Source organism: Phymastichus coffea, unplaced genomic scaffold (genome assembly GCF_024137745.1).
Source record: "Phymastichus coffea isolate CEN01 unplaced genomic scaffold, Cenicafe_Pcof_1.1 PCOF00201, whole genome shotgun sequence".
Classification (NCBI taxonomy): domain Eukaryota; kingdom Metazoa; phylum Arthropoda; class Insecta; order Hymenoptera; family Eulophidae; genus Phymastichus; species Phymastichus coffea.
Genome location: NW_026707012.1, coordinates 169373 through 233562, shown reverse-complemented (window position 1 = coordinate 233562; position 64190 = coordinate 169373). Strand labels below are relative to the sequence as shown.

General features: G+C 44.3%; 1 protein-coding gene across 1 annotated transcript; it reads left to right on the top strand.

Annotated features, from left to right (window-relative positions):
• The first annotated feature begins 7002 nt into the window (after nt 1-7002).
• Nucleotides 7003-49984, top strand: LOC131673854 (protein groucho-like). The gene is made up of 11 exons (XM_058952193.1): nt 7003-7424; nt 24651-24748; nt 27550-27613; nt 31843-31887; nt 37247-37384; nt 42061-42343; nt 43632-43657; nt 46139-46282; nt 47035-47606; nt 47700-48579; nt 49053-49984. The coding sequence occupies exons 1-11, from the start codon at nt 7374-7376 to the stop codon at nt 49158-49160; spliced, it is 2409 nt and encodes an 802-aa protein (XP_058808176.1). The 5' UTR covers nt 7003-7373; the 3' UTR covers nt 49161-49984.
• Nucleotides 49985-64190: the final 14206 nt, after the last annotated feature.

The following is a 64190-nucleotide window of genomic DNA, read 5'->3' as shown; positions in this document are numbered from 1 at the left end:
CACACTCACGCACATTCGACGTGTACGTTGGCACGTTGCTGCCGACTAATTTGTTACTCGAACGCTATCTAGATGGCTTTATTTATAGCTTCCGCGGGGAGGCTCATTTCGAGATTTTCTATCGCGCGAAATTCGAAAAGCGACCGCAAATTGATTGAGAGATGAGTTTTCTAGAAATAGCAGGAATCGTCTGGCTATAAACATCATTAGCGCTGGGGACTGTACGTTCAGTCGATTAAGCTGGATTCCCGCTGATGTTATACGAATCTACGACACTAATCCGCCTTGATACAAATAAACACGATGGCTTTTCAATCGTTTTCGACTACCAGCGACTCTCGGCAACATTTCAACAAGTACGTTTCGATGAGAGTGCGCGGACGTTTGCGTCCGAGCGAGGCGAGGCCTGAAGTCACTTTCTCGGACGATCGTATCTGTGACTTTGTTCAAGTCGAGCAGCCGCGCGCGGAGTGTCGAAAAATAGAAACGACACAGTTCGTACATCCGACACTTTTCTGGCGACGAAATGACAAGCAAGCCTCTCGCTTATTCAATTCCCGCGCGCAATCATCTGGCAGTCGCGCGCGCATAAAAGATCCAGCCCAGTACCTCCATTTCCGCACATGCTGCCGCCGAGAGAACGAAAAGAAGAGAAAGAAACGAACGAAAGCGAGATCGCAAATGGCGCGGGACACGACGTATAAATGTAAGAGACCTTGGGGCATGGCGGCTTGATATATATTTATCAGGCTCGAGCGACTTCTCTCCCTATTATTTCATCGTGCGCACAAGTTTTTCCGAGGTGCTTACATTCTTCACGAGATTCTATATATAAATATCTGCCCGAAAAACTATATATATCCAAGTATTCATGAAGTATTTACAAGAATGTCTAGACAACGAAGTTTGTCGTGGTATTAAAGCTATAGGCGCCACTACTTGAGCGAGCTTGCATTCCAAGTATTGTCAATCAATATTTGAACGCGCAATCGCACGTAGGCATAGCTTCCTTTCCTATCTACGTTTCATTTCTCAATTAGACGCGTATCCCTGTACGTCCACCTATAGAAATAATAGAGTCGAACGTCAGCGTACATAGGCATATCCATAAGTTAAACGACGTACGTATCGTGAACTTCGAACTTGGAGCGGGTCAGTGCTTTCATGCGCGAAGGGCCAATGATTTTTAAGCGCGCGTCACGTTGCAGAATGTAAACATCATAATCCACGCCACATCGCAACCGCAGAGCACGTCAACGGCCAACTGGCTCTTCCCGAACATAGATTCGCACCGAAATAAATCCAACGTTCGTCGGTCTCTGACGAATCAGGCGAAGCATCTCCCCAAAGAAGACGAAAAAAAGGACGTCCCTCGGCGGGGCACATAGAGATATATACACATGGAAGAAAAAGGAGAAGAGCGAGCAGTGCGATCGCCTCCAGCGATAAGTCATACACGCGTCACAGCCTCTCCGTCCGCGCCCCAGGGAGAATCTCTCTGTCGCTCTCCGGCCGTGCTGCTGCGGCGCTGGCATTCACAGCTGCTGCTGCTGCTGCTGCTGCTGCGCCAAGGGGGACGGAGAGAGACTTACAAATATCCGCTGATCGACGCGAGATAAGCCGCGTCGGTCTCGGCGAGATGCGCAACGCGTAGATGACGCGCGGTCAAAAAGAACGAGCGGCGCCAGTCGTGCGATGCACCTCGCGCGACGCATCCGGAAGCTCTCTTGGCCGCCCACGCCGCGCGCTCTATACGTTCCACGCGTATCTCTGCGATATCGCGAGAGCTGGCGTATTATCGATGCCTCGCTGCCGACGCGGCGCTCGGCTATTGTTTGGCATCAGCCGTCCACTTTAACGCCGACAAAACAGAACCATCGCACCTCTTTGGTGGTGGTGCTTATTAACGTCGTCGTCGCCGTCGTAAAATCCACGTGTACGTGAAAGGACGCTCATTTCTCGATGCTCGCAGACGAATACACCGGACGTAAAGCGCTAATAAAATCCGCAGCTCTGGTGCGGCAAGGAAATACAGCGTCACGCTCGTAGCAATAACCGAACGGATGCCTGGAGACTCGTGTAAAATAGAGAGAGCTCAGTCGGTCTCTGGCGTCCCCGTGTATAAGGGAGGTTGCAGCACACTCAGCGCGAATATCTAGGCGACTCGAGTCCCCCCCCCCCCATCCCACCCCAAGCGGTTATTATCACTTTGCCCTTTCCTCGGCGCGACACTTAATCTCGCGAGCTCGAGCCGAGCGCGCGCACCACCAGCAAAAATGCTTGCTTGCCAACTATACAGGGGTAGCGAAAGTGCCTTGGATAACGAGCGCCAGCGAGCAAAGTCACTGGGGGGAGACGACCAGATATGTGTGTCTGCGTCAGTGCGTGTGTTTGTTACGCGGCTTGAAGGATTGAATAGCCGAGGGGAGAGAGGAGCGCGTATTAATTTCTAATAATATAGGGGGAGAAACGCGCGCAGCGACAGAGAGAGAGAGAGAGAGAGAAGATGAAATTTTAAGGATGACTAAGGCGAAAATACTTAGATACGGATTGAGGAGAGATTTTTATCTCGTCGCGACGAGAGCGTGAAATTCCCCTTAGCGATGCGTATACGAGAGATGGCTTTTGTCGATTACACCGGCTTTTTCTCCTTCAGATATCACTGGCGCGCAGGCGATCGATCGTTCAACGCTGATACGACGCTGTATATCTGTGCGGAAGGCAGATTTCCACCCAGACGACGATGTTGTTTCCTCGTGAATGTCTCGACTGAGCACGGGCTCGCGGTGAAATTCACGATGGAGGGTATGGTGACGACGTGCAAATTCGATCCAAATATGAGCATCGCCGGCGCAGGCGGTCGATTCGATCGATGCGATCAAATCGAGCGCAATAAATCAAGCAAATCCTCTCACCGGAGTGCAATAAAAAACGAAGCTATCGAACGTAACACTCCACGTAGCCGTCATCGCCACATCGCTAATAAAAGTGTATATATCTGTGGAGAGAGAGAGAGAGAGAGAGAGGGAGAGCGAGAGAGAGAGAGAGAGAGAGAGAGAAAAGCTCGCACACAACGCATACACGGCAGCGGCAATCCACTCGAGGCGCGCCGCGACGAATGGAGAGAAAAAAAAGAAAGCAGCCGAGTAGTAGTCACGATAGGGATGAGCGCCCGTCAAGAGAGTGCAGAGCGGAAAGACGGCTTGGCTTCCCCCTACAGCAGCTCGACTGAAGGACGTAAATTCGTAAGTGCGAGGGGAAAGAGAGCGAGAGGCCTGAAAGGAGAGAGAGAGAGAGAGATAAGCACGCGAGGCAGCCGCGAAGAAGATTCTACTCGTCATTCAGCGAAAGAGGTGATGCATGAGTGGAGAGCTTTCGGTGTGGTTAAGTGGCAAGTCTGTGCTCTCTCGCTCGCTGTTCTCGTTTCATGCGATATTATTAGGTTTCATCAATTTCTTATTTCTTTTTCAGACCATCGACAATGTTTGATTCTGTCAAATTGAAAAGTACTCATCGCGCCAGCGTTCATTGATTCTCTTACTATAGTTACCAACATCAATACTCTGTATTGATTTTCCCAATTGACAAATAAATTAATCGTGGGTATTATCGCGAGCTATAGGTGCCAAATATTTGTCTCTGAGCAGTATTTTACACAGCAACCTCGCGAAATCGCAATCAAACGGTATTTTTGATGATTCATTTGATAGGTAACGAGTTTAATGGTTGAATGATGCATTGTCTTCTTGGCGATGAACTCAAACGCCGGCCACATAAATATTCGAATCGCAAAACTTACCATTAAGATCCAGCGAATTAAAAGCAATTGTCAACCAATTTAATATTGTATTGATAACGTAGGTAAACATATGTAGACAGTGTTCGATAATCTGTTTATAAATAAAAGGCGCAAGCCAGTGAAAGGGTCGAAGAAGGAAAAAGCGCAACTGAAGAGAAAAATCACAGCGGGAGAGAAAACGTCGGAGGCGTGGCAGCGCTTTGCCGCTGCAAGGGAAAAGTGACAAATACGCATACACGCAAAGGAAGAGAAAGAGTGAGTTGGGAAAAGATGAGCTTTAGTACAAAAAAGTGAGAAGCTATACGTATGTATGTGCGAGCGCAGAGAGGCGAAGAAAAACGTCGTCGTCGCGGAAGCTCTGACTGCGTCTATGTGTGTGTCTGTGTCGACGCACGCTGACTTTTATTGCAAGACGACGACGAGTCTTGTGTATGTATATAAAACGTACTGATACGAATAAAGAGCCGAGTGAAAAGAAAGCTTCTTTTGCTTCTGAGGTATACACAAATATATAGACGTATATATACTTGTGAGTTTCGCTCGCTCTCTGTTTTTTTTCTTATTTTGACGTACCGCGCATGTGAGAACTTATGGTGGCATTTATCCTACAAGAAAAGTTAAGAAATGTGAGGGCGGATATGTGACCAAGTGATTGAGAGTGAGAAATTGCTTCTTCTAAAAGTAAACTACTAAGAAAAACAAATCTTGAAATTCTGTTAACAGATAATTAACGGTTTTTTCCGGAGATTCGTTTAGCCATAAACGTCATCGGTCGCTGACAAGAATGTCTAAAAATAAATCAATCAGTCTAAGTCATTAGATCTGGTAAAGACAGATTAATCGATAATAATTACTTAACAGTATTCTTTTTTCTTGTTACAACCTTTCAAAAATGTTCTAAAAAATTACGAGTATTATTAATACGAGCATTCATTATGGAATTAATTACACAAAAAGTATGTAATAAATTACATGCATTAAAAATACTTTTCTGGAATAATTGGTAGTTCTTTACCTGGAAAATGCAATTGTTTGTAAAACAAATGTAACTCGATCGAACGATAAAACAATTGCATAATTTTACGACATTTAATTTTGCATTAAATAATGAAGAAAAAACATCCGCTAGAAAGTATAAAGAAGCGCGAAAGAAATCTGATATTTGTCTACAAGCACATCGCTGCGCATATACAAGCTGCTCATTAAAGTTAATGAAAAAAGAAGGGTACTAAAGCACGACAGAATAAAGAAAAATACCCACGCTGGAAAACACAGTAGTGAGAAAGCGAGAGAGAGAGAGAGAGAGAGAGAGAGGGAGAGAGAGAGAGAGAGAGAGAGAGAGAGAGAGAGAGAGAGAGAGAGAGAGAGAGAGAAGGTCTCTGGCGACAGGGAAGCGATAAACGAAAAGCAGTATATAGCAGCGCTCCTCTTTCTTTCCCTTTTCAAGCGTAACGTCTGCGCCCGCGTCGAGTATAAAAAAAAAAACCAAAAAAAAAAGAAAGAAAAGAAAACAACAAGAAGCCCACAAGAGCGAAAAAGGTGCTGGTTTGAGATAAAACCAAAATAAAAGGTAGGAGAGAAAGAGAGTCTACGAGGCCTTTAATTTTCTGAAGGTAGCTTCCGGACGACGCATAATACGCAAAACAATGGGGTTTATGCGCGCCCAATAAAGAAGAAAAAAATGCAGCCTTTGCGAGAGAGAGAGTTAAATTATTCCAGACTGCTCTCTTTGTACGCTGTGCTACAGAGTCGTTTGCATGAATGATCGTGGTTTTTCTTGGACATAAAAAAAAAATGCGAGAGAGGAAAACACGCGCGCGCACAATAACATACTGCTGTGCTAGAGAGATTTTTTTGTTGCACTTGGGTTTCGCACGCGAGGGAGAGAGGTGCGTCAGTTTGCTTATGCAAATTGCTGGTATATAGCGGGCACGTAATTAAATTCTGAAGTTTATCAAGAAATTTTCGGGCCGCACAGCTTTTGGCCCAACAACGAAAATGTTATTAAAACTTGGGCTCAACCGCGTGTGCGCGAGCGCTTGTGTAATTCAGCTGTCGTCGAATATACGCACCACAGCTCTCTGTGTACGTTGGTATCTTTTTATGAAACGTATTGGACGGAGAAATTGGCAAAAAATTGCAAGAGAGACAAATAGTGAACGTTAACGTTTGTTCAAAGTTAATAATTTGTCAGCTCAAATTGTGATGTCGACTATTGTTTCAGATAAAACTTGGATTGTACACTCGATTAATTTTAACATTTAAATATCTCATTTATCCTTATGTACCGGCAGTTTATATACATATTTTTATTCCTAACTGAACGTTTTACGAGTTTATTAAAATTATTTTAAAACGCTGCCTGCAGTTTATTACCTCGAGAAATCTGCACATAATGATTTCGGAGCAACCATAAAGTATCAGAAGTAAATTAGCTTTTACGAAAGTGCAAACGTAAAACTAGCTTTACGGTCTCAACCAATAATTTCGAAGCAATTCAAACACTGTCTACCATTTCAAAAGATAAAACAAAAAGAGGAATTATAATTTTCACATTTCGACGCCAAGCTAGTCATAAAAATGAATGCGATGGACGTGCAAAGCATTGTCAAATATCCCCTTAAAATCATAAAAATTGCAACTGTCGCGCAAGATTTCAGTATGTGCGGCAATGCCGAAGCTGAACGAAGGCGCGCTAAGCAATAAATTGAACAGCTTCATAAGCGCGTGTATCCATAAAACTAATGTCGCTGTAGCTTGGCAGGCCAGCGGTGCAGTAGTCGAGTCAAGTCGCCGTCGCACACAATTGTGCGGAAAAGTTTTACGACGTTTGTCGGCACAGCAGCGGCACCAGCAGCAGCAGGCCCCAGCGTAGGTATGCCGACAGCCGTAGCAAATGCCCCCGTGAGTATTCACAGCCGCTCCGGAAAATCTGGTGGCAATTAATACCTTATAGCTGAAAAGCTCAGCGGTGCAGAGGCAGCAGCGCGTAGCCCACCTAAGTGTTACTATATATATATATATATATATATATATACACACACACACGCGCGCACGCAAGATGATGAAGAAGAAGCCAGGTGTGGATGGAGAGAGACCACGTGGCTAGTGGTGGGGAGCGTTGGCGCGTCGTCCCCGCCATGAGCAGCCAAGCGACGCGCGCTGGCGGCGGTGGCGGCGGCAGTTGACGTTGAAGCGTTGAGATAGTCACATTGTGTGTTTTTCTCTCCATTTCTCTGTTGTTGTTTAATATATATACACACGCATGCTAAGTTTACAGTGCTGAGATTTAGTGCAGTTGTAGTAAGTGTGTAAAAGGTGCGACATATCTGTGTGCCAGAGTGTTGTTGTTTTGTTCAGTGTAACAAAAATCATTAAGGATATACTACTCGCACGTGGGATGACGTGCGAGTAGATATTCCGCCAAGTGGGTTCAAAGCTGTGGAAAAAAAAGCTGCTCGGCTCAGCAGCAGCCAATATTCCGGCGCTCACGAGGAGCGACCTGCCCGAGGCTAGCGGGGGTGACAGCTCATCGTCCTCTCCGAAGCCCAAGAGCAACAATACCAGCAGCAGCATGTATCCAAACGCAGCAGCTGTGGCCGCCGTTGCTGCCGCACGGCATCCGGTAACGTATATTCCATTTTTCTCTCTCTCCTTCTTTCAAACTACTTATTATCGACGGCATCGTGTAATTTTTGTTTTCCTTTCATTATTTTTTTCTTCGTTTCTTGTTACGCCTAATGCGGTTTTGTTGATCTTGTAAAAACACGCGAATCGTTTGTTACGAGTACGAAAGAATATTGCAAATTGGCCTTATTAGTGTATGTAATAGGAACGCGAGCTCACGTGTATCTAATAGAATTATTCCTAAATAACATTTGTTACGGAAAACAAGCGTCACTCTGATTTCACACGCTTTCGTCGACGTCGTTTAATCGCATAATTACTAGTGTACACACGAATGTGCACGTTGATTAATGATCTCTCGCTCTCCCTCTTTCCTGGTTGGCATTTCGAAACGGAACGAGTACATATGTGCAGTTGAAGTACTCGGAATGAAAGAAAAAAAAAACGTCGGAGACGCGACGCTGGAGAAGAGAATCGCATGCATGGAGCGCTTGTCACGAGGAGCCACTTGTGCACGTGCATATCGTTAGATTAAAATCTTACGTGCAATGTGCCACCGTTAGGAAAAAAGTTTACACTTGCCCTGTTAGGTTTTGAGAGAGATGATAACGTAATATTCCATCTAAACTATTTTTCTTGATGCGCTAAAGAGCCTCTACGTCAAATCAGACATACATATATTATATTTTTTGTGTGCGCCAATCGTCGTTGCAACTCTTCAAAGATAACGCATATATAACAATTGTGAAGTAATTTCGTGTTCTCAATAAATCGACATGTAGACGAGCGCTTTATGCGTTCATCGATTAATCAGTCGTCGATAAAAGAAAAAAAAGAAAGGAATCGCGAGTATTATCGCGCATTATCGGTTCGCATGATTTGTTTGGAGTGTGTACGACAACGCTAGGAAATTCAATTTGAATAAAGTACTCGCAACAGCAGCAGGACAAGAGAGCAGAGGATGCAATCTGCCGGGTGCCATGTGGTTTTACGACTCTCCCGGGTATCGCAGTTGTTGTTTTCGTTCAACTCTTTCTGCCTACTTCTGTCTCGCGTGGCAATTTCCCTTGGAAAAAGTAAAACGCTTTCTATATACACAGGTACACGTTGAAACATGCGCGTGCAAATACAGCCATATACTGACTTTTTTCAAAGAGAAGCCGTAAATCGACAAAAGTTCAACCAAATGTTGTTTTATCAAAGACGAAAAAGCAAATTTTGGTGGAGAAAGGCGCGCGGATATTCCGCAAATACGGGGGAATTTTTCGTAAATACAGATATTTTGGCGACAACGCGAGCTTATTGCATGGCCACATCGTGTGCGCCGCGGATAATAAAGTGAATAAATGTATTTTGCCGCTGCGTGGAGATACGGTTTGTCAATTTCGGGATATTGTGGATATCCCGTGGGATATCCGGAGATGATCGGTAAATTTGAAACTTTATACGGTCCGTGCGAGCAACTGAATTTCGATATAAAAATGTATCCTAGTGGAACGAATCTTTTATTTCTCGCTTCCAAGAATTATGTATTTTTATACTCTACGACCCCTTGCCTTGCGAAAAAAAGGTGTGAAATTTGAATAAGTTTCCGTCGTTGGAATTTCTCCATTTTTTGCCCGCACTTCTCATTATAAAATCGAAACCAACACCTAATCCAGCCGAACACAAATCAAATCACAGGATGCATCACATAAAAACGTCCTACATTATTGAACCTCCTCGATTTTCAGTTAAGAAAAAGAAGATAGAAGCGAAACGGTCACACGACCTTCTCCAATTTCCGTCGTGTAGCCCGCTCGTTAATATTTCGCAAACATCAGATCGTGTTGTCTGCCGTCAGTTCGTTTGACCCTCAAAAAATGGGCCTCAGAGGTCTTTTCGACCTGCGTCACTTATACCTGCGTGCTTTTTGTTATACCTCTTAACTTTTCACGGTCCGACATGGATAATCCTATTAGCTCCCTTGGTCATCCATGAAATTCCAGGTTTTTCGCTTGCCATAATGTAAATACAGGTGCCGACGTCTCACGCCCTGTGGAGAGGAATATTTGAAATGGAACCCGCACTACTGAAGATACTACAGTGACGACACCGAGAGAAAGAAAAATCGAGCAAAATCTCCTACACGCGATCGAGTGTTCTCTCCATATTGATTTTCAATGCGCGCGCGCGAAATTTTTACGCGTACTCCAATTTCCGACAGCAGCGCAAAAAACAGTTGCGCGCGCAGCATCGATTTCCAGTGCAAGCCGCAATAAAAGCCGAGAAGCGTAAAAAGCCCCCCCCCCCCCCCCCCCAACCTCGCGCACATAAAACGATCTCCTCTTGTGGCACAAAACAGCTCTCGATTTCTCGTGCGCGCCCGTAAAGCGAAACTCGTTAATAACTCCACCACTATGATGACGTTGAAGGCGACACACCTGCGAGGAAGTGGGTTAGACGTTTGATACGTTGCGCACATGCCGTGCGTTTTGATCGCCTCGTTCCACCGCCGTTACGCGTAGCGCAGAAGTCCACCGCCCCCTCCCTTTTGTTGTTGATGCTGTTTGTTCCTGATGTGACGTACAGTTTATTTTGTTAAAATATCATATAACGCTTTTTTTACTCTCTTATATTGAGCTGCTGCTGCTGCTGCTACTGCTCATTTTGGTCTTAAAATATTCAGTGAGTTTGATCATTAAAGGAGTGGCCGATGTGAAACAACATACGTACACCGAAAAGCACCAAAATACGATGTAGTTCGGATGCTAATAGCATTTTCGGATCATAGTGGCATTTTTAATTTACATGGCGCCACCTAGATTTTTTTAATGCATATTCCCTCGCTGAATATGAATTTCAAGGGTGACATTCGATCCGTCGATTAAGTAAATTGTTTCAAACAATTTGAATATTTAAAACTTTATACCTTTTGAACTAAAAGATAGTTTCATTCCGAAGAGTGAAATTTTTTCTTTATTGATAATTACTAATAAAAATATTTTTTCATTGAAAAGATATTGTTAATTAATCCGCTTGTAGTCTTATTTTGAAGAATATAGTGCGTCCTATATTTTCTTACTATCACAAATGATTTACAATTATTGATACTCACCTATAAACTTATATAAGCGGTAAAACGTGGAAATTATTCCTGAGTTTTCGCTAGCTTATTTGTTCATAAGCTTATAAAACATTATATACAGAAAAAACCTTTGAAAATTATAAATATCATTTTACTAACAGATTAATAATTGATTGGTTTTTTATAAGAATAACAAATGTATGCGTTATCGATGTTTTGATAAACGTTGCGCCGAGTCAATAATCGAGCATTCTTAGCTATAGATGTGTTCATTTTTTAATTTTTTTTATGAAGTTTCAAATAAAATGCAAGTATATAATTTCAAGACCCAAAATTATGAACATTATGGGCTACTTTTTCAAAACTGAAATCTCTTAATACTTTTAATGAAAAAAAGGCGAAAGATATTAATAAATATTCAGAGCTACAATGCTTTCTTAGAAGATTAATTAAATAACACAAACGAACAAAAATAAAGTTTTTACAGATGAAGAGACTTAAGAATTTGTTATATAGATGTTCCAGATGAGCTTTAACTATAACATAAAGGTAATTAAATCGTAAAACAACATAGTTCAGTATATCCAAATACTAAATATATAAAATACAACCATTTGTTGTCGTAAAGAGTTTTATCTAATTTTACACACACACATACACACAATATTTAACATCGAATATTGGACGACAGCTGAAATATGACATTTATTTAAATGATAGAAGACGATAGAGTTTGTTTATTATTTAAATTATTATACTATCACGAAAATCAACCTTTCTAACGTTTATTTAATTTAACTTATTTAAAACCTAATAATCAACTGCAATTGAATCTCGTTAACTCGAAATTCAAGGGACAGACAATTTTGTTCGAGTTAGACGAGTTCCGAGTTAAAGAGACTTCGCATTAAAAAGTGAAATAAAATTAAATTCCAATTATGGAGGTTGTGAGGTAGATATTTGTTTTTATTTAAACTTAACATTTATTTATATCATTATTTTAAAACATCGGTTTTTTAGTTTGAAATTTAATTTTGAATTATTGAATTTCTAGTATATTTTTAATAGTACCATAGATAAAAAAATTTTAACATCAACATCTTCTGATCTTTTTATATATGATCTATTAAGGGCACGTTTCACAGATTCGATAGCTCACTTCTGGAATATTTAAGAACTTGAGTTTTCAGCGAGGACTTTCCAGGATGACAGTAAAAATATAAATACTAATGGCAACTCATATTCAATAATTTTTATATGTACATCTGTAACAACTTTCATTTTCACAATTCGAGTTACACAGGTTTGTGACTTTCTACGGTATTCTAAATTGCACTTGAAACACATGGAATGAAATGGAAGAGATCAGTAATGTAGCTGTAGGATATATCAAGGAATATGTGCAAAATAAAAAGAAAATAAGCTGATTGATATTTTCTACTATAAATTTCAATCAAAAAGAAAATCCAAGTGTGTCGAACAAAAACAAAGTGCAATCTGTCACTCCAGGCATCGTATTTTCTTTCAAATGAAAAAGTATCAAGAAGCAGTGTATCTTATACAGATTTTTCATGTGTAAGTCTTCAAATAGCAAATTTAAGTTAGCATCAATATCAACCAACAAATCTCCACACATAAAGTTTTATTCGATAAAACCTTTAATATGATTCTCCGTGCAAGCTATTGCATTAAACTTTTATCTACAAAGTCGATGCAAGTAACTACAATAAACACGGACAAGTATGAAAATATTATTCAAACTTAGTTTGGGTTAACAGAATTTCAATAAGTCTCACTTTCAACTGACCAACCTAACAAATCTGGTATTGACAATATCACTCAGAAAAAATTGAAAGTCTTATGAATCTAGTTTATGGCAAGCTTAACGTTAACTAATAATATTCTAAGGAAAAATTGATAAAATTCTTTGATCAATTGGAAAATATATAGCAAAAGAAGCTGAAAGAGGAGCGTCTACTAATTCTCTTAGTGAAATATAAGATGAAAATATATGATATTTTCATTCAGTCGAAAGAGATACCCGAGAGATATCGCGGCACGATAGAGATAATCCGTGCATTCACGAAAAAAAAAATAAAAGAGAGGAGCGAGTTGGTCTGGTAATGATCGATAACGAAGATTACAATTTATTCGGGCCGATAAAATTGCTCGGGCGAGAGGCGTGCGCGGAAACGAACGATTGTCCGTCCGAACGATCAGAGGCACTCAGCCATTATTGCCGCTCGCTCTGTCGCGCTAATGTGTGTATACTCGCTCGGCTCGAAAATTTCACGCCTGCATTTTGCTAATGCGCCCATCCGCGTGCTACTGCTGCTGTTGCCTCTCTTGCTCGCTAAATGCAATTACAAAGCTTGCAAGCGCGCGAACCTGATCTCCCCTTCGCGCGTGCACACGTTTCGGTAAACTTTTATTATATGTTTTATTTTTACTCTCTCGATGTCACATGCTTATCCAATGCTATTCTGTTTGCCATTTACAATTTTGTCCTATACATATTTACCAGTTTTCACTTTATTTACATTGACCCTTTCGTTTTATAACGATAGATATCTTTAATAATAAAATAGTATTTTACATACCTCGCTATTAGCAATGCCTGATATGCATATTATTCAGTTGAGCACTTGACGCACGAAAGTAAAACACATTGTTACATAAAACTGAGCCACGCGCATATTTTCATGCTCGTAACAGCGGCCAATTACGTTTTATAACGCGATCCGTGCAGGCCACGAAAAAAAAAAACAGAAGCAGCAGTTTTATCAGCGCAAAAAAAAATACGCAGGCCTCGTTTACATATTTCCGTACATAACTCGCGTGCCAATGACACTTAACGCTTGATGGCGCGCGAGATCGCAATTACGAGCGACACGCAATCGGTTTTATTTTCCTTTCTCTTTCTCTCCATTTCAATTCGAAGAGACGCAGGTAATCCGACTTGCGACCGAGTTTTCCTCTACGGTCAAGACAAATAGGCGAATCCTATTTTCTCGCCCCAAGAGAGAACGAGAGGGACAAACAATGCTTTCGGTCTCTCGGCCGATTATGTCGATCGACCCGACTGCTTTCACGTGACAAGGAAAAAAGTTGGAGGCTTTTCCTGAGCCGCTGCTACTGCTATCTGCTGTTCGTATGTTCTTTTCTGCTCTTGTTGTACTTCTTGCTTGAGCCGCTCTTTCTACGTGAATTATTTGAGTTACAATGGCTTCGAGAGTTTCCGAGAGTGATATTGGATTATTGATTTTTTTTCTTACTGCCGCTGTCGTATACTTTGATAGAAAAAGAAATTGCAACTTTTTTTCGTTGGTAACTAACGTTGATGAAATTGTTATGAATGTAGTAAAGGTGACATTTTGCTATATAATAAGTGTATTGTTATAATAAATTTAACAGTACGTTTCGAATCTGATAAAATTTAATTCTGATTTATAAGTCTCGTTATTTGAGTCATAAGGAAATCCATTTGATCTTGGCAAAATAAAAATTTCTTTACTATGAGTTCTATAGCTTACATTTGTAATACTATAAAAAAAGATCATCAACAAATTCAGAATATTCGCCTGGCAAACAAACAAATCAATAATACATTTTATCTCGTTAAATATCATCTCATTTCGCCAACAATAATCATCATTACATTAATATAAAAAAATGTCCCCCCTCCTCTTTCTCTCTTTTTCTCTCGTAATTTATTCACAGCATTAATATACTTAACTAAATAAATACGATCGGCGATCGCGGCCTCTCGTATCGAAAATAAATACATTTCAACAAGCCAATTATTTGCTCGACTGCTGTTTCTCATTACCGCAGCAGCGGCAGCCTTTGCCTCGCTCCGAAATACACACAACCTCGCGAAACTTGCGTTGTACTGTACATAACCGATATCAGTTTCGGCGCAATCACAACACCGACTTCCCCATCTAGATGTTTATATAAAATATATTAGCCGATAAATTAATCAAACTTTCTCTCTCTCACTCTCGCGATTCCCGTTTGTAAAATTTTTCGTTCGCTGTTACCATCGAAAGCCAATGAATTGACGTCGATTTTACAGATATACCGAACGGTTTTATAAGCCGCGCCCCTCGAATTGTTTGCGCGCGTTATACGCGACGTTGCGCAAATATTATTTCTGTCGCGCGCGAGAGAGCGAACGCTTTATTGATCATTACGAAATTGCAACACACGCGTGCTCCCCTACTACGTACTGCTGCTGGACTATAGCGTTAGTGCTGCTACCGGGAAAAAGTTTGTTTAGCTTTGATTAAATGTAACAAATTTGACGTGCACGCGCGTTCAATTATCAGCCTTGATTGCATGCGACGCTTACGTTTCGTCGCGACTAATCTAACAAAGCCACAGCATCCTCGAAGAAACATTTATTTATAATAGGAAAAACAATGCGATAACGGTCAGCCGTCTTGTTTGTCTCGAAATTCTCCAGCATACGAAAGGTGATAGCTCAATGTGCTCGCGTCGTCGAGAAAACGAAACGTAAAGTGGCAACAATGCGGTTATTGATCGGCTGCATATGCGTGTGTGTAGTCTATCGACTGGAGAAACAGTGAATCACGAGTCGCGCGCACATACACAGAACTAATCAGACGTCGTGTCGCGTCACGAGAAAAACATTCGCAAACGAATGAAAGAAAGCGAGAGAAAGAAAAAGTTGAAGAACTATATTTACATATGGAAACGATTATTCGATTGACACGGGCAATTGAACTGTGTGACTTGGGTTGTGCGGCGTTCACTCGGTTAATACCTTAAATGGCCTAACACACTTCATTGCCCTTTTTATATACGTTGCCGTTCTGTTTTTCTCCCTAGACAGCATTGCCGGCTGTGCAGGGAAAGGCGAAAGAAGGGTGAGACAAAGGCGAACTAAGTATGTGCGCGCCCCTTTGTATTATAACGCGCGCCAGAAGCTCAAATGGGACTTGAAAAGTGCAAAATTCACGGCAGCATGAATTTTGAACTGTTGCTTTTTTTTTACTCTCGTTGAGTGCAATCGATAATTGTTGTTGGATGTTTGTGCTTCCAAGTAGCGATATTGGGATAAAATTTGCAAATCTTATAAACTTTCTTTTGTCCTGAATTTAAAAATATTCTTGGATATTTACTTTCTTGAAGATTGAGAGTAGAACATATTTTCAGTACTATCAACGAATAATAGGGTATAGAATAATTACAAACTTGTCTATAGTTATACGCTTATGTATTCAATAAATTATTTGCAACCTACAGAGCAGTTTAAGCATATTATACGCTTTACTTAATGGTCTATTGTGCGTGTTTACCAACTTCATGTACATACTGTTAAATATTGAAATGCAGCGTTGCCGCTAAAAAGAAATTCGCTCAAGGTCCCTAGAGATTATTACGCTATATTAAGTGGAATCATATCTAGGGACCCTGAGAGAACTTTTTCCAGCGACAGCCCAGTTGAAATGTGTATTTAAATTTCTCACTCGCATGCCCGTTGCGGCTTCGCTCGCATATATTTCCAAAAAATTAGTTTATGCTAATTCCTCGTAAAATAACATGTTCCCTCCGCAAAAGTTTGCAGTAAAAGATATCGCGTATTCAAAGATTCACTATTTTGCCACCACATTCATGTCATTGCTAACCGTGTCATTCAGTAATTTAAACCTCTGAATTTTTGAATTAAAAAAAATTACATTTTGGCGGAATTCTACATTCTGAGATCTTGAATAATTAAAATTTTAATTAAATAACTTAAAAATTAATTATACTCATAAGGACAGCTTCGTTATGAGATGCGTTAACATTTTGTTTTTTCATCGTGAATATAAACATAAATGACAGCTGGAAATTACAGTTGGCTTTTTAATTTGTTTATGAAGAATGCATTGCTCGAAACATTTCAAGAATGATTAGTCACACTCTAGATATCAATATTTGTTAAAGATAATTTTTTCGAGCATTTTTTATTTATATTTTAGGCAAACAATTCGAGGGAAATCGCGACAAAGTTTTGCGATCAATTGTATATCTATGGATATCGATTAGGTGGGGGAGGGTGGCTTAACTGCTCGTGTCATACTTGTTTCCTCTCTGCAATCACAAATAATAACACATTGTGGAGACAAAAAGAAGATGAGAGAACAAAAACAAGCGAAAACAACGATTCATCGCGCTGAAAGAAAAACTCGCGTGGTCGCGCGCGCACGCAATCGATCGCATCTTTCTCGGTGTTAAATATTTATTCTTATGTGAGTGCACAGCCGCGTTCTTCGTGCAATTGCGGCTTAAGTAAGACGTATAAAGCCGTCCTGTTTTTTCTGCCGTGGCTTCGATGGTGGCGATGATAGATTCACACAAAGAATAGTGATTCGCAGCGTTTATGTGAATTATCGGAAAAGCTCGTGTCGAGAATTAAAAGAGGTGAAAGATGACATAAACACTCTTGAAAAAGCTTTGATCGAGCGCAGGAACAAGCTAATCGCGCTTGACGATTACAGCCAACTGCGTGAAATTGGCAACTTCTTTCTTTTGCCACGGCGAAACATTTAATACCCCGCGGCAGCAGTGGGGGTTTGGTGTATAACTTTAATAATGGAAGACCGCGAGTGGCGTCGAAACTTTGGAAATATTTCAGCCGCGAAGCAGAAGAAGAAGCAAGAGGAAACCCGAGAGTCGGCAAACTCTTGCGTGAAACCCACTTCGAAGCGGTGCAAAAGGGGGTTGCTGCTACTGCTTGCAAAGCTTGCGCGCTCGAGGAAACTGAAGAATCCCAAGTCAGTCTCGTATTACTTTGCTTCTCTCTTGCTCGCTCGCGTGTGTGTGTGTTCTTTTTTGCTTCCTTGGTGCGCACGTTTCGCTTCATAAGTTCGCGTGTTACGCATTTAAAGCCAACTTTCCTCCGAGAACCCCGATACTCTCGAGAAATACTGTTTGCTGTTGAAATTTCTTTCGCCGTGAGCTAATCGAAGCAGTTACTTTGCCAAATTAGCAGTCCATTTGGCCAACAGCTTTCCTTTTGTTTTAGTCGTTTCTGTCAGGAGATGGATTTATAAAGTTCGAGGATATCGAGCTGGAGGTTGCATAAACATTAAAATACGTTTTAGAAAAATATAAAGAATTGTTGTCAAAAAGCAATGTTACCATTACTAATTTTGCAACATTCCCACAATAACGAAAAGTCACTCGATGCATGTAAAAAAACGAAAAATGGATACCTCCAACATAGTGAGCAAAGAAAAGAAGTGATAAATCGTTGGTTCGGACGGTGAGGGGTGCGGGGAGGAGGGGGGAGGGGGCAAAGCTCATATCCTGAAACAAGCCCCCAAGTGGATATCGAGTTGGAACTATTTTTCCCAGAGTAATTTAAGATGTCGAGGCGTAACAGAGAAAAAGAGAGAGGAGAGCAGAGTCGGAGCCAGCAATTAGCGACTACAGCGGCGGTCGAGGTAAAAGCAATGGGCCTCCCTACCACACGTATGAAGGGAAGAGAGAACGAAATCCACCTACCTACCTCTCTCTTGGGGAGGTGGGTGGGAGACACCACTACTACCGCTACTACTACTGCACGATCGTCGCAGGCCGTAATTGTATTATACGAGCCAGAGCTTACTCTTTGGCTGCTGCTGCTGCTTCCCTCTTTCGCGCGAATTATCGCCGAGGGGTTCGAGCGACGACGAATTAATCCTGAAATCGAAGGGCTTCAGGCTATTTAGTCGCTCACGCGCGCCCATGTGTATGTGCGGCTGCGAGGGTGAGCCGTTTCATTTCCTGTCTGATGTAATACGCTGCGGGCGATAATGCATCCTCTACGTCTGTGTATGTATGAGTTTCTCGTTGAATGAGACGAAGAAGTTCGGGATGGGTGAACTCGAGTTAACTAAGTGAGAAAGATATGCTTGTGTGTTCCTAAAATTTCTACGGTTATTTACAGTAGTTTGGCTTTTGTGAAGGGCAAGTTTGGGGCTTCAGTAACAATTCTGTAATTTATTCTACAGTTTTGGTTGGAAGAAAATTTGTCAGGCTATCAACCTATGCAACTTATTGTATATACTTTGAACGCGTATTTTTATCTACAATTCTTACTCATATATTGCCGACTGAAAAATTTATTTATAATGATTCACGATATAATGAGTTCTCGGCAATCGAGGAAATAAACGCTCAATGACTAATCATTTTCCTTATCTGACAGTGCAACGCACAGCCGCACGTACGCGCACGCGCACATATCTCTTTGGCTGCTGAAAGAACATTCGATTGAAAAGTAGTACAAGTGTGTAAAACCAGCAATGTAAAAAAGAGGAGAAGAAGCGACCTCGAGGGAATTTTTTTGTCATCGCTGTATAACAATTAGAGCAGCATATATGTGAGAAGTTTAAGAGGGAGGGGGACGTCAAGGGATCAATTTCCAGGTGTACGGTTATTTTTACGAGGCCTCTTTCTCACTCTATCTCTCTGTCTGTCTGTCTGTCTGCCTGCCTGCCTGCCTGCCTGCCTGCCTGTCTGTCTGTCCACAAGCACGCAGTCGCACACCTACGTAGACAGTGTCAATATTGACACTACATATACGGTGACAAGAGTTTGATCATCTGTGTGTGCGCGACAGATGCGTGTTAAAAAAAAATATAGAAGTGAGGTGGTCAAACAAAAGAGCTGAGCTCTTTATCGTTGCGATTTCGTCGATATTTTTTGTTATCAAGGTAATGTCCATCGGTCGTTCGCCGTGAATAAACATCGTGCCGAATTGTAAATTCAAATGTGGAGCGCAAAGGTTGTAAATGATGAGCGTTCGCGGGAACAAGTGCAGACTGTTTATGAAGCTCGCCGCTTGAACACGCTCTCTTGCGTCAAGTTTTTTTGGGGTTCTGCGTTTGTGTGTTTGATAATGCAGCGCGCGGCGCGAGGCGATGATAAGCAAGTTTTACAACGTGACGTCCAGAGGCTTGCGAAGGTGCGCGTCTTTCGGCGTGGCTTTTGAGAGAGACGGCTGGAAATTAGGCTGAAGTAACATTTACTCGCGCGACGATGAAACGAGAGTGACCAGAAGCTGATAAATTGCGTTCACTTTGAAATTGCAAGAGCATGATAATGACGTCCATTGTTCTCTGTCTGCCGGGGAAAAGATCGCGATTATTGACGCGATGACTCGTCGGAATTATTAACGAAATCAGAAAACGATATCTTGGAATAAGCTCAACCTTTGCCTGAGCTTCGAATTACATTTCTAACCGTCATCGCTTCGCGGCAGTTTTCTCAGAGATTTATTAATCACGCGACAATGCACCTTAAACCTGCAGCAAGAAAAATAATCCAACCGCAATCCTGACTGTTCGCATCGCAACAACCGCTAATAACAATCATCGTTTCTCACATCCCATTTCTCTTCTCCATCGAAAATCACGAGAGACTTCTCGCTCACCGCAACGCAAGAAACCGCAAAAGCCAATCAACGTAAAAACGAACGCACATACATAAAGATACACATGCGCATGGCATAATCAGCAGCTTCTTTTTACAACGACCAACTGTCCGATTTTTCTTAAGGAAAATAACTCATCGATCCGCGAGCTCAAATTACGCGTACACCAAAGTCATTTCTTTTTTCTTTTTTTTTCGGGCGGACGTGGCTAAACACTGCGCGCGCGCGCGCACATACACACACATGTGGGTGCCTTGAAGGGGATATCCTTCGCGATATGGTAGCTAATATTTGACGGACTGAGCACACAAATACCATACACCAGGGCGTCACGGCTACTCTCTGTTGTTTGCTCAACGGTCACCGGCGACGCTCATCGTTTGCGCAAGTGTGTGCGTGCGCTCGCTAATGCCTGAAAATGCCTATCCTCAATATGGATTAATCGATGAGTAAACATTCGATCCCATTTTTCTTCTGTTTCATTTGTCCATTATTTAATAAGGCGTTAACAATTTCAAGATTACTCGACTTAATCGGCACGAGAAGAAAAACGAGAACAGAAAATCCAATGAGACGGCGACGAATAAAGGAAAGCAGTGTGACGAGCGAGTGTTTGCGTTCCATTTGACAAGTTAGAGAGAAAGAGAAAACTGACGTAACGTACGCCTACACACACTTTTGAAAATTGGAACTCTCTCGAAAAACAGTACAGTACTCTCACTCACTCTCTCTCTCTCTCTCTCTCTCGCCTGAGTCAACATTAATATTCCCGAATGCGCTCGCGTATGGTTATTGCGCGCAGCTCAAATATTTTTCCCATTTTTTCCAATCGCGACATTTCAGCATACAATTCTAATTTTTTTTTTTTTTTTTTTTCAATTTCCATCGCTGCGACCTACAAAACCCGGCTGCCTCTGCTGGTAGCTATAACAACTCCAGACAAATAACTCCCGCGAGAAATAGAATTCTCGAGCTGCTGCTGCAGTTCTTTGGCGTGCAGTTGTTAGTGTTTTGCGGTTTTGCCCAGTGCAAGGTCTCTTGTGGTTTTATCGACGTGGAACAGCGATGGTTTCACCTTTTCTGATGCGAGTTTCTTTCCTTTTATATGCTCTCCAGTACGACAAAGTTGTTGAGTAAATTGAATTATATCGATGAGCTCTGACTGAAAATTATTGTTTTTCGATGAGGTTTTTGAAAAAAATTAGATTGAACTATATACTTATTTTGATAGAGAAATCCGAGCATCGACTCTCAGGAAAAATATATTTTCTCGTACTTCTGCAATTAAAAAATTAAAGAAGAAACCATCCCGTACCTTTGATTCGCACTCCATCTTTTCAAATATACCGCAAAACCCTTTGGAGCCGTACACTTGGCCAAAACCGCAAGCACGGGAGAGAAAAGATGCGCGAAGAAAAAATTGGAATTTCTGAAGAATACAATAAAACGACCAGCCCCACGCCTTTCCAGGTACAACGCAGTTTAGTAGTATTAGAAAAGACTCACGCAGCAGCAGCAGCAGCAGCAGCGGCAGAGTCAGTAGTAAGAGCAGGGACATGCACACACGTAGAGAGCGTCACGGGTTGCGGGGCAGCTTGGCGTGGCGGTTAGCGAACTATCTCAATTTGCCTAAGCCGCAACCGCAGCGACCGCGAAACCACGACTTCCCTCTCGTCCGTGTGGCGTGGTGGCGGCAGCGGCGCCGCGCTACTTCGGACTCTCCCTTTCGCTTCTGCGCCAGATGAGGGTGGCTCGCATGAGCTGGCTCTGGAAATCCGAAACGAGAGTTGGCCGGCGTCGCTGCACCGGCCGATTATTCGTGCTAATTAATTTCGGCATTTCCAGCCCGGCCGAGCCCCATTCCGGGCCGCGCGCACGCCTCGGCTTTCGAATCATTACGCTCACGTGTTGCATGTGCGCGTAGCGGCCGGCGCGCGACAAACAGCGGGCCTCGATTGCCCTCTCAGCATTCCATATCCAACGTTGTTTCCGTGGCCGCTCTCGGCTCGGCTCGGCGCAAGCCAATTATCATGTGCCGCATTGTCGCGGGCAGCGCGGTCCAATTCTTTTCCACGGCGCCCCGTTGTAACGCTTAATCATTTGCATCCGAACGCTCTCCACGTCGTCGGTCGGCTCGTTAAGCCACTGCGCGGTGATTCTGCCTTGAAAGCCGCCACGACATCGCTTTTAATCCACCTACTTGCGCGCAGCGACTGTAATGAGGTGCGCGACACAAAAGGAAGTAGCCTGCGACGCAAGAGACATCGACCAGGCGTGGGCGAGTACGCGCGGTCGTCGACGAGGGCTCACGGTGCGGACCGGGGGCAGCCAGGATTGACGTGCCAGCGACAGCAGCGGCACCGGCTCACGGTCTCGCTTGTAGCGCGTAATCCTGGCGAACACCGCAAACACGTAATTAACACTTGCTTCCCTCGGCGCTTCCTCGTGTAATGAATCGTTGCGCCTCGCTTCGCGTATAGAATATATATCGTGACTAGCGATACGCGTCCCACTTTCGACACAGCAAGAGAGGAGCAAGAAATCGTTAACGCCCAATCGCGACTGACCCTCCGACGACGACGACGACGACTACTACACTTGCCATTGTCAGCGGCGCCGCCGCCGCCTCGTTGTCTCTATCGATTGCTTTGATTGTTCTCTCGTCCCCTCTCGGAGGCTCGATCACTGTCCGTCCGAGTCGTCGACAACGCGAGAACCCTCGCGGCAAAGTCGACAAACGACTCGCTTCGAGCGACGACGAAAGAAAACAAGTCTCCTACTAGTAACATGCAAGCGCCGGATAAGAATTGTCGTTTTCCGAACCGATGCGCAAGTTGATAGCCAAGGCCGCCGAGGCTGTCGGAAAAATGCGACAGACCGTTCTGCCCCTTTGGGAAAATCGCGAGGGCGAGGCCGAGACCCCCGCCAAGTACGTGAGCAAAGCCGAAGCTTTGTTCGGATGCTAATAACGAGCGACGGCCGAGAGCAGACAACCTCAGCAATTAGGCGCGACAACAATTGACGGCACATGCGAAGCGGCTGTAGGTTAGCAATTCAATCCGATATGCGCGTATAGTCAGAGCAGTCGATAAATCGCCTTGGTTGCCTACGGGGGCGAAGGAAGAATGAGGCGCCGCGATGCGGTTTTATCGCTTGCACGCGCGCGCGCATACCGTCGCCCGTGTCGCTCGACAATGCTCGCGCGTTAATTGGTGTCCGAGTGCTGCTCTCTCGGTCGCTTGCTTGCAGAAATTCATTCAATCGCTCGCGAGCGTTTTTGCGATAACGAACGCTCACGTGGCTATGAATGAATGATAGGCCAAAGTGATATCGGTCACAATTTTCTTTCATCTTTGACATTCATTGACTGACTGTGCAAAGATGGCCGGAGAATAACAATGTATATATATATATTTTTTTTTTCTTTTACGATACTATTACTTAACGTTAGAGGATGATACAGTAGGCCTTAGAAAGGAATCGTTTATTGAAATAGATAAACAATCGGCTAATCCGAAAGTATTTCGAAAGACCATCAAATGAGATGACGTTTAGAATCGTCTTTAAGTCACAAAATGTATTATTTAGTAGAATACTCGTTAAAGCCGTGAAAAAAATACGAGTAAATCTACTTAGAAGGAGAGAAAAATCAAGTCTGCAACGCTCTCACACGCCTCGAAGCAAGCAGAGCAAAAAAGAAACGAAGAGCCCTCGGTCTCATTAAAAAACCAATAATTCTCCATAATCTCTCCGATCCGACCCCGTCCCTCTTTCTTTTTCTCTCTTATTCTTTCTGCTTGTTTCTTTTTCTGTTGGTCCAGTGTTCTGGGCGCGAAGATCCGATTTAATTGGTATACGTGCCTGGAAAAATCTAGTGTATCGAAATTAGACCGATAATTTATCAGTTCGACAGGTTTGCAAAAGCAACGCGTTCCCCTTATTGCCGCCGCGACGTACTAATTGATTGATCTGTCCCGTAGCTCTGGGAAAAACAAGTTTGTAGACTTTCACGGCTTGCATGCATACATATTCAATAAAGCCGATAATCAGCGATTAGCAGCATTACTCTGTCTTGCTTGCGATAAGTCTAATCCATTTCATTTGCAGCGATGTAATAAACATGTCGTTAAGAACTCCCTGCAGCCAGTTCGCGTAATTAAAACTCCACTCGAGCGCTAATTATCGTTTCGCAAGCGAGCGTATTTTTCGCACCTCGCGCTCCCAACGAAAAAGAAATGAGGAGGAGAGGGGGAGTGGGCAAAAAAAACCGAATGGCGGACCGTGCAATTAAATTTTATTTACGAGGCGTCGCTTCGGGCACGCGAGCGAGGATGTTTAACTTAATAATAGATATGCACGCGAAGAGGCATTGTGCGATCGCCGGGAGGGCGCCAAGCATGGATTTGCATTCGAATGCAGCCGTTACGTTCTTCGTCTCCCCCCCCCCCCCCCCCCCTCTCTCTCTCTCTCTCTCTCTCTCTCTCTCTCTCTCTCTCTTTCTTTTTCGTGTTTTGCTTGCTGAACGAAATTGGCCGCCGCCGCCACCGCCGCCTCCGCCAACTACGACGATTATTTATCGACCGTTTACAGATTAAGTCTGTTTTTCACGAGACTTGGAATTTTTGCCTCCTTTTTTAGCGTTGAAATGCAGAGAGTTTGCGTGACCTTCTGTTATGTGTCGTTGTTGCTAAATGTTGACTTTTGTTTTTTTCTCTTTGTCTTTTCAGGTGCCGCCGCAGTCTGGCCAACCATTCAAATTTACAATCACGGAATCCTGTGACAGGATTAAGGAGGAGTTTAATTTTTTACAAGCACAGTATCACAGGTGAGTTTCTTTATATCTTACAATAATTGCTTACTTTTCATTAATATATCTCTCCCTCTTTCATTACAATCATGTTTTTCTCATTCCCTAATATTATTTAAGTAATTTAATGCAACAGTTATTTTTAATAACTGGATTTGTATTTGGACAAATCTTAATATTATTTTAAATTGAAATTATTTATTTCCGTGAAAAAATGAAATCTATTCGTTATAGTATTATTACGATGTGTGTAATAGAGAAGTAACTTAAAAATTCATTTATATTTTATCGTTAAAACATTCATGATAAATCAATGTTTTAAAAACGTATTTTATATAAATAGAACACGCCGAATTACGTATCGAAAGTATATCTAAAATTGGCCAATTCTTGCAAAACAAAAGCCACAACGATCATAATATTTACATCAGCCGCGAGTATACAGATAAAAACTGTATGACTCAATAATTTCCGTGGCCGGAATGATCCAACATTTTCCTTTCTCATCTCATCTCTCACTCTAACAGTGTACGCATAACCGTGATTTATTAACTTTGACCTCTATCACGTACGAACGGGAGAGATAAGGCTGTCTTGCTTCTTGAGCAATCCACGAAAAAATGAGAAGCTAAAGAAGATGAGAAGCAAATAAGAGATAAGCGTAATTACTCGGAGAGCAAAAGTACGCTTTACATAAGTACTTTGTATTTTTTTTTTTTTTTTTTTTTGTTCTCTCCCGGCACGTCGCGTCGCGGCATCATCGGAAATTCACCGCGTGGCGCGCAGCCATCGACGCGTATATATACGAAATTGCTCGACCTCATATGCTCGTTAATGTGCGATCGTAAAAGGCCTCGGCCTTTTACAACTGCACCCTCGTATACTCCGAGGATACGAGCTGCACTTACCGTGTTTTACAAGTGTTAGTCCGGAATGAGGATTCGCCTTCACTCTTTTTTTTTTCCGCGCGCGCGCCCGTCTATGTTTCTTCTCAGCGGCGCCAGTTTGTGGCTTATGTGTTGATGATTTTCGCCCTCTCTCACTCTCTCTCTCTCTCTCATTGAAACAAGTTCCCTATCTAATAGCACTCGACCCGCGAAAACAGAAGGAATCTTGGCTACACATTTCCCACAAGACAGCTGCACAGATTACATTAATAATCATGCTTAACGAACGGCAAATATAAAAGAAAGCGTTTACTAATAAGAATAGTTGTTTGCCAACAGCTACGTTCGCGCGCAACGAAACGACCTCGCAGTTCTGCGGTGGAAAGATCTCTCTTCTCTCTCTCTCTCTTGCTCGACGGCAGGGCAATTTCGCCTGGCACGGTAATGGCCGGTACTTTGGAAAATCTGTAATAGTCTCGCGTTCTCTATACACCGCAGTGAGCGAGAGAGAGAGAGAGAGAGAGAGAGAGAGAGAGAGAGAGAGAGAGAGAGAGAGAACCGAAACGTCTTTTACGGTGCAGAGGCCGTATAACGAAGTAGGCGAACCGCAAGTTCGCGCGCTAAACCACAATATCATCGCGCGCTGCCGTAGCCTTTTATATTCTCTCTCTCGTGCTGTATTAGAGCAACTTACGACTGACTGCCTCGTGAAAACGTAAACGCGACGACTTTCTTCTCTTTTCTTTTTATCGGTTTCTTCTGCGAGTTGCCAGGTGAGGATCGATCGGGAACCTGCTTCTGGGCATGTGCTCGACACAAGTCACTTGTTTCTTTTAAATGACTTGTGACTTTTCGGATCATGGCATTTCGTGTTCCTCGAGCTCGTAAACGGTCCCAATTGAATGCTGGCGCTTAGCTTGATCGGCGAAAACTCTTGCTCGGGTTAAAAAGGCAAACGTCGGAAACTGGCTGCGTTTTCTTCCACAGCACGATTCGGCAAACAATAAGCCAATAAGTAAATGATCGAAGCATCTCCGAAAGAAGCAGAGCAGTCGTTGCGTCCAGTTAAACCACGTACGTCACTTCCCTCTCCCCCTTCACGGGCAGAGCGAAAGCCTAACAATTGTCCGGACTACGCTCTCTCTTTCGCGCGCGCGCCAGTCTCGATATATAAATAATAAGCGCTCTGAGCGCTCATATACGGGCGAATCGAACAAAAGAGAGAGAGAGAGAGAGAGAGAGAGAGAGAGAGAAATACGGAGCTTGAATAAAAGCGAGCGAGCGCGCCTCGTGCATACGCGAAGAATAAAGAAGAGGAGAGGTAAAGAAAGAAGAGAGTATATACTCTAGGGCAGTCACGAGTGATTTACAAAGCGGGCAGCATACGTAAGAGAAACGTGTGTGTGTACGTGTGTGTGTATATACATATCCCCGCATAATGATACACCTCACGTATATACAGCGCCTTTCTTCCGCGTATGCATAATAGGCGTCTCGATCATCGTCGTGCACCGCTCTAGAGGTGAACTTTCGATAGCAATGCGCGCGTCTGATTGACTCGGCCCACGCTCGTTCGCCCCAGATTATTGCGAGTCGATTGTGCGAGCTGCGATGAATTGCCGAGTCCCGCGCGTCGATTGCAGCAGCAATTGGTTTTTCCCACTCGTCGAATCGAAAGGAGGAAAAAAAAAACATGGGATTTTGCGACGAACGAGGCAGAGAGGCGTAAAGCATCTCAGCGCCTCGCAATCGAGGAAACCTCGCGCGTGAATAATTATGGCAAACACATCGTGCCTGCGAAGGCAATCGAAGTTGCGCGCGGCGTACAAGTAAAGCAAGCAAAGGAGAGAGACGTAGCGGAGTTGGAAGCTCGCCAGGGCTTTGCACGGTGCATTTACTAAAGCGGCGTCTCGTTTTCTTGTTCTGTTTCAGCGTGAAACTCGAGTGCGAGAAGGTGGCAGCGGAGAGGCAGGAGATCCACAGGCATTACGTTATGGTAAGTGAGCTCTGAGTAATTGGCGAGCTGGTGCTCTCTTGCGTGCGTGTGCGCACTCCGCGAATTCGCTGGCTTTATACCCGGGCCGCCTCTCCGTTCTTTATACGCGCGCGGCGTCTGCGCGGACTGTATGAGCTATTGTTTTCTGCATTCCTTCGCCAACCACTGCTTTCAGCTCTCGCCCGTTTTGGCCGCTCGTGCTGCTTGCGCGCGCGTGCACGCGCTGCTCGCGGATGTTTTATTAGGTGAAAATTAACGCTCTCTGCTTGGCTCTCTCGTTAGCCCAGGCATATTTATTTGTTTTCGCGAATAACGACGACATTGGCGTGCAAGTTAATGCCAACCGTGCATGCATTTCTAGATGGGATTTCGCTGTAAACTTTCGTTCTTATAGCAAAGCATTTTCTCTTCATGTGAATAATTATTCCTTTCATTGGCCATTTTACGGTATTACCTCATTGTCTTGTTCAGATTCCATTACGCGATTTATTGTCAAATGATAATAATCCTTTCAACTTGATAAAAGAGTTTCTTATTGATACCTCTAGCTACTCAAGATGAAAATATCGTTGTATTGTATTATTACGTTTGCTTTTCTTGCTATTCACAAAACCTTCGGTTGCAAGCTCTTCGATAAGTAAAATAACCACGAAAATTAAGAAACAAATGAGCAAAATACAAATCAGCTCATCTTCATTCAAACAATGAAAAAAGAAAGAGAAAGCTCTCAACCTTGGCACGATAAAAAAACAAAAAGCTCGTTGAACATCAAAGAGAAGAAGGCAAAAAAAAAGGAAATCCACTTCGCCAAAAAACAAAAAAAAACAAGCCTTCGCAGAGTACGTATGTAGTACCAGCAGCTCGGTAGAACTACTCGACCCATTTTCACATTGCCGAGAACTCCTTTTTCGCATCTCTCTTCAAACATAAATTGCATTCTTTCTCGTTGCATCCTCACGCTTGGGAATCACTACTACCGTGCAACGTAATTACACAATGAAGCAAAGTACCATGATCTCGATCACTTTGTTCTTCTCGCGACTAATTTCGCTGATGACCAGTTTCGATGATGATCAGCAGTGAGCAGAAGCTCACTCTCGTGTGTACACCCGACGAAATAATCAATCTCTCTCGCGCTCGCTCGCTCGTGTGAGTCGTGATCGTACAACTATATCGTACTCGCTCGAGGCGAGCACGTGGCTGCGGTTTTCTCTTTTCTCGAGATGCATACATAAGCTGCTGCTGCCGAGGTGAGAATGCAAAGGACAGAGTTGATAGATTGGGGACTCGACTGTGGACAAGTGCGCTCGCGAGACTTTTACGTTTGATTCGTATAAAGAAAAATCATCGAAGAGCGCTACGCGTTCGTGGATGTTGAGTCATTCCATTTAATCTATCGAGGGGATTAATGATCCGTGATAGTTGATATGAGCAATGTATCGTCTGTATTTGTAAATAAATTAGGTCATGTATTTTATTTTATATAAAGAAATTCACGAAACCTTTCATTTTTTACAAAAGTAATATTTAATTGTTAAGTAGATATCGCACTTTTCGAACCTTTTAAAGCTTATTTCTTACAAATAAGACAAGAATCCTCTCGTGTTGTCTTTTTTTAACTATTACGATATTTTATGTTGATTATATGAACGTGTTATTATTAAGAAGGGAATAAATATGTAGTAAAAAATGAATTTTTAATAAAGTTATGCAAATTTTACGAAAAGAAATTCTATATAAATATGAATTTCTTTTACTGAAGATTCGATAATAATCAACTGACAAGTATTTATAGTTCATTTATAATAGAAATTTTAAATGTAATACAACAATGTACAAAATATGAATACGACAGTTAATTGAAACATTACAAAATTTGTTGCATACTTTTTTAAATATAATTTATTGTAATGAAAGAACAATGTTAAGTTTTGACTGTACATTTTAACTATATTCAGCTTTTTTCAGAAGTTCAGTTTTTCGTTGTTCAGCATCCTTCTTCGTGCTTTTCTTTTATCTTTTGTTTTTTAAACAGTACTATTGAAGTAGTCTGATTACTTCGCGCATTGTTTGTCATGCAAAAAATATGCACAAATAAATCGTTTGTTCATACTAAAAGTTCATATTCAAAATAAGGTAAATTTATGTTTGAAAAACAATTAGCATATAGATTAAAGAAATAATCGGTAATTATCTAATAAGTACTTATATTTATAGATGCAAATTTTAGAACGTCACCACGGAATTCACTGACTTATTTTCGCATTCATAGCTATTTCAATGTCGCGGAATCACAACGCAGTCGTTTTACACTTATCAATCGAACTGACAATCGGAAAAGCCGTAACATGAGTACTGTGCGTTCAATAATTATTTAATAATTAATTAATATTCAATAATTAAATTCTAATTTCTTTAATTACACATAAGAGCTTTCAACGGTAAAATATTGTGTTCTACGTTAAGACATTCTTTTTTTTTATTTTTAGTCTGCAAAGTATTTTCTAATCTTGCTTAATTCATTACTCATTTGTGTGTATGTATATATATATATATAGGTAAAGTAATGTATTTTTTATATTTAAATACTTTTTAAAATATTTTATAAAAAAATCGCAATAATCGTAATTGGAATAAAAGCTTTGTAACAATATAAAAGTTATATTTTCCGTTTGAGCGTTTTTACAGTGAATTTGTAAGGTTAAGGTATACAGATTACACGATGATTGGAAGAAATAGAAGTGAAAGTTGCAGTTGTGTAGGCAGAAAAACAATTTTTAAAATATTTATGCGGTTATATGTTCAATTATGACAACTTATATTTCAAGTATTTTTCATAATATATCATTTTGGAAACCACAGTTTTATTTTGTTTTTTAAAGTAAATTACATAGAAACATCAGAATAATGATTTTTACAATACTCAAAAAGTACATCCAAGTAAAAATATGTTTAATTAAATATAACATATTAAGTAGCACATTCATACAACTGACTTCATTTTAAATATTTACATTAGGAAAATGTTGTACTAAAATTTCAATACGATTGATTGAAATTTTATACTTTGAAGTTTCGTAAAAACATTTGGATGTCACTCAAGCATTTTTTTTACAATTAAATATTCGAGTTACGCTAAAGTTAAAAGTTTCGTGGATTTCCCCATATATCAGCCAGCGTATGATGAAATACAGTTGAAACGAAAATAAAGTTTGAATTTCATGAAAGGTTAATAATAATTCATACTTAAGATTGAATTTCTCTGCGATAAAATTAATTTTTTCCAAGCATAGATTTGATTTATTAATACCTTGCTATACTTTTCTCGATAAATCTACAGAAAGACAAATGTGATTTTCAGCTGAAAAATAGCGATCACGAGCACTAATAAACGCGCGAAAACAGCTCTCAAGGAAATAAATGATTGAGATAGAAAATAGAGCCGAGCCGAGGAGCGGCGGCGAAGCTCAATAATGTAAGAGCATCGTTTTGGATAATATAGCGTCGCGTCGTCTTGTCGCTTGAAAATTGCCCGTGGAGTATGGCGGCGCGGCACAATTTAATTGACGCGAAGGCGACTAGTTTAAACGCGATTAATCACAAGAGGAAGTCGCCGAGTCGAAGATTTATCGGGAGAGAGAACCCCGGCAGTAGGGTATAGAGAGAAGCCGAGAGAGCTACCAGCAGATTAAACTTGATTGCTTCTCTCTACCTAATGAATTACCCAGCTGCCACTCGGAAATTAGTTGATTTTCTAGTCTCTCACTCTCGCGTTCCTCGTCGTCGTCGTCGTCGTCGTCGTCATCGTCGTCTGCGGCTGCTTATTTATTCCGCTGCTTTTCCGCCGTTAATTAATTTCTTCGCCGGCAGTGAAAGTGCTGTACAAGCATGTTCGTCTGCCCCCTCGAGCAATCTCAGACGCCAATGTAACTCACTTCACTCGAAGGCGCAACAATCAATTCGGGTTGTTACTCGGCTAATGGCTCGTAAAATTAAGAAGAGCTCCCCTTCTTTCGCAGAGACTCCGCGGCCAAGAGTCAGATGGATTTTCACCATCCGCTTATAACCGATTCGCATCCATTTGCTTCTTTTGCTTTATCGTTGCCGCGCGACGAGAACAATCGGGCTATTCTTTTTTAGCGGCGTGACTCAGAGCGCGATGAGTCGATCGATAATAAACTTACTTGGACTATGTAACTAATCTTCACTTTTTGCCTTTCTGTTTTCAGTACTACGAAATGTCGTATGGCCTCAACGTCGAAATGCACAAACAGGTAATTTGCATGAATGATCTATTGAAACTATTACAGTAGCAAACGGTCACTATTAAATCCTGGATTCCAGTCAGTCAGGTGACAATCAAGTGTTGATAATACATTTTCGCTGGGTTATTTAACTCTTGTTACGCGCGGTGCTATTTAGAAAATGCTACAACAGGACCACTCGATCGCGTCAGCGACCAAAACTGTCACTCCGTGTTCGTCAATGACGGATTCCAGGTAGATTTCGAGCTCCTCGGTAAATACCGTCGATGATTATGTTTACATCAAGGATTATACCGTGCCGGTCGTACTCGCGTTTCCCTCGGCCATGGCACACGTAAATGTACTGTATACGTTAACTTACTATCGCGCAGCCAAGCGTTTGGACATTTCATTCGAGTAAATATAAAAATCACCAAAGTACTTGCATCTGGATACTATGTTAAAAATACCAAAAGGCATCTCGCAACAAAAAACGCAATACTTGTTATCTCACCGACAACCTGCTGAAACGAGAAAAAAACACTTTCCATACCGAGCTAGAAAAATCGCCTGGGTGTGTATATGCGTGCGTCATCGCGTGCCCATTGTATTCGTAGTTTCCCCCTTTTCACGTCACATCCATGTATATATATGAGGGTTGAAACTGGCTCCCCTTTGGCAGAGAGAGAGAGAGAGAGAGAGAGAGAGAGAGAGAGAGAGAGAGAGAGAGAGAGAGACGCAGTGAAGCGAGCGACGGCTGCGACCCGATAAGAACGTACAGCCTCGTCAATTACCGTCGGCGTTTTCGCGACGTCGACGCGCGCGTGAGCATGATTTGATTTTCGTGCTGCTGCCTCCCCCGTATATGCGATCGCGCGTGTTTTTCAATCTGTGAATAATGCTCGCGAAAGGGACAGTGTACCGCTCGAATGAGGGCAGGGGACGGAAAGAGAGAGAAATTATGGGTTTATTGGGGGCTTTGCGATGTCAAGCGATGTCACGAGCGTATCATTCGATTATTAGCGAAACGTGATTTCGATCTTCGTGTCTGCTTTTTTTTTTCTCTTTCGCACATTTTTTGGCGAGCATGGGAAAGCACTATCTCTCTCTCTCTCTCTCTCTCTCTCTCTCTCTCTCTCTCTCTCTCTCTCTCTCTCTCTCTCTCTCTCTCTGCTGATTTGTGTAATGCGTCGTTTCGAAATAGACTTAAAATGTACTCTCAACTCGGCCGCGTGAAGAGCTTTTCATTAATCACGTCTGTGTGAAAAAAGAGGCGCGGTCATATACGTATAATTTATACGAGAAACACCGGAGAGAAGGAACAAAGCCACTTTGGACGACTGTCTTACTCTCGCGAGGAGATTATTCCGGTAAAGTACTTCGCTTCGGCTAAGTGGCTCCTCTTCGCCGGTCGCCAAATAATCTCTCGTCGTCGCCAAGCGCTCGCGATAACGCGCGGCAATTACTTTTACGACGAGAAGGATCTGCCTCGATTAATAGCAGCTCGCACCTGCCACTTAAGACCAGGTGCCCCCCCCCCCCTCCCCCCAGCTTAAAGTGTCACATGCGGGCTTCGTTATTATTATTATTATTATATACTACGGACACTCCGAGTCTCTTCTCTTCTTCTTCATTAACCAGAGATACATTTTCACTTGGCATGTTTCCTGTCTCTCCGATGATTTTTCGTTTTGGACCTCGATTATCGTTCTCACTGCCTCCGTCCGTTATGCTGCGTATTTCGAACGAAGAGGAAAAGACGAAACACGGCTTTCGACGGAACATCGAAAAATACCGCATCGCAAGGAAGCGTCCGCGAAAGATTATTTTTCCAATCATTCAACAAATCAGCCTCGGCCTATACGCATCGTAAAACGCCTTAAGCATTATCGTCAGCTTGCCACTTCCCACAGAGCGGGGGCCTCTCTTTCCCTCGTCTTATTTTCGATGTGAACAGCCACAGAAGCGCACGCTTCGTTTGCTTTTTTATCTGTGTGCACAAGAAAGAGAGAGAGAGAGAGGAGAGAGAGAGGAGAGAGAGAGAGAGAGAGAGAGAGAGAGAGAGAGAGAGAGAGAGAGAGAGAAGAGAGACAGGGGAATCTATTATTACTCTTCTTCCTCCGCTGCAGGAGGTCGTAAAAATTGCTCGAGATAGGCCAAAACACACCACGGATCTTTTCTTCTCCGTGCTGTCGTTCCCAAGAGAAGAAGAATTCGATTCGTATGTACTCATGCGCCTAAATCCAATTTTATCTTTATATTCTTTTTTTGTTTTTCGTTTGTATCTGAAAGACTTTTGAAATCGCACTCTTGAGACAACTATGTGGGGCATGCTGGTTAAAAAAAACATAGAATCGAAGAAAAGTAACTGAGTGAGATGATGTAATTTTTGGATTGACAAAAAATTCAGATTTTTTGGCACATGTCGAATAATTAGCATTTTTGCCGATATCTCGAAATCGGCACGAAGCATGATTGATAATATCACGAGTATTATGCAAGCCAAACTCACCTCGTTCATATCATTTTTCATCGCGAGGAAAGAAGTAAAAAAAACATCATATAACATTTGCTTAAATCTTGGGGAAAGATGAAAAATTATAACATCTTCGCACGAGAGAAAATAATTCAGTAGCTAAGAGACTTTTATAATATAGTGGTTTGCGCGATTCATCCCAATTCTCAAGACGCGTCGGCGCAGCCGCTGTCTAACCCAAAGTGTTTGCCGAAGGAATTCAAACGCTTAATTGAACCCCGAGCAAACAATTCGTAATTATTAAAGTCGCGTTCTTTGATAAACTGCGGTGTATAATTTTAGCGAGCAAGGAAAGTCACCGCCGGTCACCGCGATAATATCGCGTATTAACGCAAAATTTCCTCGAAGTACTGCCTGTTGTTCAATTAAACATTTCGAGAGATATATTTACTTATGGCATATAAAACGATTTATGTACGAAGTGAGTTCCTGAAATCTGATGAATTTTCGATGAAACGCTAAATTCTTAACGTTACTTTTTTTTTGTCCCTCGCAGCACTGAACAGTTTGATACTGAATCATTAATTAGACAATTTATGTTAACGATCACTGTTCAATTGAGCATATGACAAACGAAGAAAAAAATTGGCATTGCGTAAAAGTACGCAACAAGTCAAATACATCGACATAAAAAATTAAATACAGTTAACAAAACTCAAAGTATATTTTTTCACTTTGTAACGAATAAAGAAAAAAAATGGTAAAACGTTCTTCCAAGAACAGAGTAAACAAATGTTAAAACCATATACTGTCGAAAAAGAAAATTCATAAATACCCGCTTGTACCAAATTACAAAAACACACATCCTGCCAAACTTGATTAAAGCAGTTAACAACTCTTACCCTACTTGCATCATTCGCTACCAGCTTGCGTAAGAGAGAGAGAGAGAGGAGAGAGAGAGAGAGAGAGAGAGGAGAGAGAGAGGAGAGAGAGAGAGAGAGAAGCGTTAACAAATGAGTGGTTTGAATTCTGTGCGTCTTACAAAACGATGTATAGACACACACATGTTGGTTGAGTGAACTTCTTTGTCGAGAGGCTTTTCGCCAATAATCGCACTTAACGAGGCCACTCTAACGAGAGGAAATTGGCCGCAGGGCTTATCGCTCGCCACCTGCGGACGATGCCTCCTCCCCTTTCCCCTTTCTCTGCTACATTCGCTTGATTGTTCGACTCCCCCCCCCCCCTTCTGTATATGTATGTGTGTGTGTATCGGCCGCGGCGCGATCAAATTGTCGTGATTTGCCACTGTTATACTGTATTTATATTTTCACTTGCGGCCAGTACTGGCTTTTGTCAAATATTTTCTATACGTTGGACTAAAGATATTTTCAATCGAGCGTATAATTTGTGTATTGAACATATTCGAAAAAGAATTTAAGTACTGTAATTGACTGATTTGTTGGAAAAAAAAACCGATTCCAGTTTTAGAAGGCTGACGCTAAAGTACGATTACGGTATACAGTAGAAAAAACATGAAAAAATGTTGACTCAAGCCCAAGGTATTCGCAATTATTGTTCCTGTAGATGACTCTGTCTTCTTACAATAGTAACTTTTTTATCGAACTAGCATAAACTCGACGTATTCGAGTCACTCGAGTTATTCAACATTCGCGAAAATTTTTGATCCATATTATAATCACGGTTACTTTAGGATTTAATATTTGTGCAGTAAATGTTAACCTGAAATGATTAATTGATCGTCACCTGACTAAAGCAAATAAATCAATCCATTCAAGAGTTTATGAACGAAACGTCCAAACGAGAGCCAGAAAAAAGAAGGGCTAGAGAAAATGAAAAGTTGGCAGCCAAGAAAGAGGGAGGAGCAAGCGCATCGGCACTGGCTGTAAAATCGCGAAATACATAAAACGTAAAGGAGATTTCTACACTTGCGCCTCTCTTTGCGCGCATCCGAGGTGCTGATACTTGGCAGGGTTTTACGTTTAACGCTCGCGCGCGACGTTGGAAAATCCGACTGTCTTTTTCTTTCCGACCGAAAATAGAGAAAATCGCCTCGCGCCGGCGGCTCTCACCCTCGCCGGGGGAATACTCCAAAAGGCTCGCTCGCGTCTTCTCTTGTTTTCGCAGAACCGCTCGGGTTTATTTGCTCAGCGGCGCCTCGCGTCCCGTGAAAAGTTGACGAGCGAAAAGGGCGAGGTGCCACTTTCGGGGAGGCACTCTGTCCGCGTCAATTACGGGAAGACAGTCGTGGCGCGATGCTCATCAGCACGCGGCCCGCGCGAGCGATCCTCTCTTTACTTTCGAATCACGCACCGGCGCTGTCCGCCCGCATAGGATTCCGTCGATCATCGATCGCTCGCGCTCGCGTCTCTCGCATGTTTATGTCACACGGCGGAAGTCGCGCTCGGCTCCTTTCCGTTTGCTGCCGACGCGCCCTGACGATTAATTAAATACTCGCGAGCTCTTGTGCGCTCGTCGCGATACCGAACACGGCTTCTATTCGTTTTCCTTGCGCGCTCGAGTATTTCGATTGACGAATGTCGCGCTTCGATTTTAATTAGGGAAAAATTACTCCGCAAGCCGCTCGCGCTTATCAGTAGAAAACTACACTCGTGTTTGCGAAGCAAAAAGGAACGAGCAGTAATTTCTACAATTGCTCTGATCATCGCAACAGATAACAAGCTAAAATTGGCACGTCAAACGTATTATTTTCTGCGCGAGAAAAGCACGTGGGAGATAGGGGGGAGAGAATTTCTTCTTTGCCGATTCTATTTCAACGACGATGATGATGCCTTTGAGAAAAATGACTTGGTATTTCTCACGGTAGTCTATTTGACTAATTACTTGAAAGCTTCTCGGAAACTAATTTTTCATCTTTTTTTCCTGTGCTTTCAGACGGAAATAGTCAAGAGGTTGAACGCCATCATTATGCAAATACTGCCCTTCCTATCTTCGGACCACCAGCAGCAAGTCGCCACTGCCGTTGATCGGGCGAAGCAGGTCACAATGACAGAGCTCAACTCTATTGTTGGGGTAAGCCTTCTCTCCAAACTTTGTAGACCATCCATCAGCGCACGGATCGAATAGTCAGCTGTTAAAACAAGTCGCATTATACACTCGCTGCTCTCGCAAAGAGAAGAGGCCGATGAATACGAAAATTGGACGTTTTACACAGAAGAGGCGTGCGAGCGTTTCATGAAAAATTCATGGATTCAAGTGCAGGACCCGTCATTAGCGAACGAGCACCAGAGCAAAAAAAAAATAAGCGGGAAGAAATTAGGAAAGAGAACGGCCTGCACAGGCGATTAGCTAACGCCGCTGCTGGTTATACTGGTGCTGTTAATTCGTGTAATATTTGGCCTCCTCGTGCCTATAGCATTCTGTCTGTAGGTGGTAACGTTGCGCCAATACCCGAACCTCTATCGCAAGCTCGACCGCGCGATCAAATATGCATGAGCGATTAATTTACGCGATAACTGCTGCTGATACTCATCGAATATGATCATTAATAATTAATCAACAATCCAATCTCGCATGTTACAAAAAGGCATAGCTAATGCATTCATGACGCAGCCCTTATTTCGTAGTCGGGGTATGAAATTGGCATTCGATCGCGTCTCTCACTCTCGCATAATTGAGTTCCACGCGCTGCAGCCGCAGCAGCAGCAGCAGCAGCAGGCTCGTCGACACGACAGGAATGATTCCCTCGCTCTCGCGGCTTTATTAGACGGTATAATGCGCTCGAGCCGAGTGGCGTAACTATAGAGATACCTCGACGATGCTTTTTTTCTCTTCTGCTTTCGCTCTTTGTTGTCCCGCTACACACGGATCGGGGACACGGGCTTTACTTGTGCTTTTAATGAAGTGTCGGGAGCGAGTACGCGCGCGCGAGACCATTTCCTTTTTTCGCGGATGATTGAGTTTCGACGAGCGCGGTATAATTGTGGAGTTCGCGTTTTGCGTGAAATGCGCTTGTTAATGAGGGAGGTTCGACCTGGTATTTTTTTCTCCCTCTAACGGTTTTGTAATAACGAGTTTATCGACGGATTTTTTTATTAACTGTACTCGATCAAGCTGCTTTTATTATTACGCAAGATACGTTCTATCGATAAAAGTTCTCCAGGCTCGAATACAATAATCGTAATCATTACCATCGACGAGTTAACGGAAACAAACACGGTAGCGCGCATCCGTTGAACGCAGATCGAATTTACTCCAAAAATGTAAGAGCAAAAATCACGATGACGTGAAATGTTACTAAAACTCGCAATGATAATGAAGACGGGTATTTTTTTTGCATATACAGTCAGGCGCGATCGAGAAAAAATACTATTTGACGCAGAAACGGGAGAACGCATCGTGCTTTGCTTGTATGTGTGATTTATTTATTTGTATACATGGTGAGAGAGAAGAGTTTGCATATGCAAGCTTAGCGTACCATTAAATCTGCCCGCGTGCGCCATCGAATTGATCAATAGCGGTAACATCGATGAAAAGATCTTTGATTCGATTAATGCCATTTTCGCAAACGAAAGGCAATTGATGAAGTTATTGTATTATAACTGTCGGGTCCACGCATTCGATGTGATTTATCCGAATACAAGGTCGCGAAAAATATCCGACATTAAAAAGCAGCCACTTAGTCAAGCCCCCTCGCCAACTTTCGTCGGAACGTGCAAACGCAGCGCGCGCGCGCTCGTTGATCAAACAGACGTCGAAATAACACGCATACGCCCAAGAGCTCGCCGAGGTGGCAAACGAAAGAGAGAGAGAGAGAGAGAGAGAGAGAGAAAAGAAAAGCTGCCGTGCACATGCGCGCTCGCGAGCGAAGAGAAATCGCAGGTAATTTCCATCGGCGTATGTACGCACAGACTCGGTGTGAGTTTAGCGCGGCGTGCTCATCAGCCTGAGTACACAAGCGCGCGCGCGCGCGCGCGCGCAGCGCCGAGCCAAGCCCCAGCACATCGTGTTGTAGCGAGCCCGAGCAGCGTAAGACGGAAGCGCTGTCGGCGTTCCGCGAACACGCAGCTCGGTATTATGGGGCTGGGATTACGCGCTGCTGCGACACGTGTCGGCCCCCGCATTACGCGGCGCTGCGCCGCGCGTCGCTGGGTTATAGGCCAAAGTGTCGTTGACGGAAAGTGATCGCGATGACGACGTCGGCGACGAACGTTTTCGGCGGATTTTCAACGTTCCGTAGATTTCCCTTGAATGTTCGTGATAAACGCGCCACTTGTTCGAGTTAGAGGCGCGATTTAGCTGACGGTATGCAGAGGGCGCGATCGTTTTGCGTAGCCGCGCGTAGAAAAGTGCCGCGTTGTCGATTGATAAGCGTTCGCGGCAGGCCTCTGCCAGTTCAAATTAAAACGAGCAATGCGATAAACTATCCCATCATTGCGTTGCACGTATTGAAACTGGAAATCATTATTCGCACCGATCGGCCGAGCGTAGTTGTTCAACGCAAAAATCCGTCGTCTCGATCATTCGTAAGCGAGATAACTCGGTGAACCAGCAGAAATTAACGGGCATTCGGCAAATTGGCAATGCGAAGAACGAGCACACAAAAGGAGAGTAGCCTCGCGACAACAAGGCGTCGAAACAACAAGAAAGAACTCATAGGTGGGAAATAATGGAGACACAAGGCGCAAGCTTGCATGAATATGCATTACTGCGAGTAAACAGGGCTCTTGAATCAATATTTCGTTTAATAACACCGCTGCCTGCCTGCCTGCCTGCTTGGCGTGTGTATAGTTTCCTCGTGCTTTGCAAACCTTGCGTTAGCCGCGCGTATCGCGTCCCTTGTGTTCACGCGTGTCTGTCTTGACGCCAGTGTCTACACTCTCGGGGCCATCCAACTTTCCCCTCTCGCTCTCGTCTCACCTGCTCTCTCGCTCCCGCTCGTCTGCTTCAAATGTACTATATTGACTTGAAAACTGAACTCCACGGCGACCCGACGCGCTGGTTATATTGAAGTTGTGGCGGCGCGCGGTCGTGAAAGTTGGTTAAACACATAAATAAACTTTTCCGCTCGCACGGAAGTTTATTATAAACGAGCGGCTTCGTTCCCGTGCGCGTATACCAATGGCGTCCCAGTGTCAGACTATTGTTTTGGAAACGGCGGACGTCTTGCGCGGGCGTCTATTTCAACCGAAAACGTTGAGCGATCGCATTTACAAGCGTCGGCAGGTCGAGTCTGGTTTTTTCCCGCGAGCGAGCGAGCCGATTCGTTCGGCTGGAAAGAGCCTCGTTTTTCCAAATGACCCGGTAGCGCTGCTGCCGCGAGAGACGACAACGAGGGCGAGTCTGACTTGGCTTATTTTAGTCGATGAGAAGCAGATGCCGCCGCCGCGGGATCGGGAATGGAATTTCAGAGCTTGTTTTCGTTCGCTCGAAAATTCATAAAACGCCCATCTGGCAGCGGCAGCGTTGCCGGCAAAAAAGAGAATCCCCCGAAGGGGTACGCGACACGTGTTGTTGTGTTAAACCCTGTGCGCGTGCTGTGCATTCTCTCTTTCTCTCACTCGAGGACCACTTACTACTATTCTGTCTGTTTTTCTTTTTTTTTCTTTTTTTTCTTTTTTTTCGTTCCGGGAATAGACGAGCGGTTCATTAACTGTTGTCGCGATGAAGTTGTGCTACTTGAGTGTAGTTTCACGACTGTGAATTTAATTCGCACTCGTGATTTGTTTACGGTATTTCCGATGGTAATCCGGCCAGATCATTAAAAGTCTGCTGGCAAACAAAAGCAAAACTGCTGTTCAAACACTCGATACTCGATCAACGCGAGGAAAAAAGAATCGCCGAGCGGAGCGCAGCAGTGACCGATAATCCGTACGGGGGGAGAGCTCGCTAGCCTCGCAAAAGAGAGAACATTTTTTTTTTGCCACTCGCTGCGCCTAATAATTCCCATGACTAGTGTAGTAGCTTCAACCCCACCCGCCGTGAAAAGAGGGTTTCACGCCTGAGCGCTTGCTCGTTGTGTATTTTTTTTTTTTTTTTTTTTTTTTTTTTTTTTTTTTTTTTTTTTTTTTTTTTTCGTCGACACGAGATAATTTACGAGAGGCAGGGTCGATCGAGAGATTTATGAAATGTAAACTCCGTAGAATTCGGGAAGAGATGCGGTAGCTCTTAATTTACACGAGAGAGAGAGAGAGAGAGAGAGAGAGAGAGAGAGAGAGAAGCAGGAGAAACTTGCCGCTTAAAGTGATTGCGCTCTAGCAAGTTTCTCTCTTCTCTTTATTACGTATTCCGGGCTCGCGCGCCACGAGGACCGATTTGTAAACTCAAGCGAGCGAGAGAGGAAATGGAACGCTGCTTTGGAAAATCGGAGGGTGAGAGAGAAGCTGCGAGTGAGCGAGCGAGGACGTGTTGGGATTATTTCGTGACGAATCGCTGAGACATCGATTTCACCGTGTATCCCTTTGGTAGTAGACGCCGTAGCTTTCCGCGGTAATTATGAGATTAACTTTGATATATAGAGGATTAGTCGGGGGTAGAGCAACTGAAAAAATAGTAATGAGGAGTAATTTGAACAAGAAAATCTGATTTTTCTCAGGCTGTTCGTTACGCTTCATTTTTTGTACTCGTTCTTAGATGGAGTCCGCGACAAACGTTCGCGTTTTGCCAAGCCGAACATAGTCAATCAATCATATCAAGTACACAATTTTGCTAAACAAATGTCTGACCATATATTTTGATTACTTTTCTAGCAACAGCGACCCGACATGTCGAGGATATTGCAGCAAATGCAGATGCAACAGTTACCCCCCGGCGCCACACTCGGTCCTCACCCAGGATTGCCAGGATTGCCAGGACTGGGACCTGCTGGTGGTTTACCAGTGCCCACCTCTACCTCGGCGGCTCTTCTCAGCTTGGGTTTGAACCCTGGAGCTCCACCTACACCTGGAAGTGCTAGCTCGCATCCTCTTTCGATGCTCAGCAAGCCTGATATACATCGCAACAGTCAGCCTGACGATGCCAAGAGTAATGGAGGTAAGCATTGTTCACTGGCGTTGTCGACGCGCTTTTCCGGGCTGCTTTTCCAACTTAGGTCAGCTTATCGAAGGTCGACCACCTCGTCGAAAATAATAAAAGCCATTGGCCACGGGGCTTTTCATATACTGCGACACCCCCTCCCTCGATAAGTATGAATAACGCCGCGAACAAGCCGTATCGCATTGATCGGGCACATAAAATAAAGTCCCCCGTGTATACGCGCGCGACGCGCCTCTTTTTTTTTTTTTTTCTTCTTTTTTTGTTTTTCACCGAAGTTCGGAAAAACTCGGGGATCCATTTTACACGAGGCACTAAAAATGCAAATGCTCGCGTGTGCGGCTGCGGCCGTCGTTGTGCACATAAAGAACAAGGCCAATAATGGTCCATTTGCAATTTGGCGTGACGCGGTGTGGCGATGCCGGTGTGCGCCGCCAACCCTGCAAAATAATTAGGACTGGCATGCGCGAGAGCGAATCGTGTTTTTTTTTTTTTTTTTTTTTTTTTTTTTTTTTCATCGCTCGTCGGTATTTTCGATAATTAATCGTTCGATCTTTTTTCCGTTCGCAAACTCGCGCGCGCATGCACAGAGCGAGTCAAAGTTGAAAATTGAAAAACGCGATTACCCGGGTAGAACGTAATATTTTTAATCCAAACGAAAAAGAAAAAACAAACACAAATAAACGAAAAAAAAGCAGCGAATTAATTTGAAGCTTTCGCCTGTTCTCAACACGGAAGAACTTTTTTGGGTTTGAAAAAGTTACATCTTGCCCTATGTACATATTCGCTAATTTTCTCTCGGTTGCGTTTCCTGGAAATGAGAGAAAAAAAATTGTTCCGAAATTCTCGGGGCGGAAAAAAAATCGACGAGCGAAAAACGTTTGATCCGCGGAAAGATGTGAGCTCGTCAAACGAAGAGAGAGAGAGAGTGAGAGAACTGCGCGTGCGAGAACTTTGAAAAGCAGCAGTAGCAGCGGAGCTGCGCGCGTGAATATGCATGAGAGGATCATTTATAGCGCACACGACATTATTAACATTCTATCGGCGTGGCAGAGTGCTTTTTTTTCTTTTTATTTTTACAGAGGAGGGTAGCGTAGCTAAATCAACGTGTGCGCGCGCGTGCGCACCTGTGCGCGTGGCTTTTTTCGCGAGTGCGAACGCGAAAAGCGTCGACTCTTCTCTCGCCGTGTTTTTATTTACGCGAAAGCTCGGACGCAGCGACAGAGAAAGAGAATGGATACCAGAGGTTTTTTATCAACGTTTTTTTTTCTCTATTTTTCTGTTCCAGGACTCAGTTCGGCGGAGGAGAGACACGTGAGTAGATAAATAAATATAATTTTCACGCAATTTTTTTGCGATTTTTCGCGCGGCGTGACCGGTTTCATTTATTTATTTATTTTTTGTGGTTACGTTACGTTCAATAATTGCCATTACGCGTCAGTAAGAATCGTTGGGAAATATTTTCAAAGTGGAAATTGTCCTTTATTCCTATATCGAATACTACACTCGTTGAGCGAACTTGTGAAAGCTCGAAAGTGAGAATTAGTTTGAATTCGATTGTTAGAGCGAGTTGTACCAAGTTGACATACACGAGGAAAGTTAGAATCCGAGACTCGGCGGATGAATTCGTAAATGTGAAAGGTCGAAGCAAGGAGCGGCAGACTCGGTAGATGACGAGCATAAAGATCGAAAAATGCGATCGGGAGTCGCGGGCAAGCATCGAAAGCAACCGCAGAGATAAATTTTGCGAGCCGTGCACGCTCGTTCGTGGCTTATTGTTCGTCGCTCCATTAGCCTCTGTCTCTGTTGCGAGAAAGGGGGGTTGCATTCTTCCGCCGCGAGGGGATAATTAGCGCGGCAGAGGCCCTCCGCCGCTGCCCGCGAGCTTCCATTTCCGCGAAAAAGAGGCTCCGCGCTCGGAGCCTGTAATCATCGCCGGACCGCAACGCCCATCGACGCCCCCTCGCTCGCGCGCCTACTCATTCTATTTTCATTCTTTTGTATCTCCTCTCTCGCCCTCTGTAATCACTCTCTCCCCGTCTCCTCCTTTAGATATCTCCTCTCCTTTTCTATTCTCGCTGCCTCCCGATGCCGCCGGTCTCTTCCTTCTCCCGGTCCGTGTTGTGCGCGCGGCGCGCTCATTCAATTACACGTCTTTGCTCGCGAGGCCAGATTCCAAGGATCAACTGCCATGTTTATTAGCCTACCTCTGTAATTTTCATTAATTTATTCAGAGAAGCGCGTGCTCCGGCTTCCTCCCCTCGTCCCTTCTGCCCGTAGCTTTCGAAATAATTCAATCGCGCCGAGCCGCTTCGTTTTGCGCGCGATGTACTTTTTCGTGCCTCTTCGGAACGAATTTTAATAATTCACGCGGCGAACAAGTCTAATGAGTCACGCCTGACTTGCGCACCGACAAATCATATCCACGAGACTGCGTAGTCCCGAAAGACGAGAAAGGGGAAGAAAAAGAAGAGGAAGAAATTCGTTAAATAAACCATATACGCGCTGCTCTCGCGCGTCGCACCTCCAAGGCAATCCTTTTATTTCGCCTCTCATTCACGCCCACGAATCCCCTCGAATTCCATTATGCCCCATTACCGCACGGCTCCTCTCGGTTCTCTCTTTTTTTCGCTGCAACAGTAGAGACGAAGGCTTTGTTTATTCGCCGACCGCCTGAGAACCCTTTTCTTTGGGACTTTCTTGCTATGCGCGAGTTTTTATGACGCTGTTTTCGACGAATTCCCCCCAACTTGTCGGATTTTTGACACCTTGCGCGCCAACGATTGCCAAATTGCTCGGCTCTTTCTTTCTCTCATTTTGCTTCTCGCTTAGTCGTGAGAAACGAGTTTCTTCGATTTACATCTTTCGAGAGACAGGTTCTGCGAAATGAAAACTACGATTGTACTTTCCGTTGAATGACAAAAATAGAAGCGTATATCGGGCGTAATTCACTTAGCGAAAGACGTACTACAACTTCACGCTCGATTTCCCAGCGTCGTCGTCGCTTATCTTTCGACTTTCACAAGAAGCACCGAGTAAAAAAGGAACGTCGGAAACTGCGGAGGCACGAAACCCGAAATGTATCTCGGCTTCTCTCTAACACGAAGAAATACGCTCTTGAATTCCCTTCCCTCGTGTTTCTCACGAGCAAGACTCTTGGCATTTGTTTTCTCTCTCTTTTTTTTTTTTTTTTTTTCTCTGCTCCCACAAATGAACACTTCAAAGTCGCATCGTTACAAATTACAAGCACATTATTACAACGGTAGCTAGTTTCATTTACTTGGCATCGTGATATATGTACGATAATACATATATCACGGTGGAACGAGATTCAATTAGTCTCGTTTCACCGGCGATTTGTTGGTCCCGATATATACATAATGTGCGCACACAAGCACGCCCCCATCGTGGAATCGTGGAGTGACGCGATTAATCAGATGATGAGAGAACTGAGAGAAATCGCCGCTCGATACGATGCCCACTTCGATGTACATTCGACGCTTCCGTTCGTCACGCATCATTGAACTTTGCTTCGATGGTCGATAGATTGATTAGCTCGACGCCGTCATCTGTGGGTTTCCCGTGCTTCCTAATCGTTCTACTTTTTAGAGAAGGACGATTAATCGACACTGCTTTGTCGGTAAACGTGTGGCAGTCCGTTGAACGGCAATCGAAAGCGACGCTATCGCAGCTGCGCGAACGCGTTGATTTGGAACGAAGGCGCGAATCGTTGATGCCGCGTAAGATATAAGGGAAGACGTACGTATGTATCTGTAAAAACGTATCTGATTGCAGAGGAGCTCGATATCGCCAGGTGAAAAGTACATCAGACCGCGCTCACCGCAGGAGTCGCATCACGGACACCCCGCGCAGAATCATCATGATCACCCGATTCACATCAAGAAGCTCAAGAAGGAGCACGACAAGGATCTCGGTCATGTAAGTTCTTACGTGCATATCGTATGCGTCGTGAGCTTGGCGAGCGAACGCACTGATTGTGCGACTTTGAAATTATAACGAACTAATTCCGCGGCAAGTTTCTCGCGCAGTCCCGAAAACCGTTTCTCCATCGAGTAAAGCGAGTCGAGCCGTCGTTGAAACTTTATCGCTCGCATCCGCGTAATAACGCTCGCGCGCTGCGCGCAAGTGAATTAAAACCCCGGTCACTGTCTAATTCTAATCAGCGAGATTGGCGCAAAAGCAATTTGGGTAATGAAACCGCGACGCGACACTCGACTTCGGGGCTTAGAGATAAACCAAACTTTTTTTTTTTACGAGGAACATCGAGATGGCACGCGCTCGAGAAGAAGGAAAAAAAAATGAAAACGAAGTGAATGTGAAAAGAGCTAAATCTATAGACAGTCGTTTCTCCGTTTCTCCGTTTCTCCGTTTCTCCCTTTCTCCCTTTCAATCTTCTTACGTTGAATGAGAAGAGAGGCAAACGAAGAGACTTGAAAGTCTTTTTAGCAGGAGAGATGTTTTTTTACGTTCAAAGAGAATTTCAATTTCGCTGGTTCAATAGGAGCCTTTGAGTTATGACCCGATCTTTCTCTTATTTCAATACCCATCGGCTCGAGAGTTTTCGAGTGAAAGACACACACTCATCTCGACGCGTAGATAATGATTTGACGAATCGTCGAGAACGCTCCAGACTAATATCAAACATTTGGCATTTGGTGGCGAACCAACAGAGCGACGGTGAGAAAAGCGACCAAGACCTGGTGGTAGACGACGCGAGCGACTGCCCGAACAGTCCAGCGGTGAACGGCACCACGTCGCCGCGCGAGAACGGCATCGACAAGCTCGGCGTGTCGAACCTGGGCAGCGGGGGCAGCAGCAACAGCGCGAGCAACGGCGCCAACGGCACGTCCAAGAAGGAACTGCCGCCGCACTCGCCTCGCAGCGGCACGAGCAGCAACGCCAGCACGCCCTCGGCGAAGAAGATGGAGGAGCGCGAGAAGGCAACCACGCCGATCTCCAAGCCCCTGACACCGACGTCGGCCCCACCCCTGAAGCCCTCGGTGTCGAGCAAAGCTCTGCAAGGATTGCCGCCGCCGGCTGCTGCTTATCCTGCCCATTATCCACCTGGTCCAACTCATCATCTGCCACCAGGAGCGCAACACCCAGCTCACGTCGAGCTGATGGCTTACAATGGGTACGCCGCGCCTAGGGTGCCGGCGAGTCTGCCCCAACAATTATACGACCCGCATGGGGCCATGAGGGTGCCGTCTGTTCCCGTAGGCACGGTACCCGGTGGGAAGCCGTAAGTATTCGTCCGTTCGAATTCCGATATGTCGCGATCGATCTACTCCGCGAGCGCGCCTCTCTTAACCTGCCCATTCCGTTCTCATTGCAGAGCGTACAGCTTCCACGTGTCCAACGACAACGTCATGGTTCCGGTGCCCTTCCCGCCCGACGCTTTGAGCGGCGTCGGCATTCCGCGGCACGCGCGCCAAATCAACACTCTGACTCACGGCGAGGTCGTCTGCGCGGTCACCATCTCCAATCCAACCAAGTACGTGTACACCGGTGGCAAGGGCTGCGTCAAAGTCTGGGACATAAGCCAGGGCGGAAGTAGCAACTCGAAGCCGGTGTCGCAGCTCGACTGCCTGCAACGCGACAACTACATCAGATCGGTGAAGCTGTTGCCCGACGGGCGGACTCTGATCGTGGGGGGCGAAGCCAGCCAGCTGAGCATTTGGGATCTGGCAAGTCCAACGCCGAGGATCAAGGCGGAGCTGACCTCGTCGGCGCCTGCCTGCTACGCGTTGGCCATCTCGCCGGACTCCAAGGTCTGCTTCAGTTGCTGCAGCGACGGCAACATCGCCGTCTGGGACTTGCAGAACCAGACGCTCGTGCGCCAATTCCAAGGCCACACGGACGGGGCCTCGTGCATCGACATCTCGGCCGACGGCTCGAAATTGTGGACCGGTGGCCTAGACAACACCGTCAGATCGTGGGATCTGCGAGAAGGACGTCAGCTGCAGCAGCACGACTTCTCCTCGCAGATCTTCTCGCTCGGTTACTGCCCCACCGGCGAATGGTTGGCCGTCGGCATGGAGAACTCGAACGTCGAGGTGCTGCACGCAACCAAGCCCGACAAGTATCAGCTCCATCTGCACGAGTCCTGCGTGCTATCCTTGCGATTCGCGTCCTGCGGCAAGTGGTTCGTCTCTACCGGCAAGGACAACTTGCTCAACGCCTGGCGCACTCCTTACGGCGCTTCGATATTCCAGGTGAGCAGCGCGATTCGCAATTTACGACCCTCTACATCTACGCAGCGTGCCTCTTTTATTTCCCTCGCGGTTGGGCGCCTTTTTTCTACCGCTTTGTATTCTACGTTCAACGCTCGTCGCGAGTTTTTTTCTCCCTTGGCGCGGACGCTTGGCTTCTGTTTGCGTTCGATCGACTGTTCCTTTTTCCGTCCTGAAAAATAACACGAGTACATCGTTACCAACCAAGGGGAAAAACCAAGTAACAGATATTGAAAAATAATTTGTATTGCGCTCTCCCTCCCTCTCGACGGAATCGATTTAAAACACTCGCCAAGCCCCTCGAGTGCTGCCGCCGCTGTCGCGTCCGAGCTATTACCCATCGTTCGTCGTTCAAGACACCAGTCGTAGCAGTAGCAGCAGCAGCAGCACTCGAGAATGGAGAACCGCTCTATCGAGTAAGTCTTTAAATTTCCATTACGTCGCTCTGTTTGCAGTCGAAGGAGTCGTCGTCCGTACTGAGCTGCGACATCTCGGCGGACGACAAGTACATCGTCACTGGCTCCGGCGACAAGAAAGCTACCGTCTACGAGGTCATCTACTGAAGTGGCGTGCCCCAGAACCACCACCACCACCACCACCACCACCACCACCTCCACCACCGAGGATGATAATCTCTCTCAATTCTCTCTTTAACCCAATTGTACATATGACGCCTTCCCCTCCTTTTACCTCTACATTGTACTGCACCACAAGCTGTCTCATTTTTATCTCACGCTTTCATCTTTACTTAGTGAACAAAAAAGACGTGGTGGACGAGTGCGACGACGAGCGTTCCTGCTTATTTCTTTTTTTCCTTTTCTTTTCTTCCTTTTAATTTATCGTTGCATTGAAATTGTGACACACGGGCATGGGTGCACGCGCGTCGCGCTCGTTCGGTGCACTCTGTACTTCTTTCTTATCTCGAGGGGAAGCGAAAAGAAAACGACAAAAAAAAAATAGCAGAAATATGAAAGAAGTCGTCGTTTTGCAGAGTAAACTCGCGAGTTCATTCAACGTTTGTATGTACATTTTGTATATAGCTTTTAACGTCTTAGGTACATACTGTCATATTTTTCTACGTGACCCATCACTTTTTTTGTCTTTGTGTGCGCGACGACGACGGCGAAGATCTCCAGTGACGAAGTAAAAGCGGATTTTCAGATGTAAACAAAAAACAATTAGAAGTTACACGTTAGAAAAAAGAATTATTATGGAAAAAAAGCTCTGTAAATATATCATTATGTCGAATCGTATATGTAACGATACACTTCACATTTGCGATATAAAGTTTCGCTAGTGAAACGCATACACACATACGACACTCACACGTACACGAAAACTGAGTCTATTACAAGTAAAGAAATAAATATGACAAAAAAAAAAAGTAAACGTGCAAACCAGTTTATTAATTGATCCCAATGATACATGCGTTCCCCTCTTGGAGCACACGAGCAAACAAGAAAAAAGAAGAAACTTGAGACTGCTCGAGGTCAGTTCCATTACCTACCCGTCGCGCCTCTGAAATCTTATGCACTCGCCCGAGGCGAAGTAAGAGTATATAATACAAGTGTGCCGTGCGCGCCCGCGCGATACAACCTGATTAAATTGTTAATAAACCGCGAGAGAGACATTTTCCACGCGCGCGCGGACGCGAGAGAGAGAGAGAGAGAGAGCGCGAGGTCGATGAAGTGTGCACGCGAGGAAGGAACGAAAAAGAAAACGTAGCCAGTCAAACGAGCCGTTGAATGTTTCATGAAAGTATACACGCTGCCGGAGCTGCGCACTCCATGCGACGCCGTCACACCGGCCTCTACAGCTCTTTCGCTCTCGTCTATTAACAGTGATAGCGCCGGCTCTCTCCACAAATATATTGCTCCGATCCATTTGGTTTTTTGCGCCTGGATAACTTTGGCTAATTTTCTTCTTCGTTTTATTCCAACTAATGGCTTAACTCGCTAACTCCGTGCAGCTTGTACTTCTATTTGCAATCTTAGCTAATGCGTTGCATTCGTAAGATGAAAGATAGTCGAATGCATTGACTTGCTCGTGTAAAAGCAATTTTATTTTCTTCAAGTTCGTCTTAAAATACCGCGGATCAAAAAATTTCTCTTTCGTGAAAAGTTTAGTAAGTCGTATCAAAATATAGTTATTTTGAATCTTACAGGTAGTTTTTTTACTCAATGCATTAAGTTCTTAACTCTAGGTTACACAGAAACATTCAAATACCTCCTTGTTATATATTTTAGATAAATTTGAGGCTATAGACATTGGACTGACACACCTTACTTTCTTGCCTAATCCTTGACACCTGTGCGAATCGATTGCTTGCTAAGGTTTACAGACAAACAAACAATTGCAACGTTATTCGAAATATCTGGAGAATGGTATTGAAGCATTAAATGCGCTGCAATTACTTGATTTATCGTGCTGCTCCAAAGTAACGAAAAAGATTGTCACGACTGCTATAAAATATAAAGTGAGAAAAAATAGCATGATTTTCTTACGCCACTCTGATCGGTATCCGGACCGATTGCCAAACGACTTGAAATTAATACCGACAAGGCATATTACGTTTACAATCATATTATATATATGTATCATTTTGCAATATATAAAAAGGGAAGATTCATTACTACTCCGTCAAGCTATTTGATAAGAGAGCGGTTTTATCTAAACTAATCATAATAATGAGGTTACACAAAATTTTGTTAATAAGCATGTAAAATGATTATATGATCGCTATTGGAACCATCGACAACGTGTATTTGTTCCATGAAAAAAAATTAAGTAAATTGATTGAAGCACGCAGCGTCGTAAGAGTGAAATAAAAATGTAATGCAATAAAAAGGAATTACTCGAATTGTGCCGGTATCTAACATAACAACGAAGAAACACCGATAATCACTTCGCGGTCTAATGAAATTCTCCGAGGCTAAAAATTCCAAAACACAGCCGTCGATCGTATAATTAAACGCGCGCCTATACGCGCGCATTCAATGGCAGGTTCACGTACATAATGTTATTATAATGGCACGCCGAGGAAAGAGGCGCGCGCGCGGGCATACGATGCAAATGCACGCAAGGCGCGATTCGGCCTGGTAGGCGCGCGGGACTTTGTCGAGTTGAATTTTAAGCCTCGATTTGCATCGGCCTACATTTCCCCCTCTTTAACATTCTTATTAGTAATCCGATTGTGTTCGCGTGCTTCGCTCGCGCGAGGGAAAAAAACACTTTTCAATACGGAGAACGTCGCTGAAAGAAAGAGAGAGAGAGAGGGAAAGCATAAATGCGTTCGAAATTGCCCAGTGCCGAAAATGTGGCATGCATAATGACCGTAATCACGACTCGAGCGCGGCCTAGCATTTTGAAAATCAAAAGCAGCTCATACGAAATTCCCTCTCTCGGCGGCCCGCTGAAATCAATTCAAAATGCACATACAGCCCGCGCGATCATCGCCAGTTCGCATGCATAATACCGCGCGCGCGTAGGCGCGTGCAAAGGTAGATACGCAAGTGCAACGACAGCGAGCGGCTTTAAAATATCCGGCTAAATGCATCTAGCTATCCGCGCGCTAATCCGCCCGTTTATCAATTCGCTCGTTGCGCTTATTCGTGCCCTCGCAGGCCGAAAATTATTGCGAAAATTTGCCGCTCGTCGGTCGACGCAGCGGCTCTGTAATTAAGTGCTATTACGAGAATTGATGCGCGCGCCGCGAGCTAGAAGGGTGAAGGAGGTTGGGGCGGGGGATGGGGGAAGGCTATTGTTCGCACTTCTGCGTCTATAGGATAATTTACTCTCGATATCGAGCTCTTTTCTCCGCCGCTCGCCGAAGGGAGATATAGAAAAAATTGTTTCGTTTGAATAATTGAGCGACGCTCCGTGCCAGGCAGAAAATAGCCATCCTCGGCGCCACATCGGAAAATGATATTGCGCCGAGGATGTAATTTTTCAATTTGAATAATTTATTTAACGAAGCTCGAGCTTCTTCTCCTGACGTTCCAGTCGGCGCGTATGAATATTTCATTGAAATATCTCGCGGAGAATGACCAACACTTTTATCGTTTTATTTATTATTGAATTCCCCAGCAGTAGCTGCGGTTGTCCCGATGAATTATATCCGTATTACATCACTACGCGTCTGCTTCTCTTCTCTGCATATAATTTTCATCGCAACTTCGTTCGTGGTTAATTAGTCTGCGGTTATTTTGTTAATGCACGATTATTAATTTTTTAATGAAATGTAATTTTATACGATGCTTATCCATTAACTCGTGCAACTTCGTTTCATTAATAAATTAACGGTAATTCGTTGAACAGCTGCTCGAGTATGCACTCTTACAAACGACCGAGTTCATTTCGATTTAAAAGTGCATCTAGTTTATTGATTAAAAGCACATGATCGGTGGCGCTGCCGCGCTGCGAACGAAAGAAAGAAAAAGAAGAATCGTGCCAGAAAGCTTTGAGCGCAAAAAAGACTGCTTCAACAAAAGAGATAGACTAGGGAGAGAGAAGCTTGATGCCCGTGCGAGTACAGAGAGGAACAATTGATGAACTAGGGTCAGCCAGAGTGTATATCCTCTGTGTCGGCGGCAGCAGCAGCAGCAGCAGCACTCGGAAATGGCCAGCAAGGCTAAAGGGGTATAAGTAGGGCTGCGGGTGGGTGGGGTTAAGCTATAGGGTACATGTGTCGGCGAGCAGATTGGAGGGAGTGTCCGCAGCTCAGCCAAGCGTTTCATAGCGCAAGCAAGCAAGCAAGCAAGCAAGCAAGCAACCACCACTACTACCATCACCTCGACCCTCAAGACTAAAATTAAGCTGCTGCCGTTGCTGTCCTGCTGTGTATGTATATGTTGACTTCTGCCTTCCCTTCGGCCTGCCTGCCTGCCTGCCTGCCTGCCTGCCTGCCTGCCTGCCTGCCTGCCTGCCTGCCTGCCTGCCTGCTTTGTAATTGCAGTGTAGAGCCAGCCGGCCAAACCGCCACCACCGCCATCGGCTTTCCCAACGAGTGCGTTCATTAGCTGCAACAACTCTGAATGCGAACTATTTAGTGCGTGTAAAGTGTGGGATTAGGACAAAACAATTATACTTTTACTGCGCTGACGATCAATTTGTATAATGCTTTTGCGAATTCGAACGCATCTTTTATATTTAGATGATACGCTTGCTTCTGCGAATTTCGTTGGCATTTTCCTCGTGCCCGTTGTTCGTTTGTGGACATTTATAACTAGGGCGTTGACCGACTGTTTCGTATTATTGTATAGAATTTTAGTTTTCTTTTCATAGATACTTCGGTTGCCCGTCGTTAAATGAAGCTTACTATGAATATTCTTTCATTTAAGTGATTAAGCCATTGCTGAATATCAAATTATGCGTTTTATGTTGTGTGACTAAGTTGAAATAACTAATTCTTCATATTTTCTAAACTATCGTCATGTCGGTAAACACCTATAAATATAAGGTCTCAGATCCGAGAGAGGCGATCAATTAAAAATCATACGCACGGCAACACCATGGGAGCTGACTCTTCGCTAATTAATCGCCTCGAAGGTACTCGTAACGCGCGCCGCGCGAAAGAAAACGAAGATAAAAAAAAAGCGCATTCACGCGTAACGATTGTAACACGCGAGGCTTCTACCTTAATAACCCGCTGGCAATCTATCCGCAAGCCATTGTATAACGATCGAGCTTCCCACCAAACCCTACATATACACACACGCGCGCACGCTAATTTTCTCTCTCTCTCTCTCTCTCGGCCCGCAAATTAACAGCCACGCAAATGAGCCTCCACTCGCTCTCGCAATTGGACGCGCGCGGCTACCTCTCTTCTCCTCGGTGGTTTTTTTATTCGGACTGCTGAGTTGCGTGTGCGCTCGTTGCTGTTTTTTTTTTCTTTTTTTTTTAGGGAGAAGGGAGAAGGCGCAAAAAACCCTGTTTGCCCAAACGATGATTTAACGCTACTGCACAGACCGAGATTGCTCGACGCTTCCAGTTTAATGGTCCCCGCTACTAATTTTTGCCAGTTTTGCTCTCTACCCAGCTACTGCAGCTTGCAGTCTTTTTCTCTGACTAATCGTCGGCGTCGACAACGACATAAAAAAAAAAACGGTCTAACTGTTGTGCGCGCTGAAAAATTTTGGCTATATTTCGCGTTGTACAAAGGGCGTTGGGTGCGTTTTTGTGCGACTGACAAGTGCAACTTCTTCTGAGCAACAACACAGGTTCACTTGTAATTTCTACGTGGATTTACCTAATAGATCTAACTGCTCAAAATCAAATATCTGTTCTTTACTCAACGTTCGGTCGAATTGGAATAATGAAATTAGTGGATAGTATTGAAAGAGAAAACAACATCTATCGCAGGCGTAATAAGATCTAATTGCAAGATACATACAAGTCATCGGGAAAAAGCATTCAACTGCGTCAGGGAATTTCACGCAACGAATGCATTAATAAATAGAGGAACAAGCAAACTCAATCGAAGCGATACGAAAACAATCGATAGCAGAATCGAAGGCACGAAGTGCAGCAAAGCGGCAGAGGGAGAGGTCGCTGGCGGCACTTAGCCACGCGGAAATAACGTATTAATTGATTCGCTCTCGCAGCGTAGAGAGCATCGGTACGATCACGCGAAAATCTCTCTGGCGAGCGCGCGGAACGGCCTTATGCATAAACATAGATTCCCGGGCGCGCCAAGCTCAGCCAGTCGACGCGCCCGTAAAAGCTCGCGGCGAGGAGCCGCCGAGAGCGAGCGTCGCTTCGCGCGCGATTACCAGAACAATGAATATTGCGCGCGCGCGACCAGGCCAATTTTTCCGCGCGCGATCGCCGTTGTATCTCTCGTCACGTCCCCCGGAATCCATGCTACCTCTGCAAGCTTGAGCATCACGCGCCATTGCGCTTCTCCTCTCTCTCTCTCTCTCTCTCTCTCTCTCTCTCTCTCTCTCTCTCTCTCTCTCTCTCTCGTAGTAATAACTACGGAAATTCGAATTTTCGCGTTTCCGATGCGCGAACGACGCATTCAACCTTTGAATTCAAAATTTTCGTACGTGTGTGCGGCGTGTGCGCGTGTGTGTACACAACGCGTCGCGCGCGTGCAGTTTAAATAATCGAATGAACGCGCGTGCCCCCCCCCCCCTTCAAACCGACCCCGCACGTGTGTGTATATGTACGCACGCGCCGCTTTCATCCGTGTTATTTTCAATGCCCGGCGAATTGCGAGAGCGCCGCGGTAATATCGCGGGCCGCGTTCGCGAACGATTTTATTAATAGGCGGATCACACGCGATTGTGATTACCGAAATTCAATTTACGGGCTTTGTTATCTGTTTCGTGCTTAGGCCGAGCCTTTGTTTCTTATATTAATGAAGAATTTTCGCAATGATGCCTCCTGTACACAATCGACTTGTGTGACGTATGAATGATAAACGTGGCGCGGCATAAATTTATACGGCAAACAAAAGCACGATGATAAACTTTGCCAGCAATTTTATTGATTTTCTTACGGCAACTCGATTACATTTCCATCTGCTTTAACCGCTTGTTGGGTGCATGCGCCTGATTGTTAGTTTGCATGCCTCGGCATATTCAACCTCGCCAAATGGATGCTTCAAATATGAAAAATAATGGAAAAAGAACGATTTGTATTGGAAGATCAATTACAAATTTATGATAATCATTTGTCAATGATAAATACTTCTATTTTTTTATATTTTGGAGTATATTTTTTAAAAACGTGAAAAAGCACATTAACGAATTTCACTGCCAGCTTTTGATATTTGATATTTGGCTCTGGTCATTCGATATTAATAATTTGTTTGTCACCATTATTGTAATACCCGAAATCTGATTGATCGCTGAGTTTGCTTCGATACACTTGTGTATTAAAAATGTTAACCGAAATGACGTAGCATTAATAAACGATATAAAATTGATTATTTACAATATTAATTGTAACAAACCAACTTTTGAAAGTGACGCATAACTCGATCTTGAAATGAACGCAGTAAATATAAAATTCATTTCGTAGGAGTAAACGCAGAAAAAAATTACACGCAAGAGATTTAACTTAAAGCTAGCAGAAAGCGCAAAAGCACATCGTGAAAAGCAAAAGAAAAAGCGTTCTTACGGTTGACGCAAAGACTCATAAAGTAGCCCAGGCAAAAACGTCAAATTGCTAATGACATGTAAAAACAAACGGGCGGCGATTACACAACGGTAGCCTGCCTCGCAGAGAGAGAGACTCTCCTCTATTTTCCTTAGCACCTCCGACGACGACGATGACGACGACGAGGCGAGAGAAGCGGTCGGCTGTGGCATAAGCTAACATACACACAGACAGACAGACAGACACGCATAGAAGCGAGAATATGAGCGTCGTTACGTCGAGCTCGCACATCTCTCTCTGGGATTTGCATAGCCGCTGTTGCAGGTTTGTCGAACGCGAGCGTCTACCTATCGGTACGTGTACGCTCGCGTGCATATATACGTGTGTCCGTGTGTCCGTGTGTGTGTGTGTGTGTGTGAGAAAGAGAGAGGGAGCAGCGCTTGATTGCAAAATTGGCTGGATCAGAGCTTGCAAATAGACGGCTGAATTTGAAGCGAGTGCGGCACGGGCGCACATCACACCCATACACGCCGCGATCTTTATCAAAACTCGTTAACCGAGCGTCAGTTCGTGTGCACCGCGTGTAATGGCTACATGGCAATTCATATACGTACACGTATTATACACCACCTCGGACCGCTGCGCGTATGATTTTTCGCGATTGCTCGCGCGTGCGCACGCGAGACTGCACCGAGCCCGGCGACAAAAAAAAATGTTTTTCTCCTTCTCGGTCGCCCCATCAATTTTCATTGTTTGTTCGGCGACATTCTTATCTTTTTAAAGATGCTGTGACGGTACGGCATCTCTTTTCTCTTTCTCCGACAGAGAAAGTTTCATTTTGCTTAATTCAACAAGTTTTTGTCGAGTTACTGATTAGCTTTTTTGCCGAGCTAGAGGGATTATAATCAAACGTTTCTTGTTGTTATTCATACGCTACACTCAGAGGTTCAAAACTTTTCGTTCTGTTAAGAAATGTATAATGGCCGACTGTACTTAAATTAATTAGGCCAAAATATATTCTAGTCGATTTATGTTTGCAATGCCGACTAGGTAGACAAAAAATAGACAAAAATAACAAATATTTGTTAAACTTTTGTATTTTGACGAATTATTAAAAACTTGAATTATTTATTAGAAAGGCGATATTCTGCTGCTATTTATTGAATAAACGTGTAAACATTGAGAACAAATCGGCTTTACACGAATGTTATGCAATAACGAACGAAAGTTATTAATAATCACGCTAAATAAATAAAATTAAATTACGTGAAAGTCCGAACCCATCGAAAATAAAAGAAACTTGAAAAAAATCGCTTTAAAAGATTACGGGCCGTATAAAAATTCCGGGAAGTCTGACAAAAGCCACGAGCGACTTACAGATGCAAATGCGCAAGCCGAGTCGACAGAGTCCGCGATGCGAGAAAAGAAACTTTCGCTCGCGGAATCTCCTCTCCTCCAGAGAACTTCTCTGGGACTCTTACATTTACGATTTGCCGCATAATAGAGAGATCGTCGGCGTCGGGGAGCGCGCGAGAAATGGAAATCGAGCGCGATATGAATTTTTCAGCAGTAAGCCAGAAATATCCTTACATAGCTCTCGCTCTTCTTCACTTCCGCGCGCGCAAAATAAAAGACGCCGTCGTCGACGAAAGGGCAGGATAATGAGGCGAAGAGGAACGTCGAGAGCAACGCGTGTAATACCGAGGGACACTCCGTCGCGCTTGCTAAGTGCGAGTCTCGATTTTCACGCTTAGCTGCGATTTATGCTGCACCCTTCTTTTATTTTTCTTTTCCGTCTTCTTTTTTTTTTTCCTCGGGAACGAGGTAATGCGTTTTACACTGTTTGCTGCTCGTATGATTCGCAGCAGTAGCTTCTCGATAGATTACATATTGCCTGCTAGTCAAAGTCAATTTGCACTCAGTCGACGACATTGATCGAGTAATTGAAATTCAGTACGGTTTAATTAACTCGGCGAAACGCGCAGGTGTAATAATCCGAATAATTTGACAACTATATAGCCGCGCCCGGCTCGTCGGCCGACATTTAAAAGCAACACAACGAGGCAACGGGTATCTATTTTCGAAACGACCGATCAATCAACGGACCAGACGTTGGCTCCAAAGCTTAACTTGAAAATAATTAACGCGAGTTGCACGCGAAATTAACATCACACGCTAGGCGGAGTCTATATACGCATCTCGAAAATATCTTGTAGGCAGCTGCGTGCAATTCTCAATTTGCAGGCATCTCTCGCTCTCTCTCTCGAAACCGCGTTTGCCACAAGCTCTGACGCCATATTGCTGATACGCGATAGCGCATGCGAGCGAGCGAGAGAGAGAGAGAGAGAGAGCTTCAAAGGTCGCTTCATCATCAAAGATCTCTCGCTCTCTCGCTTTGGCTTTCGGCAGTCGTAAAGCTAATTATAGTTATCGCCCTCCGGGCGCAAGCAAGCAAGAGAGCGAGCGAACGCCAATTATTGAGCGATATCGTTTTCCCTCCACACGCACACGCACACACACTGCTATCGCGCTTTATACCGCGTGTGATTGATGCAATGAACGCGGGATCGATGCTATTTTGGAGAGATGATTTGTTGAAATAGATCGCGGCTTCGTTGCTCTAGTGGATTTTGCAGTCTGTAACCGACGCGCTTTTGTGCTTGATTGCCATTAACTTTATTTTCGCCTGAATCTACTTTATTAACTTTCATGAGGCAGCGCGTTATGTGCATTTGATAATCAGTAAAATCTACAGCGGAAATCGAGCAGCTGTCCAGCGGCATCGGGCGGCTGATGCGAAAATGTTTTAATACTAAATATAAAGCTGACCGCGATGAAAGCCGCATGATGCCAGAATTTAATATATTGCGAGAGATAATCATTCTGCGCGCGCAAATTAATCTGCGAATACTCTCTGCGCCCGTAGCGGTAATAATCCTGCATTTTTTTCGTTTGCCAAATAATCTGCAGCCTCGTAAATGAGGAATTATACACACAATCGAAGCGACTTGATTAAAAAAAATAGAAAGCTTACGCGTATATAGGCTTTGCATTCGTGTTAAACGAAGCGTTACAACAACAACAACAACAACCACGCAAATGTTATTTGTTGTGTTCTCAAAAAAGAAAAAGAGAGTCACGTCGTAGGCAAGCTTATCCGCCATGTAGCAACGGTACAGAGAGAGTAGAGAGCATCGTTATCGCACCTGGACAAACATTGCTGGGTGTACGTTATTAGGCCGATCGGCGTGCAATCAAACGTGCGCGCCAAAGACGATCGTCGCTGACAATTAGCCGGAGTGAGGGAGGGAGGGAGGGAGAGAGAGAGGAGAGATAGATATAGGTTCGGCGGTGGTGGGTGCAGCAGCAGAAGCAGCACAGTCTGGGCCATAGCTGGGTGGTGGTTATCCCCAGCACGGCGTGGTCTCGTTTGCGGTTCGACCGCCCTTGCGGTACTCCTAGTGCTGCTGCTGCTGCTGCTGCTGCTGCTGCTGCTGCCCGATAATGTCGCACCCGACGAGGCATTTTTTTGCGGTTCGCGCTCAGCCGGATCGATCCACGCTCCTCTCTCACGCGCGTTATATATTCGCGCGCTCTCTTTTTTTTGACCAGACATTGCGGTTCCGCGCAGGCTCTTCTGTTTTTTTTTTTATTTTTTTGTTCGACTGGCGTATAGTTTCCTGCACGCATACTACGTGCTTGCGATTACTAATTTTCTTGCTATGGCGTAATAGTTGAAATTTGTTAAACACGGTATTACTTAAGTTTTTTGGGGATAGTTGCTGCAATTGTTACGTATGCTTTTTGAGATCAAGAAATATGTGTATAACACATGTGTCTGAACATTTTGCGTATAAATTTTTCAAAAAGATTTAAGTAAAGTTTGTACTAGATGGACTGGACATATACTTGTGATTTATTATTTTTCACATTTCGAACTACCAATGTACCTGACAGACATAAGATACTTAAGGTGATTGATAAACTCGGATCATAGAAAAGCAAGAACTGAGGCTACAAAAAGCTCATCGAACTCAATAAATAATCTATTCCAGCAACTCTTCTGCTTTCTCCTCTGATCGGATTGCTCATGAGTACTCCGTAAATTACAAAATTATACTGAAATAAAAATCATAAAATAAATAGTTGAGCAGAATTTGGCGACGTAACCGAACGTATGCAAACTTTACAAGTATAGTCCGGTGACCTGACAAATCACACAAGCACGAGAAATCAGCAGCAGGCAGCAGTTGAATTCCGCGAACATAGCAATCGCAGACTAGCGTGAAATCTCGTGCACACACGAATGCGAGAAAGCAACGCGTATCGCGATTGTTCCATTAAAATTTGCTCGTGTGCTTGCCACGAGAACAGTAGCTGTACTAAGCGGCTGCCCATCTCAGATAGCTATCTGCTCTCTCGGCTTGTGTGTGTGTGTGTGTGTGTGTGAAGCTGGCGCACGTGCTCGGCCCACCGGAACCGAATGCCATTATCTTGCCGACAATGTGCACGAGAGGAGAGACTGTGCGAGGCAGCGCACAATTCGTTTTTGATGCTCAAGCGAGCGAGTAATACCTCTCCCTCTCTCTCTCACTCTCACACACACACACATACACTCGTTCCGAATAAGACAACTATAACGGTGCTGCTGCTACCGCTGCTCCCGCATATACACGTACACAGAGAGGAAGGCACGCAACGCAACAACCAACTGTCTCGTAGGTTATTTTCTATGTCCCGTGAGCGCGCACGCGCCAATGTAAAAGCTCAAATGGTGTGTGACACTCACTTGTGCTGTATTCGACGACGTTCTATACTGTTTTATTCGTTGCAGATGTTACCGTTGGTTCGCCGTGCCGCGCTGTTTCACCTTGACAGCTTGGCTCGCGAGCTTTCGCAATGAGAGCCAATTTTGGTTAACGTTCGCGCAGAACAGCCGATGTCTTCCAAATAAAAAGATAACAAGAGTGTTATCACCTTGACTAATCCGTGGACTTAGGAATATCGAATGAAATCCCACTTTCTGTCACCAGAAACGAATAGGCGACAGTCTATATCCTCGATTGTTCCAATTACTTAAAGTCGACCTCGCCTCGTGTCGATTAAACATGCAAATAAAGCAGTCTGATAGGTCAATTAACCAAAAACGAAACTCGAGCAGTGCTAAATAATGAACGTCGAAATCCCGCACCTCTGACACCAAATTGACTAATTCTCAGCGTTAGCGCTCTCTCCGGCCCCGAAGCACGTTGAATAATTCACGTTAATTAGCGGCTCTGAACGCGATATATCCATTCGCATACACGCATGACAACGATGAATTTTTCAGACGGGGAGGATAACTGTACACGCGCGTTCAGATGCCGCAGAACATCGATGATGTAGCGAGACAACCAAATTTCATCATGCATCGTCAACAGCCGTAACGATGATTGTACAGTGCGCGCGGCATGCAGCGTCGGCGATTATTCATGAAGCATCGCCCGCTGATGATGTATCTTAGCATACACACACAGACGCACACAGACACACACAGACCGCAGCCGCAGCAGTACGCAAACGAATTGACAATCTCTAATCTTGTTGTGGAATCGACGGTGGGTTTTTTTAATAATCCAACGAGGAGTCAAAAAAACACAGTTGTGATAAAACCCTTCAATTAGTATACGTTTCGTAAGCCCGAAAACTCACATGCAGAGCAAGAATAAAAAAAGTTGGATATGCGTGTGCTGGTGGATGAGTCAGCGCTTGCGCTGCCGCTACTGGCTAACGAACCGAAATCATACCAAGCGTAATACGTAACTAACGCGTCGTCGGCTCCGATCCGCTTAATACGTGCGCATTAGCACTAATTGACGCATGCTTTTAATGTTTAACGCCCGCGTGCGATCTTTTATCTCTCTCGCTCTGCTCCCTCCTTACTTGGTATAATCATTACGCTCTATTATTTCCCGAGACTTTATTGTACTCGTTCTTTTTTACGCTCTTTTCTCACTGGTTGTATAGCATAGAGCCTTTAAGAGAAGAACAACTCGGTGGCTTTTGTCTCTCTCTTGCGGCTTTTTAGACGCTCGTTGGAGCCGGAAATTGAAGGGTCGATGCACTTGTTTCGACGCGGCGTTCTTTTAATTGACGCAGATGATGTAGATTGTTGCTGCTCGTTGCCTCCTGCCAGTGCATGTCGTGAGATGGAGTGATTAAACTCTCGGCGCCTTTGCGCGCACGCGCTTTATATACACCATCGTTTTATTATGACTGCAGGCCGTTTTTATCTTTCACGCGAGAAGGGGACAAGAGGAATAAAATCTACGAAAACCTCTCCCTTGCGATATTACGTCTGCTGCGCTCTTTAACGGGCAAGCGCCGTAAAACATTATTCAATTTTGACTAATCACGGTGTTTTGCCGGCGCGCAAGAATGTTAACCATACGCGCCGTTTCTAATACACATCGCTTATGGACCTTCCGGGATATGTAAGTTTAAGGATTAATAAGTATGTCGGTGCCGACGAAAAATTACGAACGTTTCCACTTGTAAATCACGCGCAAAGACCCGTCCCGTAGCACGGCCGCTTTTGTAGAAGAGCTCGGATAATCGAGAGCGAGAGGCGCAGCGTCGGGCGGCTGACGAGCGAACCGCATAAAGCGTCCGACATGGCGCGAGCGCACCGAGCCAACCGAAAAAGGAGGAAGAAGAGCCGCGCGAGCTGGGATTAGCCGCTGCTCGAAAAGGAGGCGAGTGTCAAAACACGAGGCTCGCGCGCGCTTTGGCGGTTTTCTCCGCGCGCCCGGTCCGCCCGTCGAAAAATTAAAGGCGATCGCATCGACTCCGCGCTCTCGCCGCGCACAAAGGCCCGAGGAGGTGCGGGCGCGGCGGTGGCGGCGGCGGCGAGGCCTCGCTGGAACAACGGGCGCGCGCATACGGTAGTCGTCTGTACACAGTGCCGCGCGCTCTCGTCTCGAGAATTTCATATCGCGCGTCGTCAAGGGAGAAAAGAGTCCGCGCGGACTGCGCTCGCTCGACTCGCGCAAGCCAATGAGAGCTCGGGTCCGACGAATCGCTGCGTAGTCGCCACCCAAGGCGAGACTCTTGTTTGTGTGTGTGTGTGTGTGTGTGTGTGTGTGTGTGTGTGTGTGTGTGTGTGTGCGCGTATGCGTGCCGTGCCCCAAGCTTTTGTGTCTGCGCCTCTCTCCTGCCATGCTGCGGCTCTTCTTCTTCGTCCCTCTTTCTTTTCTTTTCCGAGGGCCGAAGGAGATTTCTTGGAGAGATTTTCGACAGAAAGAGAGAGAGAGAGAGAGAGAGAGAGAAAGGCCAGATGCGCGAGTAGGTACGACGATTTTTTTTCTCCTCGTCGGATACGCGCCAATTAGCTATGCGCCACGATTAGTTGCGGCATCATTGTGCTATTATTTGCCGATGCTGCTTAGAGATGATGATATTTTCAAGTGGAAATTGGGTCTGATGCTTTCTCACCGAGAAATTCCCTCGTA

What these genes read in the sequence shown, in the direction of transcription:
- LOC131673854 (XM_058952193.1), top strand. Translation starts at nt 7,374, where the DNA reads ATGTATCCAAACGCAGCAGCTGTGGCCGCCGTTGCTGCCGCACGGCAT. An exon ending in ACGTCGAAATGCACAAACAG is followed by an intron (nt 31,888 to 37,246) that starts GTAATTTGCATG and finishes CTGTGCTTTCAG; the next exon opens with ACGGAAATAGTCAAGAGGTT. An exon ending in GTTCGGCGGAGGAGAGACAC is followed by an intron (nt 43,658 to 46,138) that starts GTGAGTAGATAA and finishes ATCTGATTGCAG; the next exon opens with AGGAGCTCGATATCGCCAGG.